Source organism: Larimichthys crocea, chromosome I (assembly GCF_000972845.2).
Source record: "Larimichthys crocea isolate SSNF chromosome I, L_crocea_2.0, whole genome shotgun sequence".
Taxonomy (NCBI): Eukaryota; Metazoa; Chordata; class Actinopteri; family Sciaenidae; genus Larimichthys; species Larimichthys crocea.
The window spans coordinates 43445878-43517637 of record NC_040011.1 but is presented as its reverse complement, the minus strand read 5'-3'; the positions used below and the strand labels follow the sequence as shown (position 1 = coordinate 43517637).

Sequence of the window (71760 nt, the reverse complement as noted above, 5' to 3'; positions counted from 1 at the left end):
AGGTAAGGGAGGTTTGTTGTAGGTAGGCGGTGTGCTGTGAGGATCATCTGTGAAAGCCTTCCTGAGCTGCGCCACGCGGCCTCCGTGTTGGATCTTTTTCTCTTCGCAACACACGATTTCTGAGGAAGGATGAAAGGAAGTGAGTCACCGTCCGAACATTCAAACCTTCTGATATAATGGCAGCAGCACAAGCGTCCGCTGGCTGTGGAAAAGTGTCAAGATTAGCCCACACCAGGGCAGATTTATTAAGAACAAGTGATCCTTCCTGAGATTAAATCCTGCCTAACTGACTCTTGACTAATCGTTAGACGTCAAAAATCGATGCAACAGGAGCAGAGATCGAGAGAGATGCCAAATCCTACGTTACCGAGAACGCTCGATCGACCTCAACTCGGACCAGACGTTATTTTAAGATTATAACAATGCATTTTTCAGATGATTGGAACTTTCTAAATGGTTTATTTAGTTAAAAAACCTCAAACCGTCCAAACCATTTAGTCTTTCAGATAAAAAATGGAGACGTGGTTTTCATTGGAGCCCAACGATGAGAAGGTTCATGATTTGTCCGATGAATTAAGTCCATTTGCTCAAGTATTGTACTTAAATAAAATCCTGAGGTCCTTGAACTTTATTGTTATTTTGCTCTCTGCTACATTTCAAAATTTTGTACTCTACATTTATCTGACAGCTCCATGACACATTGAACTGATTAATTTAATAAAACGAGCTCAACTCGGCCTGAAAGCTCTTTACATGTTGATGCATTAGTGCTAATATTGATCCATTAATAAAAATATGTTATAACACAATGACAGACATAAAGAATACAGTCGTTTCTGTTGGTGTATATAAATGACAGACATAAAGAATACAGTCGTTTCTGTTGGTGTATATAATATTTAGCACCTTTTTTTGTATTTTTCACTTCTTATTTTGTATGTAGTAAATCTTACATGTCTGCTATGACTCAATACACCTTATTTTACCTTTTATTTTAATTTCCTGTCACATGTAAGTATGTTTTAATTCATGAATTCACATATAACCCTGATTAGATTCACTCATCGTCGGCTTTCACACTGAAAAACAACGTACGTCAGGTCTCTCTCCCCTCCTCTCTTGTTTTGTTACCTCTGTCCTGTGGGCCGGCTCTCTCTGTGTCTGACAGCTGGGATTTCAGCGGCGCCTGGTTGCCATGGCTACTAAGATGGGGCCTGTAAAGAGGAGCCCAGTCGCCGTGGTTGTCCGAGCTGCTGCCTGATTCACTGTCGCTGTCCTCAGCGGGGTCCTTCTGGTCGTCATCAGCGCTGCAGGAATCCATGTCCTCCTCGGACGACTGTCCGCTCGGTGAAGCTGGGTCATCCTGCGTGTTAAAGTGGGACACGATCTGACAGTGAGACTCGCTGACAACCGGCCAACTTTAAAAACCAACACTTACGAACCAACATGAACTCACGTTAACATCTGTGAGGGACAGCTGGATGTCTTCTTTAAAGCCGAGCTGCTGGGCCTCTCTTCCTGGCAGCAAGTCCGCTGTCTGGATGCCATTCATATTATCACTGTGCACTCTGGAAGACAAAGACGTTCATTTTTAGTCTCACAGACAGGCGCCCCAACGTTTGAATCAATCCTCCAGTTAGTCATATGGCAAATAACCTCTATAATCCAATTGGGAGGAGGAGACGGCTCGCTCACTGAAGCTCTTTGGTTCACTGTTCATTTTTATTAAAGTCAATCAGAGTTATGTCATTTGTCGGAGGGACTGAAGGCTTTGTTAGGATGTTAGGGTGGTATGTTCATCACTGCGAGTAATTCAGCTACTTTTTACGTCACATTAAAACTAAAATAACAAAGTTAAGCTTCATTATTTGACGTGTTGTGAGGCTCGGCCTGTGTGACATGGAAAAATGTTGTAAATTTGCACATCCGTGATGTTGTTACTTCGATCAAATCCTTTTGGAAAAAATGATTCAATTAAAGCACATGAATGAGATTTTCTCAGACGCAACATGTGACGGGTGGACATGGTGGAGGTGAAGCATTTTATCAGCTGTCTAATGTTTGTGAGTTTTTGCAAAACAAGTCGTGATGACTCATAAATTCAAACATTAAATACACAAATACATTTGAGGCCGTGTTTCTAGTTTCTCAACACATTTAGGTCGAAATTTGGGTTTTTAAAGGGAGTTTAATTTACTTGTCTCTATTTCTATGCGTATCTTAACATATCTGTATGATTATAGAGGTATAATCCTGTTTATTAATAGTCTACTACTTTGGGGACGGGCTGACTTTGGGGTAAGATGGACAGAAACGTCACTTAACTCGAGTTGTGTTTGTATTTTATGACGTATTGGAAGACTTCTGTGTGTTTTCGTGTCTACCTGTTGTTCATGAGGCTCTGCAGGAGTTTGGAGGACCTGAACTCGTCCACCTCTCCGATCACACTGACGCTCACGTCTCCGTCTCTGCCGAGCAGCCAGCTCACGTGCTTATTGAAAACTAGAGGAGAAAAGAAAAGATAAGAAATGTTGGTATGTCATAAGAAAACTAAATGATAAACGCAGTCGTCTCATGACTTGTTATTCTGGCTTTTAACCAGAAGGTGGTGCTGTCTTATAAGTATAGAGCCCAGGAAACTTCACATGACTGCAGTTGAGTTTGTTTCCTCTGCTTTGCTTTGAGTTAGGGTGAATTCACTAAGCTTCACTGCAAAAAACATTATTCACAGCAGACGATGACAGACATGTTTAAATAATGTGAAATCGATGACTAACAGTGGCCTCATGATCAGGCACGGCTGCATGAAACTGACCAGAGGGCAGGTTGACAGAAACTGCCTCTAAAGTTTGAACTGGAAACAGCGAAACATGCCAATGTTTAGTTTGTACACACATTGCAACAGCTGAATCGTCTTTCAGTCTCTTCTTTTGTAACTAGTTATACAAATGACAACATCAAGGCGTGTTTTTAATACATACTCTTAATTATAAATGTAATAATGGAAGGGATTATAAACATTTTGTGAGTTAATCTTCGTGTCAGAACATACAGCTGGATGACAAACGCGCCTTCGACATTTACAAATCCTGGAAAAACAAAACTATTTTTAGCTCATGACACATAAACCACAGATACTCATTATTGTGTGATAACAAGTGTTTTCCATAACAGGACTGTCAGTACCTGTTGGTGAAACACCTGGCATGACATCACAGACTGCGGGGCGTGGCTTACAGATTCAAACAGGTACCGTAGGAGTCCATAGAAACAACCACCTCCTATCAGAGAGCGGCCAAACAAAAGGCGGCTCTGTTTGTGTGTTCATATTTTAAAGGGATGACTTGCGTCTCAGTCTGAGCAAAGAGCATCTCTGACACAAGACACACGCCTCTATGCTCACCTCACTCAGGTAATTTCCATTACAGAGGAGCTCTGAGGAGTCTTTCACATACATAATAGAAATCTTTACTCACAGGTAACTATTAATGTGATATTTATAGCCGTGCATGTACGTGTAATGATCGTCCTTCCCAGGCAGCGAACAAAGACTGAAAGATGTCTAACCGGATTGTATGTTGTGTAACACAAACACACACAGACAACACACACACCCGGCTGCCTCTCAGGTGGCATGGCAGAGATTGGGTAAACAAAGGAGGTAACTTAATATGTGGTTTAAAATGTGGCGACGCCCCAAACCACAGGGCTTACTCAATCTTATTCAGCTTTCAGCCCCGCAGAGCGATTGGACCGGCGCTGATAGAGTCTGTCTGTCAGACACACACACACACACACACACTAACTCATTGTGCGGTGAAGGCGATAGGGTCTCGGTGAGTCAGATAAACATTGTAAATGGAGGAACGGGTGGAAGAAATGAGTAAAGACAGACAGGTAGAGCAGAGCGAGACAATGAATGAAAGCACTGAAACGATGACTTTGAGTGTAATTTAAACACATTAATCAGATTGGTAACCGGAGAGGGTGTTACTACACAGCTTGTATATCAGGTGCACTCACTCTGGCACACTGCTGGTCAGCATTAATTAGTTGTAAAGGGCTTGAATGTACAAATGTGTGTGTTATAAACTATAAAAAATGTGTGTTCGCAGCTCAGCTACATGAAATTAAGTGAAAGTAAGTAGTTGTAATCATGATAACTAAATGTTTGTGGGCCAGAATTTGTATTTTTCGGTATATTTGATTGCAAATGAACACATTTTTTTATTTTATTGATTTATTTCACTGTTAAATGATATTTGCTGAAATTCTGATCCCCTTCACTCTGTTTCAAAGTCTCTACACGACCTGGAAAATCAGAGGTGTGATACTGGCCCTGACATTGGTGTCATCAATCGTAGCTGCAGGGCTCAGACTATACATATTTAGAAAGAAGAGAAGAGATAATTCAATATTATAAATTTTTTGTTGAGAGTTACATGAGGAGGTCAAGACCTCTCGAATGTCTGCACTTTAAATTTGGAACATAACTTTAAGGCTTAATATAATTTGAACAGGTGAACTCTATATAAATTCACCCTCAGTACAGTTGTCATGAACAGGGAAATTAGCTACAGAGACCAAAACAGTTTTTTGTACCAGGCTGTAAACATGTTTATTTCTGCTGTGAATTTGGACATTTGAACATGGGGACTTATGGAGACTGACTTGTCCTGGAGCCAGCTTGACTAAAAGATACAGTATCAATAAAGACAAGAAACTGCAATATAAGCCAAATATAAATAAGTGAATTGACTCTTACATGAAGTAAAAAATAAAACTATAATAGAGACAAAAACAGCCAAATAATAACATTTATTTCAGTTTAATACATTTTTGTTTTAGCATCGTCATCACTTCTGGAGCCAGCCTCAAGTGGACGTTTGAGGAACTGCAGTTTTTTTGGGCTTCACTTTATAGCTACAGAGGTTTGTTGGTTTGTTGACCCCACTCTAATATCTGCACTTTAAATACAAAGCTATAGCCAGCTTAGCATAAAGCCTGGAAACAGCTGGCCTGGCTTCAAGGTAGAAACACCTGTAGCTTTAATCGGTTAACTTTAGAGGTGTGGGTAAATGTATTTTGTCACCATCAGACAGAGTTGAGCAGGTTAACAAACATGAGAGTTGTATCAATGTTCGACTTCAAGAAAGCAAAGAAACACATTTCCATTATAGATTTTTAGGTATTATCTTAAATATTTGTGTGTTGAATAATAATGTTGCAGCCTTGTCATGATTTCTCATCGTCCAGCTAGTTGCAACACAAAGAAATAACAGAGGTATGTTGTTGCTGAAATGAAGGCCACATTTCCCAGAAACCTTCCTGCCAGAAATCTATGTTGAAACTTGATAATCACACTGTGTGCTAATGGAATGAGATGAATGTGTAACCAGCACAATGAAGCCGGTGTTGCATTCCTACCTTTCTTTGGCCTGTTGTCGTTTTTTGCCTCCCTCTCTTCCCTCTCCTCCCGCACTCTCCAGCGGCGTACCTGCTCCTCTCTCATCTTCAAGAAGAGGATCCTCTTCTGCTCCTCGCTGAGGGCCTCCAGCACCTCGGGCTCCACCCACATGTCCTCGAGGATTTTAGCCAGCATCCTGCCTCCTTTACCTCCCCAAGGTGCCACAGGCGACCGTCGGCCCCTCTGCCTCTCCGTCCAGTGGGTCGTGTTTCAGCGGTAGGGGTATGATCGCTCCTTTTTTCCTGCTTCAGAGTCAGGTTCCCTTTTCTTTGGAGGATGTGGGATCAGGTGCGGCCTGGCTGCTGGAGGTCACTGTAGCGTCCTTTGTCGAGTGCTGCTCCAAGGAGTGTGTCAGGCCCTCTGGGGGTGAAGGCACTGTGTGTCCAGGATCAACTGAGCTCTGAAGGTTGCTGTTGTGGTTTATACAGAAAGAGAGGGAGAGGGAGGGAGAGAGAGAGATTATATCTAGTGTATTGTTTTGTTTCCCTCCGTTCAACCCTGTTCTTGCTGGCAGCACACAATGGGCCCGCAGCAAATAAACCACAATGCCAAATCTAGTGTGTGTGTGTGTGTGTGTTTACTCTGCATACAGTAGGCAGCGAGAATGCCGCTGTGCTTTCAAACACTAACAGGCAAATAGGGACAGGTTCAGTAAGTCAACACACACACATACACATGCAGGGCGTTAATGACTGCATGCTATCTCAGCGTAACAGACACAGATAAAGGGCACGAAACAGCAATAGTTGACTTGAATTTCAGTACTCCGACTGTTTTTTAGCACCTTATCAACCCACGTGACACAGATAGACAGCCTTGTTCCAGTTAGTGCAAAGCCTGCATGTTAAACAGAGTGTAAACACGCTGTTTAAACGCAGTCGCCGCCCTGCACACACTTTTGAAATATGTGGAATATGTCTCGTTGCCAAGCGAGAGCCAATAGGGATCGTGTGTCTCCGATAAGAGTTCACCAATCTGAACTCGAGGGCTGTTTAAATATATTACGCTGAAGCCGTTGATGCTGACAGAAGTGAAATATCACCTTTTAAATTAGCGTTTCAGGCGTGGCGCACGTGGACACAAACCTCACAGTAGGATTGTATCTGAAAAACTTTATGGTTGCAGCTAAACTCAGCGGCATTTTCCTGAATTTAACAACTGATAAAAGGACGGACAGAAAGGAAACCAGATGAATTCAGCATTGCATGATCCTCTGATTTTCTTTATGAAGGAACAGTTTGACAGTCTCCTTTACTTTCTTTGCAGCTTTAAAATAAAAGAACAAATACCTCTCTAATTTTTAGATTTCCAAGGCTCTGTCCTTGGACCAAAAATGTGCATGTTAGCTCATTAAAATCTCTCTGTGTAGCACGTTATATCTCATCAGTTTCATGTGTTAAAGTGAAATGAAATCCTGTCGCCTTTATGCTAAGCTACGCTAAGCTAAGCTAAGCCTGTAACTTCATATTTATCGCACAAACATGGGGTGTATGGTATCAATCTTCTCCTCTAACTCTCGGCAATAATGTCCAACTATTCCTTCAAGAGGGGGGACAACACAGAGGGAGTATCTTGCTTTACTGCTATGAATTATGTCGTGGTAGCTCATAAATCTCTAACTGTGGCTAATCTTCTCATTTAAATGGTAAAGCTTTAGACAAACTCAAGAACCAGCATCCATTCATTCATTCATCTTTACAACAGGCTTTTGCGATCTATGTTCTTGCCTATTGTCTCAAGCCCGACTGGGGATGTCTTTCATTCATTGTTTCCTAATGTAGGAGTTGTAAGACTGTGTGATTAAGAGCAATACAAATAAACTGGACCTGACTTGAAGATTTACTGCCAAACGGCCCACTCAGTGACAAATTGCTCAATTCTTCTGTAAAAACAATCACACCTCCGAGGCAGTTCTTATACCTGAAAAACAGCTCCTACAATTAACTCAACACAAAAGAAACGAGAGGTAAACATGCCAAACCAATCACAGACAATTACAGCCCACACAGACACATCAGAAACCAACACAAGGACAAAGTGGGGAAAAGTGGAGGATCAACATCTATACGATCAACTCTGTTATTTATCCGAGTCTGGCCGTGAGCCAACATGCAAATAAGTCCGGGATTTCTGTCTCCGCTCACATGCGGAGAAAAGAAAGAACAAGGCAGGCAGAGAGAGGAGTAAGGCATGTGCACGGCATACTGAGAGAAAAGTTTGAAAAGTCTCTCAGTCTGAGAACACACTGGCCGTTTTCAGAGCGACAAGAGGAGAGTGTGAGAGATAAATGAACTTAGACGGGCTGCAGAAAAGGCAATCACGACAAAAGACAGACAGAGAAAGAAAAGACGAGTTCAGCCGAGGAGGGAGAGTGGACTTACTCAGCGGTTGCCAGCCGGTAGCATCTCCAAGCGCCCGGTCTGAGTTTCTGCAGCGCCTCTTGTGAGGGTGATGAGTGTGTAAGAGTGTCTTTGTGTGTTGGTGTTGGTGTGTGTGTGTGTGTGGGATCAGGTCAGTCGTCAGCAGCAGTGGTATGCAGGCTCAGCCCTGCCCGGCTGTATTTGTACTGAATAGGAGTGGGATGGGCTGACATCACTGTATTCGTCCTTTTCTCTCCTCCTTCCTCCTCTCTCCTTCTCTTTTACATTCCTGTAATTTCACAAAGAAATATAAAAAAGCATCAGTTAGTTAGATATAGTATAATATCATCATGAAAAAAATGTTTCCCCATCATGACACTGCTATAAATAACTTTAAATCTGCTCTCTTTTGACATTTAGAAACGTTCAAGGACGCCAGGAATTTAATTTCCCCTGACAGGCTCTGTAACCTTTCTGGAAATGGGAGTATTTCTCAGTCTTTTTCCGTATTCGCTGTTTTAACTTGATCTGACACTCTCTGCATCTGCACTGTTTACCCCACTTCTTTCTTTTCTCTTCCACCAGGAAGTCCTGCTGGCTTCGTATGAAACCATTAATCACAACACCACATGTGCAGGAAGGAATCTGGATATTTATTCCGAGGGTTATTTTCCGTCAACAGGTTGTTGACACTCTAATTGTGGCGCTCATTGTTTGCTGTTCGCTTCAACCCCCACGGTGACAAATCAGATCGGTCCACTTGGACGGATGTTAAATGTCACTCACGCGTCTCTGAGCAATCACAGCTAATATCATGATTGGATTCTTATGAAGATGACTAACCTCTCTACTGTTTTTTATCTGTCGGGGCTTTGAAGGTGTGACATACTGGGAGTGTTTCCAGTAAATTAAACCTTCTGTTCCTTTCCTCACATACACTGTGTTTATTTTCAGCTCGGTAGATGTTTGCAGTACTTAAAAGAAAGACTGGGGATCGTCTGCTGAACCTTGTGGCTAACAAGAGGCCGGATAAATGCCAAAAAAGTACCACAAACAAGAGTATAATTTTATGGGTCTGTCATTTAGTAATCATTTCATCATCTTGTCCTTGATAGCTTATTTTATTATTTTATTTAACCTTCATTTAAACAGATAAGTCAGCTCAGATCAACCTTGCCAAATAGTCGATACAAGACTTTAAACACAGAAAACAATGTTACAACATATACAGGATGCACAACAACAAAGAAAACTATGCACCTTCCTTCCAGCAGGTTATTAGTTATTATGTGTAATTACCAGAAATATAAAAACATTTCCCTTCAGGTAAATTATTTGTAAAGTATAAGCCATTAAAAATCAAGCGACAGTCAGTTTATGAGTCAGTGTAAAGTTAGGTAACATCAGACAGTGAACTTATCAGTTGAGCAGGTTACCATGCTCATGCTCATGTATTTGTTCCACTCTCTGTTATGAATAATGTAGTTTGGTCACTTGTGCTGTCATACCTGGAGAACTGCCCAGCCCAGTCGTCTGGTCGAGTGCTGCGGAAAAACACGCCAAAGTGTCCAAAACAGAGCAGCCGGGTTCATGTTTGATGTGTGAAAGATGCATAAATAATCATTTTGGGTAATTGTGAAGGCTAAACTAAAATCTTCTGTAGTCTTTGGTTATTCGAAATAATACATTACACTTCTTTTGTATGATGAGACGTGTTGTCTAAAGGTTCTGCTCCTCACCAACATCAGACGGATCAAAAACAACAAGACGCTAAAACAAAAATGTATTAAACTGAAATAAATGTTATTTGGTTGTTTTTGTCTCTATTATAGTTTTATTTTTACTTCACGTAAGAGTCAATTCACTTATTTATATTTGGCTTATATTGCAGTTTCTTTTGTTCCAGTTTCTTTTGTCTTTAGTCAAGTGACAACCTCCGTGTCTGTGAAATTAAACCGATGCGGAAATGCCAAAACCTGCAGTTCCTCAAACGTCCACTTGAGGCTGGCTCCAGAAGTGAGTCAGTCTCCATAAGTCCCCATGTTAAAATCTTCACTGCAGAAATAAACATGTTTACAGCCTGGTACAAAAACAGTTTTGGTCTCTATAGCTAATTTCCACGTTCATTAAAACTGTACTGAGGGTTAATTTATATAAAACTCACATGTTCAAATGATATTAAGGCTTAAAGTTATGCAGAATTAACAGCGTGGATGCTTTGATTGACAGGTAGGTGCCGTTACAGGTGACTTGTTTAATTTGGCACTGCTCCACTGATGATCCACGTCTTTGCTGATTTTTTTAGATTAATCATAGCAACCACTTTTGTCTAAGCTAATAGGGATGCAAATAAAGAATAACACACCACCATGCCAGGCTACAGGTCAAACAGGATTGTAAAAACCCCTGAGTGTATTTTTAACTGAGCAAGCCTGAAATTTGTTGCTTATGAATCCAACTGTTTGTTCTTAAAGTGAAACTGTTTTTTTTTCAAATTACACACTTAAAAACGTCAGGATTTTTATATAAACCTGTAAAAAGGTGTTATATTATATTAAGCTTTATATTATATCTTAGCTCTAAGAGAAAGTTTTGAAATGGTTTAAAGTGACTATAAAAAATAGAAAAATAGGTCAGACTTCTGGTTTGTTTCAGCTGAAGTGAAAACAACAAGATGTCGTCAGTCAAGTGAAATTTACCCAAAAACCTTTCACTGCTTACAGAAAACGAAACCAGGCCTGTCATCAGTCAATGTAGTCGGGCTTCCCACAAAACCAGTGTTTCAGTGATACCAGACACCAGTCTGTTTGTCACTGGTATCAGGGCCGACAGCTCAAGGTCGACACACACACACACACACACACACACACAAATATGCACAACTTTCTTCTGCTGTTTTTGAGGTTTGTGAGGTTTTGTGTATTTAAATGATCTTTATTCAGGCTTCAAGTCAACTTCAAACGGCAAATCTAAACCTAGATTTATGTCTACCGCACTCATTTCCAGCCATAGGTGTAACCATACCTGTCAGCCTTATCTCTTCCTCATGCAGTAATAACACATTTACAGTAAGTCGTGAGCTTTTCCTCATTGTTTTCCTTATCTTGATGTTAGTTTGAGGATTTGTGGTTCCTAAAAAGATAAAAGTAAGAGTATACATACATCTCTCTGGGGTCAAGGTCAGGTCTGTCTGGGGAAAACAAAACAGTGATCCACAAAGGGCAAGCGGGTGTAACATAAATATGTCCATCATGTGCTTTATTAGTCACTTTAGTGTGTGTTTCCGCATGTTGTTACCTGATTATGTACCTGGCAAAGTGGTAAAAGAGGTGTACAGTCATGTTTCTTCTAATCAGTGCCGCACCTTTTAAACTCCACCACTGCCAACAGGAATTGAGTGAGAACAAGGAAATTCCACAGGCAACAAGTTATTCATCCCTGCTCTTACCTTCATGTTTTCTATGGCACACCTTGGGAAAGTCCAGATAGTCATCAACACTCTGTGGCTTTATTTGAACCCACGTGGAGAGGATTAGACACGTGGTCACATGTGGTCATTATGCATGTAGAGCACCCTCTGCTGGAGGAAAGGGGGGATTAGCAATGAAGGGAGAAAGAGCAGCAATAAAAGCTGATTATGCAGCACCACCAAATGAGAAGATGTTTGTTCCATAAAATGTTTCCATTTTATGGAACTGTTTATCGTCATCAGGGTGGCAGGGGGCTGGAGCCAACAACCAGTCACACATAGGTTAAATATAAAGCCACAAACTGACCTGTTACAGTAAGTGCATGCCTTTGGACCGTGGGAAACTCCACACAGAAAGGCCCCAGCCGAGGTTTGAACCTGTGAGGTGACCAGCCGTGCCGCCCGTGTTTGTAATCATACTACAAAATAATAAAGCAGCATGTATTTTATAATTAGGCAAAATCATTTTTGAACAGTTTGAAATCAGGACAGCTCATGTGAGTGAATTAATGTCTAAATAAAAAAATAATTTAGTGCTCTGTAAATTAAAAACTCTCCCATTCACCTCAGTGTTTCATTTGTTCTTTGTTGTCCACCTCGATTGGTTGCACCCTGTCCCTCATTCAACTGTTTCACCTGTGTCTAATTGTCTGTGTTGTGCTTTCAGTCCCTGCGTTGCTTCGTTTAGGGTGCACGGTGGTGCAGTGGTGAGCAAGTAGGTTCCTGGTTTGAACCTCAGCTAGGGGCCTTTCTATGTGGAGTTTGCATGTTCTCCCTGTGTTTGCGTGGGTTCTCTTCTACAGTCCAAAGACACGCGCTTATCGGTTGATTGGTGACTCGGAATTGTCCGTCGGTGACACTGACGAGGATAAGTGATTAGAGATAATTGATTATTGAATTCAGATTGTACTGAGTCCTGTGTTTGTTCCTCAGTCTCTTGTTTCGTCCGTGCTCCTGTTCGTTGGACTTCTGATTTATTCTCTTGGATTTATGGACTCTCTCAGCCGTCTTCTGTTACCTACCGTAAGTTATTCAAGTTACCTTTTCGTTTACTTTACCCCCCAGATCCAACGCGTCCTCTTCCAGGTGAATCCTGGCCCGCTCTCGAGTCCATCTTGGGTCACCAAAACTGCACAGTCGTCAACATTTCCCACCTTTGACCTCGGATATCGAACAGGCATCAGACGACAGAAACCAAGCAGAGACCTCCAATAGATCTGTGTCCTCTGAATCTGCATAATCTATTCACTGTCTCTGTATGCTGATTTTAATTAACTGCAAATACAACACAAAGATAACAATTACAAAATGTCTCAGGAGACACAAGCAGCACTTTCTCTTTTTTAAACCACAACGTTGTACTTCTCATCATGCTTTTAGGGGTTTTATTCGACAACAGGAGTTTCCATTTTAAAATTATTGGTATTCAAACATGTTCTCCCCCTCGTGGTCCGCCCCATGTTTAATGCATGGACCCCGCTGACATGGAGCCTGCTCTGTGAAGAGGATGTGCATTAGCATGGATTCACATGAGAGATGTATGTGGTTAAACAGAACACACACAAAGTATTGCTTCAGTACCTAAAGTGATTTAACAGGCAGCACACGCTGTGCAGGAGCATGCACACACACCCATGGGAGGTCGATGTAATGTGTTACCAGGATACCGTCGTGTGTTGACTATTTTTACACAATTTGCATAACGAGTTTGAAAGAGTTTTCAGCTGACTTTAACATCATTACTCCACAGAGGCTGCTTTAATCAGGCACATAACAGCGATATAAGCAGCCAGTGTGGAGATGAACACAGCGTCTTACTGTAATCAGGTTTTGTATGGACCGCAGAAGAAGTCCAGTAATGTTGGGTTGCAGATCACATGGTTGAATAAAGTGAAATTACTGTAAACATAAAGGAGCAGTTATTTAATCACATATTTATACATCCACCAAGACATGCGTCTCTACTTTTGGTTCTTCAGAAGGGAAATATCTCTTTATCTTCTAAATGCTCCATTATGTTCACCAGCTAGTCACTAACTTTACAGTCAGTATGTTTTAGTTAAAAACAGCTACGGTTGAAGACAAGGTTGACAAATGAAGGGAAGAGTTACCCAAAACAGTAAATCTGCAGGCTGCAAAACCAAAATCATTTGCTGAAAGACGCTAAAAAATCTCCATAGAGCTGAGAGGAACTGCACAGGATCAGAAACAGATTTATTGCCAAGTTGCTTTCACATACAAGGAAGGTGTAACGTGCCAAGGCGCCACATGGTTTGGCAGCCAGTGCCAGTAGCTCTGACAACTTCTCTGTGTTTTTAGTGTCTTTAGTACTTTTCCCCCCGACACCAATCTTCATTCATTCTGTGTGCATACATGGAGTTAAACCATGCCTTTCTCTGTTATATGGACTACGTCATGTATGCATTGAGTGGGACAGGGCTGAATGAATTCACTTTGGACTCGCTGGTAACTCTGGAGGGCAAACACTAATATTTTTAATCAACTTTATGCATACAAGCCGCTGTAGCAAGTGAATTTTCCTGGTGTGGCATCAATAAAGAATTATCTTATGTGTATTTGTCTTGGTGTTTTGGTTCATAACAAGAATCACGTACGTAGATGATATAAATATATGTACAAAATGTTTTTAAAATGAAAAGAGCCGAAGAGTTTATGCAGGAGTGTGTCAGTATTCATCAAAACAAACAACTCCCTTTATGTCACACTCAAGTCATTTGAGCTATAGTTCATATAAAATATGTATTAGTGCAGCTGTAATTTACAGATGTCTGAACATCATGTGAAGCGAAAGTGTTGATACAAACTGGAAACACTCTGGACGGAGCACCTGCGGAAACAACACACACACACAGTAACACTTCCATATTTTTTTTTATCTGACTTTAATATGTACATCTTGGCCCAGAGATGTGGCACCGTTGCCATGGTGACCGGTCTGTCTGTTGACCTGGCTGCCCAGCAGACTCAAAGTTGGCGCACACACACACACATACACACACACACATACACAAACACACACACACATGGCACATTCTGTCACCATGTTGGCAAGGTCGCCGTGGCTCTGTCTCTCTCACACTCACCTATATACACACATGTTAACACTAAATAACCAGCCAGTGGGTTTCTCCATATATAAACAGCCCTTCATGATGTTTTTCTCACACACACACACACACACTGTCTCTTCTGTAACCTTTATACTCGTCTCAGTAAGGACAAGTGGTCACAGGTGGAAGTGACTGATTCTCAAATGAACGCCCTCCCCCTCTCTATTTGCCTCCGTTACGTGGAGGGATGTGTGTCATTGCGTTCATGCCTGTGGATATAATGACCCAGATGAGAGCCACACACACATACTGCACGTTTCTGTGTCCCCCTCCTCTTCACTGGTAATGAATGCTGATGGGGTAGTCAGGGGAATCACTCGAGTCCAACACCATGCAGCTAAATAATGATCTGCATACTGAAGGTAGGACTAATGCTTCTTCTGAATGTGAGACCAGAGAAAGATGAACGTTACGGGACGAGGCTATTATTTTACTGATGATGCTCAGGTGCTAAAACGTGTTTCCCTTTTTCCTAAATGTAACAAATTAACAGAACGAACACGATCATGAACAGCTGTCCATTTTAAGAAGGCGCTCGTGACCTCGTTAGATCCACAGGTTTGTATTTAACAACTTGGCAGCAGAAGTAGAGTGACAGTTAGGGAAATATCACAGGAGATAAGATTGACACTAAGAAATGATTAGAAACAATTTGCTTAACTTAATCTTTCTCAAAAATACAACTAATAACAGCTCTTAAGATCACACATTAACTCATATCTTGTTTTTTAAACATTAAAAAGTTGTAAAGTAGTAGTTACATTATGGCCTTTTATTAATACCGCAATATTTTTAGGCCATGTCACGATATATATCTCGATATTTTGCCTTAGCCTTGAATTAACACTTTGATGCATGCAATCACACCAGTACGATGATTCTATATGTCTGCATTAAAACATTCTTGTTCATACTGCATTAACAAATGCTAATTTTAAACTTTCATGCAAAAAAAGGGGAAATCACAACAAAGTCAGAGTTAACAAAACTGTATTTATTAAACAGTGAGTGGCACAAAAATAAAATTGTCATTTCAAAACAGAAAGTGCACGTTTTGTGCAAAACTGTCACAGAGACAACATCTCAAAGCACAAAATTAAAGTGCACTTTTTGTATATAATGCCGCTACAATATTTTAAAACAAAAAAAGTGCCTTTTTGTTAATTTTTTCTTCTGAATTAATTCGTCCTCCTCCATGTGTCACGTTAGCACCTGCTGCCGCTACCTTTCTGCTGGGCGAGGGCTTATGATGATGATATAGTCATTTTCTACATCGCACAGACTACAAGACTACAAGTATCGAGTATATTCGATATATCGCCCAGCCCTAAGTTACATCCATCCGTCCATTTTGGTTTGTGTTGTGGTGGCAGCAGATGTAGCAGGGCTTTGCAGGCCTCCCTATCCCAGCATTGGATCTTGCTCCTCCTTCTGGGAGCTAGAATACATTGCAATGGTCTGGTGCAATACTCCGCAATACTGCTGAAGCGACACTAACCCACCAGTCCATTTCATGCACCATTTTTCCATCACTCATCAACAAGAACTTGAGATTCTTAAACTCCTTTACTTGGGGCAGCGACTTGCTCCCGACACGAAGGGAGCATACCACACACAAGCACCGGCCGAGAACGATGGTCTCAAAATGAAGATGCTGAATCTCGTCTCGGCCGCCTTACGCTCATCTGCAAAAAGTAGATACGCAATTCTGAGGTACAGATGTCAGGCTAACTGTTTCACCATGCTCCGACTTTTAGTTTTTATACTTAACGATAGGCATGAGAAGATAATGAACTATACCTTTGCAGTGTTTTTTTATTGACTCTCCTTTTAGCTTTGTTTTGGTCTCCACCAGCTCATGAGAGAAATATCCAGCTATTTAGCTACAAAATGCACTAAATGTTCACCGCCTAGTTGCTAACCTTGGAAACTGGCAAAACCACATTAATTTATAAGCTCATTTGTCCGACAGCCTGTTATCCCAAAAACAAAAGTACATCCTCCAAAGGCCCGTCGTTCCAAAAATACACCCTGAGGTCACCTTAATCATTACGGCAACAATAGTCAGGACTCTATTGTTGTCTTAGTCAGGTGACCTTCATCGTCAGGGTAATGATAATAAACAGGTGGTTACACATCAAAAATATTTGATTAAGTTTAGGAAAAGGATCTTTTTGGATTACTGAGGTTTCAGAATAATGGGCCGTCTGAACAATGACTTGGCATTCGGTGCTGGGCAGGTAGCCATTGGAAACAATAAAAATGCGGGACAGAAAAGTCAACTGAAAGACACTCCTCACTGCAGGAGAGCACTTTTACATACAAAGTAGTCATCTGATTCATTTTTATATAAAATATTGATTATAGTTTAGTTTTTATTTTAGTCATAGTTTGATTTGCGATCAGTGTAAACAGCTTGTAACCATCCTGAAGTAACGCATGACATTTGTGATTGTGACAGCTATACATGCAGATTCACTGCTGAATCCCCCCTCCACACACACACACACACACACACACACACACACACACACACATTGATTTAATGAAATATCAGAGATGCACTCATGCTTTTACACTTTAAAGCACATTCAGCTGTGAAGTCCTCTGATCAAAATCAAAGACCCACTCCATGTCCACACACATTCTGCCTCCTGTGTGTGCGTGTGTGTGTGTGTGTGTGCGTGCATGTGTGTGTGCGCATCTTTATGTGTGTGCCCCAGCTGTCTCACAGTGCTCCCTGTTGTTTGGCCTGCCGTGGCAGACGGAGCCAACGCTGTAAACTCTGAGAATCGATGTTCGTTTGGAGGATTTCTCAATTTAATTCCACCTCAGTCAGCAGCACCACATCCTTCTTTGTGCGTGTGTGGGTGTGTGTGTGTGTGCGTGTGCACACTTGGGTGCATGAGTGTGTGTCCTTGTGTGTGTGTGCACATTTGTATCTCTGTCTTCATATTGAGTTGTCTATGTGAGCATGTGCAGAGGAATGCTGCAGGAGGTGGATGCTAACATCTCTGTGGGTAATTCTGTCGCCTACACAAAAAACACACACATGCACACACATGCACACACACACACACACACACACACACACACACACACACACACACACACACACACACACACACACACACAAAGAGCTAGGAGTCTTGCAGCAGTGGCTAAAGACACACATCATCGGTCTGTCTTGCACCTCCCCCTTGCTTTCATTATACTCACAATGTTATTATATGCACACAGCAACATCAGCATATTGATTATCTTCCACTACCTGCTTTCATTTAATATGCCAACACATGTGCATGCACACACTCTTCACGTACGCACACACACACACACGCATAGGTAAATGCACGCTTCACGGCACACAAACATATACATACTCTGACACCACAGCCGCGCACATTAACACACTTATGTGCATCATCACAGGAGACCACCCAGCCCAGCAAATCAAAACACAAGCTGTTAGCTTTTCTCCTCTCACCAGTTACCTCCCACTTCCCTCCCTCCCCCTCTCCCTTCCTCCCATTGTCACATCAGGGATTTCCAGTGTTCCCAACACGTTGCCGCCATCGCGGCCCTTGCAGATGTCACTTAGCTGCAGACACACCTCTTCATTTCTTCATCCATCCCTCCGCCTCTCGTGGGACAGAGCAGGGAGCATTGAGTGCATATGAGTGTGTGTGTCTGTCTGCCTGTGTGTGTGTGTGTGTGTGTGTGTGTGTGTGTGGCTACAGAGGGGGAAGGGAGCCGGGCAGGTTAATGAATTAGTAATTAGGATTGACATTGCGTCTGCAGTGGGTTTCCCCCAAACTATTTCCACCACTCTCTCTCTCTCTCTCTGGTCATCTGTTCATCCTCTGAACTCTTTGTCATCTTCAACCCTCTGCCCCCATCTTCCCCTCCCCTCCCCGTCTCTCTCCTCTCCTTGCATAACCCCCCTCTACCTGTCTCACTCTGAACCTCGCCTCTCTAACCTTCTCCTCCCCTTGCCTTCAAACACACACACACACACACACACTAGGCTCTTTTGTTCTGTCCACATCCTCGCTCTTGTTTCATGCATCTCTCTTCTACTTCTTCTTAATTCTCTCTTCTTCTTATCTCTTTTTACGCCACTCCCTTCTTCTTCTATCTCCTCACAATGTGCTATTGATCAATGGAGAGCATGGATTTGGAAGCTGAGGTTCTCGATCCATGCGGACGTTACATTAAATCTTGGCACCGCTGTTCATGACAAGACCTGTATTTGCGATCCCTGAAGAAAACATTGTAAAAATTTGGCAGCAGACAACGCAGAGCCATATGTGTGATTGTATACCGCTGCTGTGCTCCTGTTTATGACCTTGAGGTGCACCAGTTAGAAGGAGACTGTACTGTATGTTTTAAAAGACAATACAAATGATTCGAACCGGCTCTTGGCTTGAATTAACTGTGCTGCTTTTACACGTGGGAGATGAGTGAAAGTGAAAGAACAGCTTGAAAGGGAGTGAAAAATTGGTAGTGGGCATTTGCCGGTACAGTGGAAGAAATGTCCTCTGTGCTTTGTCAAGGACAGAGTGGACAGAGGCTAATTTATAGTATGTGCCGGCAGATAAAATGAGCTTCTTGTCCATCACTGACGCCAATTTTGTGCTGGATCCTCCGTTATCCAACGGACCGAACATCAGATATCATTTGCTTTCTGTCTATCTTAGACATGGGGGGTAAAAAAGAGACCCCTAACTATTCCCCAGCTTGACAAAGACATGTGGCCACCAGCACACACAGATATAATATATATAAATATAGACACACAAAACAATGTGCTCTCTATAAATAACAAATTAAAGTTTTTCAGAATATGTCAGCAGAAGCTGAAAGCTATTCATCTTTGTTCTTCAGCCTACATAACTTATTGTCTTCTTTACAGTGGTTTAATTAGTGGTATTTCTCTTTTGGATAGGCTGTAATTATAGTCCTGCCACAAAAGAAGGAGTACTGACAGTTCCCAGAATGACTAACACCTTTGGAAAACAGACAAGCCGACAAAGATCAGCACAAAAATGCTGTAAATATTAAAAATAATGTGCGTCTGCTGTGGTCAGGGTGACTATCAATCGCTTATAATTTGACTGAGATAAATGTATGTTCAGTGCACCCATAAAAACAATGGTTCTTCATGGTGATGCTATAGGAGAACCTTTTGCGTATTGGTTCTTCGAAGAACCGCTGCTGCAAAGGGTCAACTTTAAAGTATCCCAGAGAAGGGGAAAAAGATTATTAAGCATTAAAAAAGGTTCTTCAAGGCACAAAACGTTCTGCAAATGTGATTTAAAGAACACTTTTTTTTGCATTCAGTCACTCAAGAAACCTTAAATAGCAAAAATGGGTTCCTGAGGATAGAAAGTTCTCCAGAGGACTCAAGGTAAAGATGAAGTAAAAATAAAGGTTTGAGTTGCAATCTAAAGTGGTTCTTCATGGTGATGCCATAGCGGGAACCTTTTTTGGCTCTGCTAGAACCCGTTTACCTATTGGTTCTTCAAAGAACCAGTTGCTGCTAAGGTTTGATTTAAAGAACATTTTGCATTAAGTCCCCCCAAAGAACCTTGAACAGCAAAAAATGTTCTCCAGGATAAAAAGGTTCTCCAGAGAACCCGAAGTAAAGTAAAAGACAAAGATTGAGTTAGAACCTAAAGTAGTTCATTGTTATGCCATAGGGGAACCTATTTCAGTTCTGCAAGGAACCGTTTTACTTATTGGTTCTTCTAAGAACCAGTTGCTGCAAAGGGTCGACTTAAAGAACCAGTATTCCAACATTATAAAATTGTCTTCAAAATACTGCAGTTGTGACTTAAAGAACACTTTTTTTGCTTTCAGATCTCCCCAAAAAACAGCAAAAATGGGGTTCTCAATTTTTCTTTGGGTGAATTTGAAAATAGCAGCAGCTAGAGGCTAACAATACCTGAAGTATTTTATTGTTCTAATAAAACTCAGAATTACAACATACTAATCACAAACATATGAGACTGTATCATGCCAAGTATTGCACAATGCTTACACAACTTAATGGAAGTAAAAGTAAAACTCAGTCATTTTCAGGATAAAACCTTTATTTATATGGCATTTTTGATAGAAGAAACGTGTATTTAAACAGTAAAATGTGGAATAATCAACAGTACTAATATTATATTATACACAGTACTAATATTCTTTCACCGTAATTTAAGCTTTGTATTTATTACGGTAATATTCTGGCAACCACAACTCTACTTTACCGTAAAAACAACAGTTTCTCTATCATATGTCTTTGCAAAATCTTTATTTATTTAGGCATTTTAAGCAGATGTATTACAGAATAAAGTAATATTTTTCATCCATATGATATTTTCATGTCCTTGAACTTCAACTGTCATGATTAGATTTTAAATTACTGGTACAGTTACTAGTACAACATCTAACAAGCAGACTTCTGGTAGTTTCATGGGTCATGTTTTCCCTCGCAGACATTAAATCCCTAACTTCTACAGCATGACCAATGTGACAGCTGCTGGACTTTGGACCTTGGACGGCATTATTTAACTATCTGTAAATCATCTCCATATTCTTGTCAATTTCCAAACTTTTTCCCCCCTCTCTCAACATTTGTTCCCAATGCTAAAATTAATAAATAAATACCAAGTTGAATAACACATTCTTCATGCTGGAACCATCCCAAGGTCTTTTGGGCATCAATGGATCTGAGTGTGGGAACCAGTTTGCTGAACCTATTTTAATGATATTTTAATACACTCTGGGTCTGGGTTGTATCATCAGTGGACTTGTGTCAACACAACCAGCCAGTGCTAATCTTCACTGCAGGCTACAGTGTCTGATATATCAACAGGCCCTGGAGACACAGCGCAGGGTAACCACGGGAGAGTGATGGTGCTCCTGAGCCGTCCGAGGGTTTCTCAGCTGCCATTCAAACACTCTCCACGGAGAGGAGGAGACGAGGAGGACGGCTCCGATCATCCATCCATTCATCGGTGAATCTCTCTCTCTCCTCTCCGCCTGGACCTCCCGCGTGTCCCTACCAGCCTTGCGCGGAGGCGCGAGACTACACAACACCACCACCACCACCAGCACCACCGCGCGCACCGACGGTTGGTCGGCCGTTGTTACAACGGTTTGCACGCGCATAGAGAGAGAGAGAGAGAGGAGGAGAGAGGAGGAGAGAGGGGGAGCTGCTGCTGGGAGCGTGGAGAGAGAGAGAAAGGAGCCCGTCTGTCAGTGTTATTCCCCGGCGTGGATGTGGAGAGACAGACGGGGCGCAAGAAACTCTGATTTCCTGCCGCTGACTGAACGTTTTACCGGTGAGTGAAGAAACAATACGGTGTATAACGGACTTTATCTTTTTTATATTTTTATTTTTATTATTTTTATTAAATACAGTATGTCTGTGTTGGCTGTGTTAAAGATAAATGTCTTCATATCGTGTATTTGAGCGAACGGAGGGGCTGATCTCACGTCCTGTTTTTTTGTTTCTTTCTTGCTAAATCCAGAGCCGGCTGTGTTTGTGGAGCTAATATAGGCTGAAGGATAATATGCACCGTGCGGGGCCGTGGGATTTTTATTTATTTATATATATATATTATATGGAGGTGGTGTTTGTGGTGTGTGTGTGTGTGTGTGTGTTTTCTCCCCCTCTATGGGAGAGAAAAGCTTTTTCCTCCTTTCCGCTTTTTTCTATTTTTTCTTTCTTTTTCTTTTTTTTTGTGTGTTTTTTTTAGGGGGGGACAAGTCGGTCTTGAACCGCGACCAAGGTCTATTTTAGAGGAAAAGAAAGACACCGGCCTCAATTGAGCTTGAACCGTGTCTCCCAGCCATCCTGTTGTCATGGTTACTGGCTGGAGGAGGCTGGGGGAACATGGCTGTCTCTCTCTCTCTCTCTCTCTCTCTCTCCCCCTTTTCTCTCTCTCTCTCTCTCTCTCACACACACACAGACAATAGTTGTCGATCTGGTGTTTGTTTATGTCTTTCTGACATGTATTTGGAAGCACATGACACACCACACTGACACCAAAATGAGGTGAAAACACCCTAAATCTAACTCTAAACGCCTTTATATATATATAATAATATAACAGAAATATAGTGATTATTTAGAGGTGTGAAGCGAGCTCCTGGCCTTTCCTTTCCTTTTGCCGCTATACAGGATGTGGGTGGCTTTCTTTAAAACAGGTGTTTGATAGCAGCGTATTTTCTTCCCAAAAGCAAAGTCACCATTATGTTAATTATAGGCATTTACATGTCTAGTCTAGAGCAATTGTAATTCACCCCCACACCCCCTCTCGCTTTTCTTCCCAATACAACTGTAGCATCTCCTAGGCAAAAAGTGTAGCCGCTCTCTCCAATGTAATCATGTTGAACTCAAGGTGTCAGACACCGGGACACACACACACACACACCAGCACGATTTACAGTCTGCCTCCTCCTCCTCTTCTAACAACACCTCTCAGCACGCAACATCTTAAAATCCATCCTAAAATGACAACACCGGGCTCAGAAAGAACAATTATTTGCATTGCAAACATAAGAAACACACCGTAAAGGGCATGTGTGTGTGTTTAAATAGTCCAAAACATGACAAATCACCACTTTAATGTGAGCGTATATTTAGATGTGAGTGACAAAATGCGACTGGACGGCTGACCTTGACATATTAGGGTGATTTGGGTGAGCTGGCTGACTGTTACGCTCCACTAGGTCTGTTGTCATACTGGTGCGACTGTATACGCAGGCCGGCAAAAGCTAGCACAACACTCTGGACTACTTCCAACCCCATGCTTTCCTGCTTTCCTGTAGCAGACTAACAACCAGGAAATGATTTTTCCTCCTCCTCTGTGTGTGTGTGTGTGTTGCATCTGTGCTTATAACACAACAGCATTTTTGAAAGGTGACTCCATATCTGCAGCAAAGTGTGTGTGTGTGTGTGTGTGTGTAGGCTGCAGTGCCAGTGCTGCACCCAGCCTGCATATAATGAACAGGGTCAGTAGGTCATTTATAGTATGAGACTGCAGTGTGTTTTCTGAGCATGTCTCTGTGATAGACAGCGGAGAGAGGAGGAGGGGAGAGGATGTTTTCCTTGTGCGTCTTTAATATTCAGATCTGGTTATCATCCCTCAGTGTTCAGCTGATCGCTTCATAAATTAATTTTGATTACTAATTAGCTCCTTATAAAGAATACTTAGAGGGTTGTCCTGGCGGTTTGTCGTGGTTGAGGTGATATCCTTGACAGATTTTCTCTTTTTCTTTGCTAAAATGGTGCAAAAACATCTAAAACATGTAACACTGAACTGTTTTTTGTTGTTGTTGTTGTTGTTGTGGACCCCCTAATGAGTGATCATTTACATATTAGAAGATGAGTTAATCAGCTCGATGTCAACGACCGCAGTGAACTGCCAACATTTTGTCCTTCGTCAATACGGTGGCGGCGGCGCCTTTTCAGTAAGAACCCCTCGCGGCCGGTGGCACGCAGCAACAGACAAAAGAACAGCACAATTGTTTAGGATGAATGCGGGTAGCACTTCAAAATGTAATGAGGTCGGGACAAGTTAAAAGTGGTCAATTGGCGGCTTGCTCCACCACTTAAACTCAATAAAAGATGGTGCATCTGCAGGCAGAGAAGTGCTTATAGATAGATAGATAGATAGATAGATAGATAGATAGATAGATAGATAGATGGTAGATAGATAGATAGATAGATAGATAGATAGATTGATAGATATTAAGGATTAAGGAGAGTGTTTCTATATATAATTCCTTCCCCATAGCGTAGCTCTGTCATTCGTTAAACGCTCAGGGAATCCTGGGTAATCCTCTCCACCGTGCTGTTACATTCACTGACTGCCAATAACATCTGGCCTTGGTGCAACCCCACTTGACTAGAAAAGGCATTAAGTGCTCTGCTTAAAGGCACAAAAGTATCTTTATTCAGAGAGTACTACTTGGCCTGGTACTGTATCATGTTTTCTGAGACACTTTAGGACCTTCGTCAGAAATTACCCAGATGATGTCATCGGGGTTTGGTGATTTTGAACGGAGAGAGTCTGCGGTACGAACAGACCAAGAGGATGCAATGGGAATAACAGGAATACCTCTGAGTATTACAGGATGGTTACTCATTGTTGTCTAAGCTTTCTAAGTAGCTACTTCTGCTGCATTTGGAGCAGCTGGAGCAAACTCTAAACCAAGCGGTGACCTCCAAAGCCAACGTCCACTTGAGGCTGGCTACAGAACGAGTCAGTCTCCGTAAGTCCCCATGTTAAAATGTCCAACTTCACAGCAGAAATAAACATGTTTACAGCTTGGTACAAAAAGGCTTAAAGTTATGCATAATTAACAGCAAGGCCGCTTTGATTGACAGGTGGGTGTCCACCAATGATCCATTTCATCCATTTTTTTGGATCAGCCGTGAGGTGGAAGAGGCAGGCAGCCGACATGGCGACCAAAGCCACCACAACTGGCTCTTTAGAAACCTGTGGGTGACTTACAATGTCCATTCTTTATACTGTCATTGCTGAAACCTCATACAAACAATCACTGTATATCCCTTTAAATTATTAGTGTTAATAATATTCATTTAATTATCCGGTGTGTACGATTTAAGGAGCTCTGTTGACGGTCTGTTGACTTCTGTGTTTCACCGAGTGATGGAGATATTGGCTGACGTCTTCTCTGACTCGGCCGCTCGTAATTATCATCTGATGTATACATTATTGATTGCCTTGTGGGAAAGGAAGGGGCGAGCGTTTTTGAAGCTTACCAGGGTCATGAAAGGTCTCTGCTACTTTGATCTTGTTCATCCAATCCTTAAATTAACCCTTTAAATAAACTTATTCGGCTGCAGATAGTATTTCCCATGAACAGACAAATGTGCTTTGCAGAGCACGTCACAAGAAGTTGAATCATTTTGAACTTTAGGACGCAATGCAGCAGCTCGATGGACTTCAGTCAGGCCTGCTCGCTCTGGACAAGTGTTTCCCCTCATACTGAAGGCCCCAGTCTGATTACCTCAGTAGTGTTTCTCTGGCATCTTTCTGCAACCAGTCAGGCTCATCTCTGGAGACTCCCAGTGGACTGCAGCTCTGTGTCTCAGAGATCAATAAATTACGCCATGGCTCGTGTCTATGTGTGTACATCGTGGTGTGTATCAAAGTGTGTGTGCTCAGACAGAAAGACAGACTTACAGATAGAGAGATATATAATAGAGACACAAGAGACAGAGAGGAGCTATTTAATGGCGACTTGGCCTTTTATCCAACGTCATCCTCGCTGGAGTGGTGGTTTATGTGCCTGGACGGTGTGTGTGTGTGTGTGTGTGTTTGTCTGTTGTTCACATGATTGGCAGATGGTCCGATCGCAATTAAAGGAAATTGATAAGGCTTAAGAGCCCCAGTGTTCTGCTGACAGAAGTGGAATGCAATAAGTCTCTCCTGATAGCCATTGTATACATAGAGACACAAAGAGACACACACACACACACCCTTTCCGTATCATTGGCTGTGTTTTCTCCATCCATCTATGTGGGGTGTCTGAGCACATCTGCTCCCTTTCCTCAGCAGCGGGATTCATCGTGCTGCTCACATCCACGGGCGTCTTCTTCGTCTTTTTCTGCTGGCTAAGACCCATTTACCTCAATTACTGAAAAAAAAAATGAGAGACGGAGAAAAGAGAGAGACAGTGAGATAGCAGAAAACATAATGTGGAACAGATGAAGAGAAGAGAGTGGGAGAAAAACAGGACACTGGAGAGAGAGAGAGAGAGAGAGCGAGAGTGAGAATTCCCACTTTCCATGTCTGGTTTCATAACTGTTTCCATTTATGGAGATGTGTCACTGTTTGTGTGTGTTTGACTGTGTTTTAATATGTGCAAAATCGTGCTCTTTTGCATATGGCGAGGACACGTGAGCGAACACGAGCTTCCAAACAGATTCACATGGAAACGTGTTTCAGATCTGCAGAGTTTAGTTCAGCGTTATTTGAGAATGTAAACACACGCGCGTCCATGAATTATTTAGTCCGATTCGTGAACAGTTTATTGAGCTTACCTTTCTACGTGTGTCATAATGCAGTTAAATGTGAAGTGATTAATGTTTCTGCAGATGGAATACACTGCAACAAAACCGCCTGGTGACTAATAGGTAATGCAAACCATTCCCATGCTCCTTCCTGCAAACAAAAAAACAAGAAGAACAAGAGTCGGCCAATGGCTGATCGTGTATCCAGAAAGAATTTGTTTGGGGATCAGTCAGAGTGTCCTCTGGGATCATCACACATCCAACAGCAGTCTGAGTGTGAAGGATTCGTTCACAGAGAGCCTGTGAGAAAACAAATAATGTCATAGTGTATTTTTAAAACTTAATACTGCTTGTATTTCTCAGAGTGACAGACTTATTCAAACTGCAATGTGGTGAGGGGGATGACGGCGTAAAGCCAAGATGTTTGCTGGCTTTGAGTGCTCCAGTAATAACATTTGCCTCAGAGGTTGAGATTGAGCACTCGATGCCACCTCTGCATTTGACAGCATGAAAAAAGGAAAAAAAGGTCTGCTGTAATTACTCGTAATAATTTGTCTGACTTTCTCAGTTCTGCATAATTTGCTTCGTCTTTTTTGCAGCTCTGATGAAACATTTAGTCGGCCTGTGGTGTGCCAAGGCAGTTTCAACATCATAGGAACAAATTTGGCTGACGTCTTAGCCTGCCACAAATCTTTCCCCTCTAACACGATCCTGGTTTTGATATCAAAATAAAGCGGAAATGCTTGAAATTTCCCCTGTGGAAACTGCAGAGTTCTGTTGGCAGGATTCAGTACACATTTCAGCCTAATGAGGCACTTACCTGCATCTGCATGCCATCAGAAAAGATTTGAATCCCAGTAAATATTTTACTGCAGTTGTGCTGTGAGTCTCCTGCTGAGGATGATTCAGCAGAGCAGAGATCGAATGTGACTCTGTCTGTATGAAGCAGACAGCGCTGCTGCTTCCTGGCTGCAACAATATCACAATCCAGACATCTCCTTCACAGACAGAGGTTTGTGCTTAATAAAAGGTGCAATATAAGATATAACACTATAAGAATCGTTCTATTCTTTACATCAATACATCACATGAAAGCCAGTTAAGAGGAAATATGTAACATGTGACAAATAGATTTTCAGTAGTTAGATTGGGCCAGAGCACGAGGCTGCTATGCTTTTATTTTGATAAGAATATCTTTATGATGATGTCGATTTTTCAGTATACTTATATTCTTTTTTTATCCATTTTGGATTGAAAGTTCATTCTTGACCTTGAAGATTGGCCGATTTGATTAAAATCACCAGAGCAGCTACAAATGAAATTAACTTTCAATCTCAATCATTTGGAATTTATTTTGTGTCGCTATCATGAAGATATTGTTCATCTAAAAGCATTGATTTCAATTAAACCCCAACTCATTTAGCATGCAATTAAAAGTATTGTATCAGTAATCAGTATTGTCTAATTAAGCAACTATTATTTGATTAATCAGTCTGCGAAAAGTCAATAAAACAATGAAGAATGCTCGTCAGAAATTCCCAGCCGATGTCTTCAAATTGCTTATTTTGTCTGACCAAGAACCTCGAACCCAAAAATATTCTATTTACATTTATCTAAAACAGATTAAGATAACAAATCTTAATACAAATCTTTGCTTTTTTGGTGTTTTTTGGTTTTGCTTCCCGGATTAATGGATTATCGGAATCGATCAAAGTTTTCTTTCAGCTGATGACTCGGCTAATCGTTTCACTCATCAAATTCATCAGATTGCATCTGAAAAAGGATCAATTTCATTTTTATACCCACAAAAAGATCTTATTTTCATAAAAAAGGATCATATATCAGCTAGTAATAATTGAAACGTAACCAGCTCTGCAGAGCCGTAATTAAGAGCTCCACCTTAGCGTTTGCCCTTGAGCCTCGGTGAGGATAGAGGAAGGCCTTCTGTACAGAGGTCTTGGCTGTGCAAGTGAGAGAAACCGCAGACCATCATGATACATGTTCACGTCTCGGGTTACTATCACGCCTTTACACCCAGCACACACACACACACAGCAGGTATGGAAACAGATAGTTAGTTATTCGGCTGTGAAATCTCGACATAGACAGAGAGCGGATGAGCAAGCGGGATCATTTTGACAGAGATCTGTTGAGCTCTTAAACAAATCTCCCTCTGTGCCTGCCAGCCTGCCTGCATCCCTCTACTTTCTGTGGACTTTATCTACCTTCTCCTGCCCTCCTTTCAGAGCTGTTTTGGGATCATCTGGTGCAGAGGACAAAGTGTTCCATATGCATTTTTCTTTCTCTAAGATACACACCTAGTAACACACCGCAACACACAGCTCTTGTTCTGTTGAAGGTGACCTCCGCGACTTACAATTAAGACTAGAGATAATCAAATGGCTGCGTCAGTATCAGCTTATTTTCACCTGGTACTTTGTCCTCATTTCATGCTGATTTATCCTTCTTTTTCTCTGCAGAGGGTCTCTCCCTGGTTCTGGTTCTCGTCTCTGGCCTGAGTGGACAGCCGTCTCCCCTCAGTTAAGAGCACCATGACCCAGGAGGGGCAGGCTCTGCCCTCTCCCACCCCACCAGAGAACCCAGTGGAGCCCGATACAGCTACCACCACCAACAACAACACCGAAACCCACAACCAGGCTGATTGGGACAAGCTGGCGGCCGGGGCGAAGGAGGAGACAGAGGAGGGGAAACAACAAGAAGAGATCAGAGAGAGAGAGGAGGAGGTGCACGGGGAAGGAGAGGGGAGGGAAGGAGTAAAGGATGAGGAGAGGGTAGATGGAGCCGGTGATGAGGATGAGCAGACAGACGGAGGGGCGGAGGGAGAGAGGGAAGGGACGAGGGGGGAAGGATGTATGAATGTGGAGGTGAGCTCAACGGGGGAGGAGGCAACGTGTGAGGCGGCGGGGATGAAGGAAGAAGAGGAGGGGAAGGAAAATGAAGAGATGCAACCATCTACGGAGGAGGAGGCAACTCAACCTCAACAAGCCGGGCGGTTAGTTCACTAAATCATCTTTACTGTTGCACGCTGCCAAGATATATTTTGCTTTCAGGGTGTGAAATTCTTTTAACTTCTTGCACACACACACACACAAAAGGATGGGCAGACTAATATCACGTCACTCTTCCATGGTGAATATTTTTAATGGCAAATTGTTTTCTCAGTGTGGTTCTTTGCCACATAATTAACCTAATTAGCATTTCACAAAATGGAAAGGCAAAGAGCCTAATCTGAACGGGCTGAAAGGAAAACAAACAGAGAGAGAAAATGGTCCAATTTTTCAAGGAGCTGGAGGACGCAGTAAATCCTTTTTAAACCCAGCGAGGGGCAATAGGTAAATAGTTCAAATGTGACAGAACAGCATGTTAATTAGTGCTTTGCTATGACCCATAGGTACAAAATGCACAGACATTAACACGCGGTACACGTACACTAATTAAGATGTTCTACATCACTCTTTGAGGAAATCTTAAGGGTTATTTCTGTCTGTCGGCAGCAGACCGAGCATTATGATATATTCATATTCTCACAAGTAAAAGGGATGAAGTAGGGGAGTTACGACAGCTGATGGGAGATGAGCTTCCAGCAATTCACAAAGTAGCAAATTGGACAGAGCTTTTTCACCTTTCATCTTGCTTCAATTGTCACTGGGGATATTCTAGCTGAAATATTTGCTCAAATGTGTGCACCCCTCCTGAACGATTTCACTGATTAATATGAATATATGTGCCAAACTCAACAAAGAAGCTGCCCAATGTTTGAGTCGTGCTCTCAAGATAATTTTCTCTTGTTTTCTCTCTCTGTGTTGAAACAGACTGGCAAACGGCATAGGCGGTAATGAAGGCGATGAAGCGGGTGAGGAGGACGATGGAGGAGATGAAGGGGGGACTCATGCACACTTGGACACTTTCAGCTCTAACTTTGAGACTACTGTAGAACAGGCAGATACAGAAGTGGAGGAAGAGGAGGAAGAGGTCCAGAAAGAGGGAGAAGGGACAGAAAACCAGGACAGTTTCAGCTCGGTGTTTGAGCAGATTGTTGAGCAGGTTGATGTTCAGGAGGAGGAAGAGGAGGAGGAGGAGGAGCAGGAGAAAGGTAGGGTGGACAACAAAGACGGCTTCAGCTCCACCTTTGAGCGCATCGTAGAGTCTGCCCTGCTCAGGGGCGGGACCTGCTACAGCAGCCTGGACTCTCTGGACGTGCTGTCGCTCACAGATGAGACGGACAGCTGCGTCAGCTTCGAGGCACCACTGACGCCGCTCATCCAACAGAGGGCGCTGTTACAGGGTCCTGAACCCTTGGAGCTGGAGCTGGCAACTGTTCTGGAGCAGGATGGGGCTGAGGCTGGACTAGATGCCTCAGGTGGTGATCTCACGGTTGGTGAGAGCACTGTCTGTGGAGCTGGAGCTATGGCTGGAGTAGGAGGAAGCCCGCTGAGAACCACCATACCAGGGAGCAGGTCAGAGTTTGTGCTGAGCCAGCCTGGGCGCTGGGCCATCCCTAATGGATACCATACAGAGTCCCAGGGAGCCACAGAAGGTTGTGGAGCCATGAGCAACTCCGTCAGGTAAAGAGTCTATTTATGATCACGCTCACATCCATATTTGTGTCTTTACACTTATTCTAAAGGAGTTTGTTTCGTTTCAGCTCTTTGTTTATGTGTTTCCAGGTTAGATCTATTTGATATTACCAGTATAGCAGCCACCAAAGTCAGAAATTTTAAACCCCTACACACAGTGCAGGTGATTTAAAGGTCTGGTGTGTCAGATTTAGGTTGCTCTGTTTGCAGAATATGGAATATAAAATGCATATATATAGTTTTATTAGAGTATAATCACCTGAAACCTTTTTTTCTTTGTTACCTTTAAAGGAAGCTTTTACATCTACAGACACCACAGTGTTGAACCACTGTGTTTCTGTGGTAGGAGGTACTGCCTTTTGTGGCCACAGTAATTTCTCCCTGACATTAGGAATAAGGGATGAGGAAGAGGCTGCACTTAGCAAGTACACCGCAAAATGTCACCAAATACATCCACACTAGTCCTTTAAAACATCAACAGTATACTTTTTTAAACATTTTTTTAGGCTTTTGAACCTTTACTGTATAGAGACAGCTGAAGAGTGACGGGAAATTCATTGAGCCTTTGTACGTGGGGCGCTACGGCCAGGTGAGCGACCTGGGCGCCCTGACATTATACAAATGTAACCATTTTTCAACCAGAGTGTGTCTGGATTGGGAGCTTCATTACGCCTCCTGTCAACATGCAAATATTGCGATATACACAGACTTTAGAAGGATGGTAAACCTGCTGTTCATTTTTTCTGTGTTGGTCAGATAATACCATTCATGCTGTGCTCCAAGCTCCATTCTGCATCCTTTGAATCTGACTGAACGTTTATGTGAACACCTTATACACACTGGACATCGCTGTGTTAATCATAATAGGACATTTAACAGCATATTTCACAATGTCACAACAACTGTGACATGATTAAACTGAACATGAATTACACTCAGGTCAAGATAAATAGATATAAAGTGGGAGTGAGTTTTTGAACCACTGCAGCGTGTTTGTTATCTTACATTTGTGTGCTCAACACAGTCGAATTAATGTCGAGATCCTGAAGTTTAATTACTGTAATACGCTGTGGCCTCGGCTTAACCAGCAGGTGGCGTGAGCAGGGTGAGACCCAGCTGTGGGTATTTACAGTGGGGGCAGGGTGGTTGGTTGGGGGTAAATGCAGGGGCTGGCTGTTCAAAATAAAGTCATTTGTTCATACATGCAGACTCAGTGGACCAGTCTACCCAACATACAATACATGGGAATACATGGGAAACTGTTACTGTACATGGTTGGACAGTTTTGTGCACTTCACGGCGTGAACGTTACATCCACACAGCAACAAGCAAACAACAAGGCAGCACTGAGAACAATTCAAAGTTGCAGCAGGGAGAGCTTTCACGTTTTTATGGAGTCAGTGGGGCTGTTTAAGCAGGAGCGCTGCATTTGGAATGAATCAGCTCCTTTGCTCTGTTTGGAGTGACTGTGATCTCTGGTAAATCCAGCAGCAGACCTACAAATTGTGTCTGTGGTTTTTGCAGAAAGCATACTTACACAGTGGAGAGCGATAACATCAGCCCTGCCAAATTACAAAAGATTTGTGCACAACAAAAGAGCTTCTTTTGTAGGACTGATGTGCTGGTTTCATGTGAGAGATTAATGCTTGAAATCTATACAGCAGTATGGAGTTAAGATACAGCATGGCCTTCAGTATCCTTCAGTCTGTCTCCTATAGCCAGTTTATGTTTTATGCTATGATCTCTAATTCATCCACTTTGTCCATAATGTGTGAACCCCAAAGAACTGTGGGAATACAGCAGCAGCTGACACTACTTGCTTACATTTAATTATCTTAATAGCACTAAAGAGGGTTGAGGAAGACAGTGCAGAGCCACTGAAGGGGGGGTGGTGGTAACAGGAACCATATGGGAAAAGCCATGTAACCTGACCTGCGGCTATAGGTCTGTCTGTCTGGCCTGAATACAATCCCTCCGTCTTGTTCTGCAGCCCGGTTACTAACCTACTGGAATGCCAAATAGATGCACAAATCTCAGGCACGGACGGCTCAGCTAACTGCTGGGATTTGTTCACAGACTCTGCTGGTGCTTCCACAGCTCAATATGAGTTATAGGATGAACTGAGGATTTAAGATGTCGGCTCTCCTTCTCTTTCCCTTCCCTCTCTCTCTCTCTCCCCCCCCCGTCTACAGATGTTGTCCTTTAAGCATGGTCCTGCTTCCTGACCACCAGCGCCAAGCTGAATGAGCTATTGTTTATGTCATGACATCATCGTCTTCAGCTTTCCTCTGCCCAGCAGGGTCTTAGAGCGAATGTGTATGTGTGTGTGCGTAAGTGAGCGATTATTGCTCTATGGTAGCCAGCTTGCCAGACATTTGAGCACTTAAATCTAGAGTGGATACATCTGCTAGTCAGTCTTAAAGGGATAGTTAAAGTTTTAAAGACACTCAGAGTATCCAACTTATCATGAATAAGAAGTCCTTGATGTCCATTCAGCTTTAGTTTTTGAGGATATTAAAGGGAGAAGTTACAAGCACTGGCAATTCTAGTTGCACTCTAGTAACGGTAAAAGCCATTACTCTGAAAAAAATCTGAGTTGAAGCACAGTCAGAGTTTATTTTGTTGTAATCTCCTCCAGAGGGAGCGTGCATAATTTTTACTGAATTACTTTTCAGCTCAATTGAATTGAAGTAGCGCGGCTAAAAAAACACCGATAATGAAAACACCACAGTGCCAGTGAAGCTTTTTGGACTCGGATATATTTATCATTTTTAAAATTCACATCTTAAGCGCTTTTTGTAAAACACAACAGGAGTGTGTCTAAGCAAAACAATTTGCATTTGCATTACATTTAGTCATTTAGCTGAAGCTTTTTGTCCGAAGCGACTTACAAAAAAGGGAAACAATCAAGGTACAGTGCAACTAGGACATTAGTGCAGCAATAAGTACAGAGAGAGTTCTACAGAGGGGGATACTCGACAGTGCACCTGTTTTTCAATCAACCCAAACCTGCACATGACCCCGCTGCTCATCCAGCTCCACTCACTACCTGTAGCAGCACACATTAAATTCAAATATGTCCCATAATGCTCGCCTACAAACTAGTCTCTGGTACTGCACCCACCTACTTGCCCTCATACAGACATATGTTACGACGGCTTGCTCTGCCACCCATACGCTCAGGACAATCCAAACTTTTCTCGTCTGTTGTTCTAAATCTGTCCCCCTCTACAACTGTCACTTGATTCTATGCGAGTAGATCGTTACCCTTTGGATACATCGTCAGCTAAATGACAATATGTAGATGTAAATGTCATCTATGTTATCATGTATTTCGTGTTTCATCACTTCTTCTCTCGCCTTCGCTCTGTCACTCCGTCCCTTTGTTTGCTCCATCTCATCTCTTGCCTCTGTATCCATTTCTCCACTTATCTCACTTTATCTCATCCCGCAAACCCCCCCTCTCTGCCGTCCTCCTCCTTTCTTCTTTGCATCACCTCCTCTTCTATTTCCCCTACACCGCTCCTCTCCTGCTGCTGCTTCTTATCTTTCATTATGCTCCTCTCCCTATCTCCATTCTTCCCGGTGGGTTGCCAGAGAATTGGCACAGTTACACATTTTGGCACTTCGGGCGTCATGGACAACTAGTCTTTTTCACTGCAGGACAGAGCAGCTGCAAAGCAATGGATAAAAAATGGGAAGTTAATCAGCCAGTCAACTTGGCAGACATTTGGTTGTTCTATGGGTCAGTCAGTGCATGTGTTTGCCTGTGTTTGCCTGTGGTGCTCTGGTTAGCTGTGACCTTTGTGTGATTAATCTCTTTACATAGTTTGCCATTAAAGAGAACTACTCAAATTATATTCCCACATGCATAATGCTATGCTTGACTTAACATTGGGAAAGTTTAGACCAAGCGGCTACAGTCAGGCTAGTTCCTCAATCATCCACTTGAGGCTGGCTACAGAGCACAGAGTTTGAGCAACCAGGCATCAGTTGGCCCGCCTCAGGTGCATCAAAGGACCACATATTTGCCGATTTTTAGATTACCCGGGAGGCCGAAAAGGCAGGACCGCAGGAGGTGATTGGGATATCACTAAAGTCATTAGAATTTATCCTTTAGACGTCATGAATGTCTGTACCAAACTCAATAGCAATCAATTCAATGGTTGTCTGCACCATCGTGGAGGACCAAAAGACCAACACTGAAGCTCTAAACTGTTACAAGGCTGTGGACATGGTCGGATGGTTTGCTTACATGATGCTTTGTTGTTTGCTTGCAAGACACGGCTCTGAACGTGGCCACACAGCAAGAAGTGTTTGTTATTATAGGTGGTGGAGAGTACGTAAATGACAAGATCGTGGAAGTGTGTCTTTTCAGGAAAACATTGGCATGCAGCGTGAAGCAGTTGGATCACCATATGTGTCTGAGAATGCTGCAGAAAGTCTGTTAGAGACTCATAAATCAGTTGAACACACGCCGAACATGCCCCACGTCACTTTACAGTCGTCATTATGTAGCTGATCAATGAAAAGAAACACCAATGACTCATCTTTTTTCCAGCTAATCAAAATATTCAACTTGATTCAGATGTGTTTCAACCCTTACATCGATGTTTTTGACAACCCTAGTGTGTGCTGACTCTAAAATTCAGGCTTCAACTTCCATAACAGACGGAGCCTTGATGAAGCCCCCGGCGGAGAGAAGAAATCTAATCTTACCCCAGCCAAACTCTCCCTGTAGATCCTCATCCTGCTACCGCTGATTATTCTGACATCAGTGGGTGAAGCTGGCCACGGAGATACAGAAAAAAAAACAAGCATTGCAGATGTTGTAGACAAACCTTCCAATGCAGGGCAATAAGAAGTGATGAGATAAACCTGCTTGTTAGCTCTCAGGCATTTCAGTCTGTACATCACGAAGCGTGTCAACCTGTCAGCCAGAGCTGTATTTTAAATCACGCCGTCAGTCACATTTGGTAATTTGGTTAGGTACCTCAATCAATCTGTTTACTTTAACAGTCGTGTCCCTCTGTGCCCTGTGGCAACAGTCACTGAGGTTAAAGCTTAACCTTAATCCATAGAGGCTGCTAAAACCACCATGAAAACACACTCAGTGTCCGTCTGTCTAGCAGCTTACGACATAGGCTGCTAGATCTAGCCAACTAGTTGAATGCAACCGGTGGTGAAGCATCAGCGTGCACAAACAGGAAAAGGACAGAGAAACTTTTGATCTTTAAGCACATCAAAGCACAAAGTAATATTCACAGGAAGTGTACGGTGTGAAAGCCTGTTCACTTATGCATGCTCTTTTTACTCATATGTACACGTGTGCTGCACATTTGCATGCATGCAATATGTTTCAGCGTGTATCCACGTGGGAAACTCAAGAGCCTACCAGATCTAAAGCACAAGCAGGGCAGATAAAAGCCAGTGCGCAGTTGTTTCCATATCAGAGAAGCAGCTCTGCCGCGTGGACTAATCTCTTTCATATATACTGTCGAGTGCAGGAACACACACACACATAAAAGACACGCGGGCCGGCGGCATGCATGCGTGAACAAAAATGAGCATAAAGCTCGTACATCCTGACGCTCGCTCACTGACACAGATATGAAAGCTTTCGTATCTATCTTCTCGCGTGCACACACACACATCTTTCAGGATGTCACTTTGGGAATAAAACCCTTTGCGTGGTTCTATAGCACAGCTGAGACATCCTACAGATTATCCTTTCCTGGCTCTCAGTCAGGCAGTGATATGGACACACACACACAAGTACACACTTTTGCAACACAAGCAGTAATACATACAAATTCCCTCTCTCACCCTCTCACCACAGACACACACACACACACACACTGACTGTAACATTTCAGCACCGACAGATTTATCCCCATCTATTTATAGCTCCACTCTACGTTCTATGACACATCCCACAGTTTTACTGTACCAGCGACCGGCTTCTTACCACAAGCTTCTCTCCTCTGAGGCGTCTGTCAACATTTCCTGTATGTGGAAGTTGAGCCAGACTCGTTTTTTTTTTTTGTTTTTTTTTGTTCTCCTCTATGGCTCTAAAGCTGATTTTAAGGCAGAAGTTGTTTTTTTTTTAGCTGTTGTCAGATGAAGCTGTTCAGTGTTTCGGCCAAACACAAACCCACACCTGAACACAATTAGTCTCACCCAGCCGAAAGAGGTCACCATTGTCCATTGTCTGACGCTGAGTAGGTGTTTGTGCAAGAAAGAGACAGAGGGAGACAAAAACAAACCATACCACAATGTTGTGCAAGGTCTGTAAAGTAACTGATTACATTTTAGGAGATGACTTAATATTATATTTGACGTGAGTATTTATTTCATGTCAGTCTGTACCGATGTGATGAGTCCCAAAGATATTTGGTGTCTTTTTTTGTGTTTGTGTCTTGGTTTTTAACTTCTTGACACCAAGCTGTGAAGACATCTGTAGACATGTGAACTCCATGTGGCTCGGTCCTTGTTGCCATGGCCCAGGGTTCGAATCCAACTTATGGTCCATTGCTGCATGTCACCCCCTCCCCTCTCTCTCGACACTCACCTGTAACTATCAAATAAAGCTTAAAAAGCCCAAAGAACATTTTTGGAAATATGTTTTCTTGGGTACAGCCTGTACCTCAAACAGGCAGTTGTACAAAATAAAAGAAAGGCGTATTCCATTGTGATGTGCTATACAAATAAAGATAGATTCAGAATCATAAATAAACTTGACTTACTTCATATTGGGTGGTTAAAGCTTAGCTCTAATGTACTTGATAAATGGTTTCCAAATTCGATCAGAGTTAGCAGAGGAGACATGTATTGTGAGTCCCAGTTTCTCAAGCTTAAGATGCTGCGACGCTTCAGATTTCCAATAGAGAAGAATCAGTCTCCGTGCTGTAATTGTAACTTTTAACATCAACCCTGGCTCTAGATGTTACAAAAATATCCATCCATCCATTTCCTGCTGCTTATCCTGGGATGGTTGATGGTGGCAGCAGGCTAAGGAAGGTAGTCGCTCCCCAGCAGCATTTTCCAGCTCCTCCTGGAGAAGTCAGATGATCGATAATCTTCAGCCTGTTTTGGGTAAACCCTGTGGACTCCTACCAGTTGTATGTGTCTCCACAGGAAGGCGCCCAGAAGGCATCTTGATCAGATCTCCAAACCACCTCAAACCTGGCTCCTTTAGAGGAGCCAGCTCCCTCTGGATGTCTGCGCTCCTCACCCTATCTCTGTAAGGCTGAGGCCAGCCACCCTGCAGAGGAAACTCATTACAGCCGCCTGTATCTGCGATCTCATTCTTTCAGTCATTACCTCAGCCCTACTGAGGGTTTGAGCGTAGATCGACTGTTAAATCAAAAGCTTCGCCTTCCAGCGCTCCATTTCACACTCGCTCGTGAAAAAGACCCCAAGATACTCGAACTCCATCTCTTGGCACAGTAGCTCACCAATTTGTCTTGGGGGACCAGGAGCGATTGAGTCTGACAACACAGCTCCCAGATTCACAGGGACAAACAACCCACACCTGATAATGTGGTGATTCATGGAGGGGATTAACAAAACGGCGATAGCAAAGTAACAAGAAAGCCCAAAATGAGTTGGTCTAGTAGTACTACTGATCAAGTTTTAAGTTGAAATCTCGAGAATTTATAAGAGGAGACATCTTGAGAGGTTTTTACAAAGGCTGAATACATAACTCATAATTTGCAGGGCTTAAGTTTCGATGACGTTGTACCTTTCCATTATGGACGGATGGATGGAAACAGGATTGTTGCTGTGATGAATTATCCTGTGTGGCTTTCTTTCTTTGTTGGCTTGACTGGTTTCTAGGATACAGCACAACTAGATGACCTCCTCGACTTCTCTTCTTTGACCTCTCTCTAACCTTAGCATGAGACAATATGGCCAACGAAACAGAGCTACTCAAAACTCTAAATCAGTTTTGTTTTTTTTATTCTTGCTGGCTGCCATGAGAACATCACATCTGTGCTGTGATAGATTTGTAAACCCTGCTGTCTCCCATGATGTGTCTATGACAGGGTTTATCCATGAGTCATGGCCCGTGAGCCGCTCAAAAAACTGATCCTGAAAAAGTATTCTGGCCTCAGTGTGCTGATTGAATTTCTGTGTTGTTGTTGTTGTCAAGGAAATTTAGTCAGCGTCTTCGTCTTCGCCTCATAGTGTTCAGAACAAAGTGTAGTAAATTTCGTCGGGGTGCTCGCCTGTCCAAGTCAAACTTCCTCCAGGGTTTTGTCTCCGGGCCCATCTTCCATCTCACCCCCCAAATTTTGTACTTTTGACCCGACAGCTGCCTCTCTCCGTCCTCTACTTCTTCTATTGTTCTTCTTTCCACCAGACTAGAAAGAGGAAGGAGGAATTTAGCTGGTGGGGTTAAGCATGCAGGGATGTGTCAGTGCGTCTGCAGCGTTGTGGGGACATAATCCATCACATAGTGTCTGTCTTACCCTTATATTACCGTGAGACAGAGGTAGGTACTGATGTGCAGTCAGCGACCTCAATGAATGAAATATAATTACACTTCTTTGACTATTTATACCCTCTCCTATAACATGTTAGCTCAACCTTTTGACTCCCTCTTTTTATAATAAAATAGCTTCAGTGGAAAGTCCCTACAAAATAGAGCTCATCACAGGTTATATTAAGGCCAAACCTTAACACCAGCATGACTTCATGACTTTCTTCTATATATTTCTTATTATGAATAATTTCTTAATCATCGGGCGTGTACGAGCTGTTGTGATAAGTGAATTTCCACAGTGTGAGTCATTAAAGTCTATCATATCTCAAAGATTTGGCTCATATTGGCAAAAATCGGCGGTTTACACACAGTTTAAAACACAAATAGTTATAAAATAACACTGCAGAGCAATTATATAATAATAATATTATAATAATATGATAAATTGTTATTTAGTACATTAATTAGAGATTAAGCAATCATCCATTAATCGATTAATGGCTGCACAAACACTAATCAGCTGTAATTTTGTGATTTATGTCCAAAAACGATGCTTAAATTCACTGTATGGATTTGCAAACACACCACGTGAGATTTAAAGTCAATTTTATTAGAATTTTAGTATCACATAAAATGTGGGAGCATTATGAGCCACACAGTGATCTTGTATCTGGGGTTGCTGAGCCACACACTGGGAGGCGCGTCCAGAAATAACCACATAAAATGAGTCCGGCTTAGTGAATGAACTTCGAGGGTCCACATACAGGACGTCCAGCTGTTGTTGAAGCTGGATCTGCTGGCTCAGAGCCTTTCACTTAAATGCAGAGGAAGTGTGTGCTGGCTGGGACACACAGAGCCATTGTAAAAGTCACCACTAGGAACGATTCAATTCATCAGGAAAAAGTCGTGTCGTGTCGTTCGCTCCGCCTCCAACATCCTCTCTCTCGCTCTCCGTGCGCTCCGGCAGCCAACAAAGTTCAGGGGGGAAAAACTCCAAACACTCCTACCTGTTGACACTATGGTGAAATAACGCTGCAGTCTGATATCTCCGAATAGACTGTCATTATGTGCGAGCTGACTTCCGCCTTGAGGACAATCTGATTGAGTTTGAAGTGAAACAACCCAAACGGAGCCGATGGAGCTTTTACCGACCGCTGGGTGATGAGGCGGTCGGACCGTCGCGCGTCGCGCTTTAACCGCTGATTTCCAGGATCCGAGAGACGATGTGGAAAGAGGAATATGATGTTCACTTCGACTTTTTGCTGCAGCTCCTGTAAGTTTTCAATATTTCTCAACACATCAGGGATTGTTTGGAGCGTTTTTTTACGTCCAAACGGGGTGGGAACATGAACATTATGCTGCGTGGCAAAATGGAAATAGTGAGCTGTGCTCTGAGTTTACTCACTACAGGACTCCTTTAATATTCCTACACTTTATGTGACATTAAAATTCAGATTAAAATTGAATTAAAATCTCATGTGGCGAGTTTCTTCTTCTTCAGGCTCCTATAGTGTTTGCAAATCCATGTAATGAATTTAAACATAATCTTTAAGCATTTTTACAGGATAAATCACAAAATTACAGCTGATTAGTGTTTGTCCAGCCACTAATCTATTCATGGATTGTTGTTTCAGCTCTAATTATTGTATTATATAACAATTTGTAGTTGCATAATTGCTGTGCAGTGTTATTTTATACTAATTTGTACCCTAAACTGTGTGTAAACCGCGGATTTTTGCCAATATGAGCCAAATCTTTGAGATATGATAGACTTTAATGATCTCACACTGGGAAAATTCACTTGTCACAGCAGCTCATATATACCCAGATGGATATTAAATGACTCATAATAAGAAGTATATATATAAAGTGTTGCAGAGTCTGACAGTTGTTGAGTCATTGTCACCTTGGCTGATGTCAATAATAGTGAAAAACAAAAAGTGTGGATGCACTTTATGGCGAGAGGTTTCTTGGTTGCTTATTTACGTCCAAGAGCCCAATGTAGCAACAGTGTGTTTTTGCAGAGATTGTATCTACAAGTCCGGGCAGATGACAAAAGCACACACACACACACACACACAGATATCTTTTCTATGTGTGCGTTTTCATTTCACGTCCACCTCGATCAAACTCGATAAAGAAAACTGAAAATGAAAGAAAAGTCCGTGAAATCAAACTCGATAAAGAAAACTGAAAATGAAAGAAAAGTCCGTGAAATAACAGAATTTCGTCATTTCCAGCTAATCTTGTAATAGTTGCTTACCCTGATGGAAGATGCCACTAAGCCCACATCTCCATACACACACACACACACACACACACACACACACCTTGCTTGCAGACACACCTACATCTAGGTGTGGGTACGGGAGGTGCACGACCAAAGAGATTAGGATGTGAGTCAGTGGCATGCACCATCATGCTCTCTATCTCTGAAACACACACACACAGACTGAGTGGCGGTTACACTGAGTGAATATGTGGCCTGGGGATACAGAATTGTGCCTTTTAGATAGACAAATAGGTTTACTGTGTGCCACTTGGCCCTCAGTGACGCCAAGTATCTTGGCACAAAAGGCCTGCACTAGATATCTGACACTTCATATTGTGTCTTTCTCGTTATTATTTGTGTGTGTGTGTGTGTGTGTTTGTTGCTTTTGTTATTGCCAGACAGCAGTGGATTGCGGGGAGCCCGCCATCATTTTAGTCCCATGACTGATATGAGCTTTGAATGATTTATGAGGTCTCTCTGAGTCTTGTGAATTAATATGGCCGGACAAGCGAAAAGCAATTTCGCTGCAAACACGAGGCTAGATATTGTCTTGACGGTTTACCACAGACTCATTTTATTTTGTGTGAGTCCATATGTGTGTGTGTTTATGTCTTAATGTATGTTCAGGCATCTGTGCCATATGTATATCCATCCATTTTCTCATTTTATTGGGTCCCAAACGTCTCTCCCAGAGGTTAGATGGGATACATAGTCCATTTAGCATGTTTAGGGTCTGCCCAGAGGTCTAGAAATCCCCGAGAGGGAGTCATACAGGAAGCATTTTTATCAGATCTCCAGACCACCTCAACTGACTCCTTCTCCACATAAAAGAGCGGCGGTTTTATTCTTTCCGGGTACAAACTCTCCACCCTGTCCCCAAGGATGAGGCGCTCAGGCACCCTGCAAACAAAACTGCTCTCATCCGTCTGCAGTCTTGTTCATTTCGGAGCTGCGATAAAGGTGGAGGAGTTTGTGTGACCCACCTCCTCACGGTGGAGGGTTTATGCGCCCCTGTGACCCTGGGAACTGTGTCAATGGTGGCAGTAGCTCCTTGTAGGGTCTCCCAAGGCAAATTGGTTCAAGGTCAGAGGCCAGATGAAGAGTAGATCTAAGAGCTTAATGAATCAACCAGACGGGACAGCGTGACCTTGTCTAGAGCCTGGAAGTCACAGTGCTTTTGTAGATTTCAGCTGTAGGGGGTGTTGTGCATGGTCACCCATTCATCATGTGGTTGTCTTTTTAGTTTATTTGTCTTTTGCATCAGTTCTTTCCAACGGCGGTTAACCCAAAGCAAGTCAACAATCGCTTTACTTCATCTGCTAGCAGAGGACACTTGGCTTCCGCTGTATCTATGGTAACCGGCAAATCCCTTTCGACAACAGTGCGTAATGTATTCAATTTGTGAGGCTAATGCAATTGCGCTGATCAGATTATGCAAACAACATCTGAATCATCTGGTGAGAATGCTGACGGCGCCGTGCAGATGCACACGGACAGGAAATGAGGAAATGCCATGTGGACTGATGGAGGTGAACGGGCGTAATCTCATTTAATAAAAAAACAGTTTGTTGTTTTGTGCTGATAAATCCAACAATAGAGGACAGTTTATGTGTTTTCCTTTAAAGCTGTTTTGATTGAATGTCCGCAGAGGTTTGATGGGATGAACGGACACCATAGATGAGACATGGAGAAGACATGGCGGAGTAACAGAAGTAATTAAAACCCAGCCATCAGCACTGGACGTTTAAAGTACAATAAAAAGGCTAATTAACTTCCCACTGATGGACTGTGTTGGTAACAAACTATACAGAGCAAAGCAGTACAGTGAAACAGCTCAATATCTTTAATCAAACCACCTCAGTAAGTCATAAATAAATAAGTAGGGCACTAATTAATACTCTGCATTGATTCCCTCTGTTCTCGTGATGACACTTGAACAGTTAAACGGGGTGCGAGGCCTTGGCCTGATTAGGAAGTTCATCAAATCTCTACAACACCGTGTATGCAGTGATGGCCTCATTTAGTGTTAAGTCGTCTTTCTAGTTTGAGTTTGCTGTTAGCAGCTCTATAAGCATCGATTTCCAAATAACGAACTTGTTGCGTGAGTTTTGAATTTTCTTTTCTGCTCGTGTCTATAACGTGTCTCCGAATAAAATATAAATGGCAGCTAGTAGAAGCTTAGGAGAGCCTGAAAGTTTCAAAATCGTCACCAGCACTTCAGTGTATTTAAACATATTTTCAGTTCGAAACAATGCTGTGTAGAAGAGCAAGTAGTCCTCAAGAACTTCTGTCAGTCATGCAGACATTGCAAGTTATTACTCGAAAAAGGAAGCTGCGCTCTCGCTCGGTTCGTCTCTTCTTAATTTTAACTCCTCCTGCGGGGGTGATTGAGTACAGTCCGTTTGCAGAAACGCCCTGCTTCCTAGTCACACAGATACTCCCATTTACAGCTGGGATAGACAGCCCAGTGATGAGCCTGAAATGGACAATTTACTTGTTCAGTTTCTGAGGTTGGGTGTTTGGCTCGAGGGCATCTTCACGGGGGGAGTCCAGAGAGAGCATTACTTTGTTCGCTGTATGGATCTTTTTTAAAAAATGAAGAGCTCACTTTCGCCACATTTTCCTGAAATGGAAGAATCTTAAAGTGAAACTGAGGTTTTAGTTTTTATATTACAGCACTTAAATGCAAATTGTGTTAGAGGTTAACAGTCTGAGATTAGTGGAGCTTTCTTGGAAGAGATTGGGGAAGGTAAAAGCTGCTTCACTATCATAATGAGCCTTTAGATTCACTGCATTAAAGTAGGACATTAAGTGACAGTGAAACTGGGTCAGTGTCATAACAAGTCATTTAAACCTCGTTTGACTTTTGTTTGTGTGTATGCGAACATATGTTTATGTAATTGAGTTTTATGCTCGGCAGTTCACTTTCCTGCGTCTCATTTTAAGTGAGTGGGCATGTAACAATGGACATGTGTTCCCCTCATTAACCTATGCACCTGCTTGTGTGTGTGTGTGTGTGTGTGTTTTTGTGTGCGTATGTTCTCCTCTCCTCCAGCGATGCCAACCTCACAGACGTGCTGTCTGACTCAGACGAGTGTGATTTGGGCAGTCTGGAGCGTTTGGAGCGCGGCAGCACCGACACTCTGGCCAATGGCTGCCGAGCCGACTGTGAGGCCGCCAAGAGGCTGGCCAAGCGCCTCTATCACCTCGAGGGTTTCAAACGCTGCGACGTGGCCAGACACCTGGGCAAGAAGTGAGCATGCAGTGCACACATGTACACACACACACACGATGACTGATGGACTCACGAATCGGGACAACATGTTGGCATGGTTACATATGTTCAGGATTTAATGTACACATGGATGTTAAATATTCTCTTCATGCAGTGATAAAATATTTATACAACACATTCATACCTCCTCTTCACTGCCACGTTGATGTGCTGATGCTCTCTCTGTCTCCCTGCAGTAACGAGTTCAGCCAGCTGGTGGCATCAGAGTACCTGAGTTTCTTTGATTTCTCCGGCCTGACGCTGGATCGAGCCCTGAGGTAATGCACAGTCAGCACTTGGAAGTGATGTGTGTGTGTGTGTGTGATGTAGACATCGATACACGGGCGTGCCTGTGTGTATTCTTCACTTTTCCTCCTCACAGGGCATTAGCTTCGAGCTAATCAAGCTGTCGTGTTGAGTATAGTTAGCCGGTGGAGCTGACAGCTGCGGAGTACATCAGCGGCTTGTAACTGACATGTCGCTGTCTCAAACTGCTGCCTTCAGCTCGGGGTGGTTCGGTTAAGAGGCCGCACGTGTGCACTTAAGACCGAGTCAGATTAACTGATTTACTGACTGAAAGTCTTTTCTGCAGCTCAGTTTTATTACTGGGAGATGGAGTTTGATTAACAGACTAATCTTCACCATGATATTCACTTTAATATGTAACAAAACCAGAAGATTGTCATATTTAATAAGCTGAAACCAGCTAAATATTTAACATTTTAGCTTGAAAAGTGAATGAAACTATGAATTTATTCTCAATTCTATATTCAGTCAACAGACTAATTGATTAAAAGATTATTTGCTTCAACTTTTCACCTCCAAGATGTACAATACGAAAGCAGGACTGGTGACCTCTGTGAAACCTGCTGATTCTGGCAAACAGTTACAAAATCAGATCCATTTATTTGCCAAAGTACGACCGGATGATGCAATCCTCCCTCATGACAATACACCACCACAGTGCGGAGTGACACGTCACCGCTGGGCTCCGTTTTTTAAAAGGCAGGCTCGGCTGTTTTAAAGAGCGAAATGTTTCACGAGGTTTCCAACAAAGCTGTCGACTCTGTTCTCCCTCTGCACATGCTGTTTGCTGCCAGTGCGTTAAATCATTTATTTTCCATACTGGGGAAACGTTTGACCTCCTGTTGACCTCGTGGGTGTCATTTATGTGTGACAGGAACTTCTTAAAGGCCTTTCCACTGATGGGAGAGACCCAGGAGAGAGAGAGGGTCCTCGTGCATTTCTCCAGACGCTTCTGCCACTGCAACCCGCAGACGCCCTCCTCTGAAGGTCAGAGTCGTGAGGGAGGTGATGATGATGACATTGATGGTAATGACAAATTATACTGTGTAGAGAAAAAAAAAAAAAGGCACAGCAGCTGTACAAAATATCACACCGTAAATATGAATGGATGTTACACACATCGCTACTGCGTATTTACACAGTGCTAATGTAAATGCTGAATCAGCTCAGATCAGACACCAGCTGAGATTACGCCCACATGTGCTATAAAGATTTAAATGTATGGTATTTCATCCACGTGTGTGTGTGTGTGTGTGTGAGTGTGTGACATTTAGCTGACCTCAGCCTTGTGTATTGTCTTGTTGCAGATGGAGCCCACACGTTAACCTGCGCCCTCATGCTGCTCAACACCGATTTACACGGACATGTATGTACCGGGAGTCTCTATCTTACTGGTTTCTGCAGGATTTCCCATTCCCCTAATCCTCCTGCACAACAAAGTATAAAGACTGTCCTTTGTCAGCGCTGGCATGCCTCAGCTCACATATTCTTTCCTAGTTCTCGCCTTTTTCCCATCGTTTTCTCCACCCTTCCCTCTCTCTCTCTCTTTCTTTCTCTCTCCTCCGCGGCCTACTTTCTGACCTGCTTCTGTCTCTCCTCTCCTCGAATAGTCTCATCTGTTCAGTTTTAAACTGGAGCACGGAGGTCTAGCCAACATAACACACAGATCGGTATCGCAGGTCCCGTGCTGTGCTTTTCCGTGACCCCCCCTGCAAACTTGACTCGGCCCCCGCTCGTAGTACTTTTAATGATTATCCCTCCTCTAACTAAAATCCTTTCTCTCTTTTCAATTTCCTTTTTCCTCTCTTTCAAATCCTTCCCCTGCTAACCAACTCTGGCCCCCCTGGTCTCTCTCTGTGCCCCTGCAGGTGGTAAGTATAATTATACTAACAGTCATTGAGTGCACTGTGCCCCCTCTTGTCAGCTAACAACACACTTTAACTCATCGTTTTAAAGCCGGTGTCATATTGGGCTCATTAAAAAATCATGCACACACAGAGATAATTGTTTAATCACTGTCAATAGCTGATTTTGGCTGATTAAAAATACAGCACGTATGTGCACAATGCGTAGAAATGCAGTTGATCTGTCATGTCTTCCTGTGCATTTTTAATAAAAGTAAAAACTCAGATGCAGTTTTGAAGAGGCTTTTAAGATTTGAACTCACTGCCTGCTACTTTTGCATGAAAATATTTAAACGGTAAACTGAGTAGTTAGTTCAGCTGGATTATGGCTGTGAACAACAGCACGTTCACGATGAATAAATGGAGCATAAAACATTTTGTGACGCATGTTTTTTTTTTGTACTTTTCCCAGAAAAAGGAGAACTGAGTAGTCTTTTCTGATACGTGGCCTCCTCAGAGGAAAATATGAATAAAAAGCCACAAAGCAAATTTTTCTCTTTTTTTTTTTTGACAGCAGTGAATTTATTCAGATATCTGTCTTCAGTTATCGGCCTGAATCTGCCTGAGACGAGCTTTATTAGGCAAACACAGTGTTTACATCCTGTGACGATGCATCGTAATTAGAGGTTTAAAACACAAGGAAACGTATGGTAAGCTGATACTCTATAAGCTCTAATAAGAGGTGGAGCAACGACTCGCCACCGCCATCAGTACAACCAGCAGAATCACACTGCCCTCCAGTGGACTGATTGTAAAACTGCTCTCAGGTTGGAGCAGATAGAAGTGGGTTGAAAATCATCAGCTACTTTGGATATTTGAATATTTTCCAACTTCTGTGGAGCTCCACACACACGCACGCACACACACGCACAAAATAAACCATGTGTTTTGTTTGTTTCTGTTGTTGCTCCCCTCAGAACATTGGGAAGAAGATGTCCTGCCAACAGTTTATCAGTAATCTAGATGGTCTCAACAATGGCAAAGACTTCCCTAAGGACTTACTAAAGGTACGTCCTCTTCCTTCTTCAGGACTGAAGTATGTCTTCATATTCCCTCGCTGGAGTGAAGTCAAATAAATCCAGGAGGAAATAAAATGTTTAGGATTTCTCTCTCTTGCTGCGCCCACACAGGTCTTGTATAACTCAATCAAGAACGAGAAGCTCGAGTGGGCAGTGTGAGTATGGAAAAGTATTTGGAGTATGCAAGTTTTTTTTTTTGGAAGTACACTTGAATATGTGCTGCTCAGGTTTATCTGAATGGGTATTTGTGTGTGCAGTGAGGAGGAGGAGCTGAGGAAGAGTCTGTCGGAGCTGGTGGAGGAGCAGTGTGAGGGCGGGAGTAAGCGCGTTGCCAGGGTAACGGACGGCAGTAACCCTTTCATCGCCATCCCCATCCTCTTAAACGCCGTCACCTACAAACACGGAGTGTTGACCCGCAAGAGCCACGCTGACATGGACGGCAAGCGCAGTGAGTTGATTGGATTAACGCACACACACACACGCTCACACACACACACAGGTTTGATCAAAGTTATCAAATAGTTACTGTAAATATGCAAATATGATTTTTAAAAAAAAAGTTTGTTTCCTTTTTCCTCTGTGCTCTTTCAGCCCCGAGGGGTCGCCGTGGTTGGAAGAAGTTTTATGCGGTTCTGAAGGGGATGATCTTGTATCTCCAGAAGGTACCGCATCCTCGTCCTCTGCTCCGTTACCATGGAAACACACATCCACCGCCGCTGTCATTGCGGTGGTGGATGCTGCTAGCTGCTCTGCTCTGTGTGTGTGTGTGTGTGTGTGTGTGTGTGTGTGTGTTTGTGTGTGTGTGAGGGAGTGAGAGAGAGCATTAAGAGAGGAAATGAGGCACCGCTGCTCGACTGCATGTTTGTCTCCCCCTGCTGGCAGCAGAGCTGTACTGTTCACCTGTATTTGAACTGCAATAGCTTCTTTTTATCTTCACTGGTTTATCTTCATCATGTCGTATAGATATGTAAAAAGAGTTGCTGGTATATAGGCGGCTTACAGTTTCATAAGCTGCTCTCTGCTACATGAGACTAAATGACTAAATGAACGAAACACTTACCAGAACATCAAACTTACTATTCCTGTTTGCCTTTTGTTGTCTCTGTTAACTTACCCAGGATGAGTACAAGCCCGATGCCGACATTTCAGAGGTGGACCTGAAGAACGCAGTGCGGATCCACCACGCTTTAGCCACTCGTGCCACCGACTACAGCAAGAGAGCCAACGTCCTGAAGCTCAAAACCTCCGACTGGAGAGTCTTCCTGCTGCAGGCCCCGTAAGTATTAGGTTAATAAAAATGTTTCCTCAGGACACCGACAAATAAATAATTAGATCTTCATAAGAGACACAGAAATGTATCTTGTGCTGACAGGACGGATCTCTTTTTGTATTTCTGTGATTTCTAGGTTTGTCATTTTTATAAAAAATCAAACATGAAAATCCCAGAGTCTGAATCAAACTCCCCTCGAAGATCATGCAACCTCCTCTTGTGTGTTTGCAGAGTTTGGCAATCACTGGTGATATGCAAGCTGAGATATAAACTCAATCTGGAGTTCTGCTGCTATGAACAGCCGGCAATCAAAATGACAAAATCAAAGTTTCTTTTCTAGAAATGTAGATAAATATGTGTTTTTTATATATATATAAAACTGAGAATAAATTAGAACAATTGCCTTTGCTGTTTCTTGTCGGACTCACCAGCACGTCACTCTACTGTCTCTCTTTCTCTATTTCCAGTAGCGAGGAGGAGATGATGTCTTGGATCTTCCGGATAAATCTGGTGGCAGCGCTGTTCTCCGCTCCGGCCTTCCCTGCTGCCATCGGCTCCATGAAGAAATTCTGTCGTCCCATCCTGCCGTCCTCGTCCACCAGACTCAACCAGGTACACACACACACACAGATGATGACATACATTAGAAACAAGAGCATCAATCACACTCTACTGTCTTATATTTTACTCCAGAAGCAGCATGCATGATGCTTCTACATTAAAAAATCTCTGCACAGGGTTGGGCATTTTTACAAATTCTATTTGTGTCTTCTTGCATCTGATTGGCTGTGTTGGGCGTCTTCTGTTTTTTATTTTTTTTGCCTGGCCTGTGATTGGTGCAGGGGGAGCAGCTGCTGAGTCATGAGAGCAAGCTGAAGCAGATGAGCCAGGAGCTGGAGGAGCACCGGAAAAACTCGCCCTCGGCCGACCCCAAGAGCCGCGAGTGGGAGGAGTTCCGGCTCAAGGAGCACTACCTCACGTACGAGGTAAGAGCTTCACATCCTCACTTCAAGGCTACAGATGGAGAGAGTTCTGCTGGTTTTTCTTTATTTAAGTACATCATTTTTTAATATATAATCAATTCCTTCAGTTTCTTTTCGAATTAAAATCCTGTAAATGAGGAAAAAAGATGGGGCTCTGATTTTTAATTGGCTTAAACTCTCAGTCCTCACATTATTAATGCCAGAACCTGTTAGAATTAAAGATATTATGCCAAACTAGCATAAATAAAGCCAATTCTATTAAAGATATTATGCCAAACTAGCATAAATAAAGCCAATTCTCAGCTGACGGAGCTTCTTTTGGTCTCCCTCTCCTTCTCCCCTCTCTCTGAGCAGAAGACTCGGTATGAGACGTACATCAGCCTCCTGCAGGCCAAGATCCGCGCAGAGACGGACGACCTCGAGAAGATCGAGGCCAGCGTGATGGGTGGCCTGATCATGGAGGGCGGCCTGGCCGGCCGCGAGTGCCACCTCCGCAAGACGCAGTCCTCCCCGTCCATCAGTCAGGCTCACGGCGGCGGGCTGAACGGGAGGGCCGCTGGGTGCACTGCCTCTGGACAGAGGAGCTGAGGGGGACGAAGGAGGACCAGAGACTACAGCCCACAAAACCACATCCCTCCAAGCCAAAATAGTTTAATCCACCGACAGTGTTTTTTTTGTTCATATTTGGTGTTTTGGGCTCCTCCATTCCTCCTGACCGTCACTATCCTTCCCAGAATTTATCAACCCTGGTGATAAGTTTCTGTCCTTGAGCAATAGATGAAGAAGATGAAGAGCCCACGCTTGATACCCCACAAGTGACCCTGCCAAACCTCAGTTCTCTGAACTTTAATTATTGCACATTAAAACGATCATGACTGTGATCAGTATTTATAACAACATCTTCAGTGTTATGTTGAAAGGAAACTCAGAGCAATGTAGTTGTTTAGTTGAAATGTGTTTTTTTTTTAGTTACGAGCAGAACATTGAGTAATTTATCTTGTATTATTTGAAGGCCTGATAGAGAACAAAGGGAGACAGACTGCTTTGTCTTTGTCCTCTCTGTCCTGTCCTGCTCCTGCAGCGATCCACATGGAGATGGTACTACTGTAGCATTCTGGCCTTTTTTTCGTTTACACACCCAGACACTTGTTTTATGGACCTACGGGACAGTATTGGGTGGAGTGTGGTGTGTGATGAAGATACAACATATCCATCCCAGAGTTCCAAAAACTCTTCTCAGAACTTCTCAGAAGGATCGAGTCCCTGCCATGTATAGCATATTTATTTATTTATTTAATTCTACAAACCTTTATCGGCCCCAGGAAGGGTTTTCACCGAGGGTGCTCGCTCTCTTTCAGCAATTTCCTTCTTGACATTCACACAGTTATATTCAATTGTAAGCGTAAAAAGGAGCTGCCAAGTAGAACAGCCATGGTTTTAAACTGTTCGCTAAGCTGTTCCACCAGAGGAACCGGAGGTGGAGTGCCTTACTCAAGGGCACCTTGACACAAGTTGTTGAGGGATTTGGAAAGTGGCTTGTCAGAGAGATCACAAGTCTGTTTATGTGATTTTTTTAAAGCTGCCGCCACCCCAAAATACTGATATGTATTCAATTAATTTGCTTTTCTTATGGATAACGGTATGTGACTGAATGAAAGTGTTCTGTTTTATCCCACAAACTGCTCCTCTCCTATCACGAAAGAGCGCACTGAGCCGATACGTAACAATATATGGTCGGGTGTGAGGTTTTTCCGAAGATCGAAATGAAGGGCAGAGCAGCAAAGTGTGGGTGGGAGGCGTACCGAATGACTGTTTGTGTGTGTGTGTGTGTGTGTGTGCATGCTGTTTTTAAACTGGTTCCAGTTGAGATGTTGGAAGCTGTAGGCAACAGGAAGAAGTAAATATAGCAGGGTCATGTTTTTGTATGAAGAATTTATCGCGCATGTTTGGTGAGAAACAATCCAACGGCCTTCTGCTGAACATCACAAATCAGGCCCGGATCTCTCAAAAGCATCTTCAGCACAAAGGCGACCGTCATCCCGACGAGCATAAAAACTGAACATTTACCTCTCCAGACAGAAGATCTACATGTCACATGGACCTATCATAGCTTGTCTGGCCTTGTCCTGGTGTGTTCTTCCACTGCCATCTTTTCACATCAACAGACGGAAGATGTTTTTGGGAAATCAGGCCTCGGCGTAGCTTAAGAACCGGCGGCAGCAGGACTGCTTAACGTGCTAAAGTCAAAAGACCTGCAGCAAAAACAAACTCCACCAGCAGAGTAGCCATCAAAACATCCTCCAAGTGAGTGAGGAGGAGGAGGAGAAAAGACTGGTTTTCTAAGAGAAAGGTTTGGTTTTCTAAGTAAGACTGCCAGCCAAGAACATGCAAAACAGTCGTCCAGCACACATTTTTCCGAACACAGGAACCCAACGTATTAACGTCTGTTTCTCGTTGAAGGAGGATGTGAGGAGGTGGGCATGTGGTGAGAGGTGAGGCTGTTTGTGAGCACCTTAATTAATTCCCAACCAACCAACCACACGCACACACACACACAAACACACACCTTTCCTGTTTCTACGTAATTTGCTTATGACACAACTGTAGATCAGTGAGCTTTAGTGCCCCCTCTCCCTCCCTCCCTCACTCAGCCTTGATGTGGCACAGAAGCATGTTGACATAACCAGAGCTGTGGATATCGACCGTATGAACAATCATATCTTTGGCTCCGGACACGCGACGCTTCTGCTGCTCCATATATCATATTAATAGTGACTGACGTGGGGTCTGAGATCCTTTTTTTTTGGGGACTTGGCTGGACACCTGGAATCACAGCTGGAATCCTGGAACTGGATCCTTGTACAGACCAAAATGCTGAAGCGAAGCTGAGTTTTCAGAGAGGAAGTACCATTTTATAAAAGCTGTATTGTTAGGATAAATAACTGCTTTCTTACAGGGAGACGTCCCCTTATAGTCACTTTGGCTGTTGTGCTAACCATTGTTTCCCGATGTTCTAGGGTAGGCCTGTGCTGTAATATAGGATTGTGACGAAAAAAAATATTTGTTTGATTGTTTTATTTAAAAAAAAATGACAACTTCGGCACTTTGATGTCAGCATTGGATCTGTCTTTTTGTTTGTATATCGGAACTGTTTTTTGACAGGATGCTCATACTATGTAAAGGACATATTTACTGAATATTTAGTCTGTGCTTCATAAAGTAAGCTTTTATACAGATGACTGTGGTTGTGGTTTGTCAGGATTCTGTGCTTAAAACGGATTCACCTATTATGTAGAACAACATTTTGTTGATAACTTCAACACTTTATTAATATATTTTACCCACAAAATAACCTTTATAGTATTTACAGTCAGAAGCGGGCTGCAATATTTGATGTGTTATCGCTCTTCGCTATTTAAAACCACCTCTCTGGGTTTGATTATTTGCTCTGGCCTCTTATATCACTGCTATATGCAGATGACACACATCTCTATCAGTCAATGTAAGATGATGCCACCTAAACCTGCTTTAAACCATGACATCAACATCAAAACTGATAGAAGAGCAAGAAACCTTGGAGTCTGCTGGCCTGCACAGTGAAACCTAGAGCACTGCCAACAACTGGACATACTAAATCTAACCCCCCATCTACAACTGTCACTTGATTCTATGTGAGTAGTACTTATTGCAGCACTTACATGTCTTTGTCGCACTCTAACTTGATTGTTTCCCTTTTTTGCAAGTCACTTTGGACTAAATGTAAATGCATGTCACACATTATGTATCTTGCCATAACGCCTCAACAAACATTAACTTCACAAAAACACATTAATTGTGACATTAAGTCACGTTTATCAATGTAGAGTTTAACAATGTGTAGAGCGACGTCCGATAAATTGCAGTATCACAGGTGAATCTGTAATTCTCCAAGCATCATCAGATACATTGAAGCTCAGCTACAGAAGCTGAATATATTATAGTTAACTACTAAAACCTCCCAACAGTGTTGAATATATATAGTTATTAATAATATTGACTACGGGTTAGCTACAGGACCAAAGTACTGTGAGGTTAAAGCTGATTGAGCTGACTGTTCTCAGCAAGATCAACATTTATTTTTATCTATACACAGTGGATGTGGTCAAAATATGCACAGTTTAATGTTTTACAAATTAATGTCTTGTCAGGATAATTGTAGATCTCTGACCATAATAGCTTTCTGCTTTCGAGGAAGAATGCACTAATATAATTTGTCGACATTTAAAAATATATATATATATTTTTCTAACCCTGCGAGTAACCAAATACATATTTAATATTTGGTGATTTGACTAAAAGCTTTTTTAGCGTGCTGTCCACCCTGATATTATTCATCCTGGACTACATTTTTATTGTGATTTATTGTTGGAGAACATTCAATAATGAGGATTCTTGGAATTAGCACTGGTCCACATTTTTACATAAGACACGAAAAACTCTGCACCGTACAAGGGAAGTAACATAAATTGATACCTCAAATAAGATTATATAATATATCCGGCTGTGTCTGAAAGGAGAGAGATTAAAAACAAGCCAAACTTATTTTAAAGAGGTCCAGATTTGACGATACTCACATTTAAAAAAAAAATTAAAACAAAAAGGCATTTTATGAAATAAAAGTTACATACAAATGTTCCGTAACAATTTTGTTTTCATTGTCACAATTATATATATTTTTTGAAATGGCAATGTAACCGAATCTAAGCCAATCAAGCATGAACAAATCTAAAAACCAGTTCTTCCTTTCTTTCACATCTGGAGTCAAATAACAAAGAATAAATTATTATGGAATATGTTAAACAAATCTGAACCTCATGTTCATTCTAAACATGACTTATTATGAGTATTGTCTGTTAACATTTAAGTTTAAATCGTGTCACTCTTGCTCTTCTCTTTAACAAAATCATTCAGAAAGTAATATTTTGTGTCACATCTACAGATATATATAACACCAGAAGTTATGTCCTTAGAGGTTCAAATGCTTCGTTGTGTCTGACAATAAAATAATATAATATGTAATAATATAAAAACGAATCTGACCGCGGGCCGTGATTGGCCCCCGGGCCATACTTTGGACACGCCTGCTTTACATCCACAACAAGCCAGAGTTCAGAGGTGAGCCTGTCGCTTTAAGAGAAAGCTAAAGTTTGTTTGTTTTTTAGCCCCAAACGTGTCAGGTGAAGTAACTCACCTGCAGAAGTCTGTTCGCGGTGTTCATGCTCTCATGGCGACATTTTAATGACAGAAAATAATCTGCAAAGATCATCGGCGGATTCGAGGTGGGCTGAGTGACGCCTGGGCGCTCAAACAAAGCCACCTGTAATGGCACCTACCTGTCAGTGAAGCGTCCCAGGAAGCTACTGTGACACGCTACTGTGTAAGCTCATGATTAAAGGTAGTTAATTAATTTAATTCAGAACACCTGTGTTTCTCCTGCTGTGTCATGGCAAAATGCAAATTGTCAGGGACGTCTTATTCTTTTCACTTTATTAACATGCTATGAGTTACCAGAATAAAAAGTGTAAGATAATTTACAGGCTGGCTAATTTAATTTAACAAAATTATTACTATGGTTATGTAGCGACCAGACAAAGCGGGAACCTCCATGACTGTGAAGTAAAGCCAAAAAAAAAAAAACCCTGCAGTTCCTCAAACGTCCACTTGAGGCTGGCTGCAGAACGAGTCAAACTTAATAAGCCATCATGTTAAAATGTCCAACTTCAAAGCAGAAATAAAATATTTTGCTCTCTATAGCTAATTTCCCCCGTTCATGACAACTGTACTGAGGGTGAAATTTAAATAACACATTTGTTCAAGGGTTAAAATTACATATTAACAGACTGACAGGTGGGTGCTGTTACAGGTGGCTTGTTTGCGCACCCAGGCGTTATTCAGGTTCACCTGATGATCCACGTCTTTGCCTCCACAATCTGAGCTTCACATCAACTCTTGACGAATACAGCGTCCATTCTTTATACTGTCAGTGGACCAGACACGCGTTAAGAAGTGCTTTTTGTCTTGATATTGCTCCTTGGAAGGTGAGTACAACATGTTTCTACTCCTGAAGCTTTTTAAAATAACCCCAGTACACTGAGCTCTCCTTCGAGTTTAATCGCATTAGTATGATACCGAACAGATGACTGCAAAACTCAAAAAGGAGGAACTGTATTTTTTAAAGTCATCTCTTCATATGACAAGTTAAATTTAAATCAGCCTGTTACATGTCAGGCAAGGCATTCTTTGAGTCAGTCATGTCTGTTCATATCAGCAATGTCTAATTTATAATGTCAACTAAATTATTTTCATCTTAAAAATCTTATAAAAGTTCAATGTGTTCCCACAACTCCCTGCTGGTTGTAAAGTTTGGTTCACAATAGCTGAGAATTCAACACGAGGTACCGTTTAGTTTTATTGCTTTTGGTGCGCCGACCTGTTGTTGTTCTGTCTAGAGTGTCATCTTTACTCCTGTGGCAACAATCTTACCTTTTGATTTCCACATAGAAGTCAAAAGCACATATCTGAAATCTTTGAAGTCATCCACTGTTTCCGTACTGTTGTGTTTGTGAGTTTTTTAAATCATTAATACATCAAGAAGGACAACAGACAGGGATAATCCCTCTAAAGTTTTCCACGAGTATAGGCAGGTCATCCCATTCATTGTCTTTTCTTGTCTTTACTATATATATATAGAATATATATAGATAATAATATATATATATATATATAGTGGACGTCTGAGGAACAGACGATGGATATTTTTTATAGATTGGTTCTCAAACTACCCCTGTTGGTACGTGAGTTCCCTTGAGTGATACACGGAGGAATCTCTGAAATATATTTTTCGATTAAATTAATTATTCAACAGAATACTACAACAATACTGTAATACTTTAATTGTCTCGTTAATTCAGGTAGCACACGTCTAAAATGCGACGTGCAGGTAAAACAGAAGTGTCAGGATCAGGAGTACGCCTTTTCCACACGGGTTAGTTCTGGTTTTGTTCCAGTTCAGTCTTCTTAACCAAATGAACTGCCTCCTGTGTAAACTGTAACTGAACAGGGTCGATTGCATTTTCACCTCTGTCATAACGGTAACACTTGGAGAGCCAAATTCTTTCTTTCTAAAAAGTTTTAGAAACACAGTTTTAATACGTTTCTCTTTAATTTTCTGATTCATTTATGGAGCTCGTCCCTGCTGAACGTGGTTGACTGTAGTGTTGAGACAGTTGTGCAGAGACAGGGACGCCGTGTGGAATGACTTTTTATTGCGCGATTAGTCATTTTTCAGACAACAAGGCTCCCCCAACATTTAAAACAAACAGCAATGTACAAAACAGCACACCCTTTTTTCTTTTTTTTTTGCCATCAACGGAAATTTAATAAGGTAGTGAGAGTACATAACAGAAAGTAATGAAGTGTAAAGACGCGAGTTATGATGATGTTTGAGATGTATAGGATGAGCTTGATGTCAAAGCCAAAGTAAGCACCATCGTCATGTAGTCAGGAAAGGCCATATTTCAGTAAGAAATATTCTAGAAGGGGTTGAGGAGAGGTTAAACATGATACAAGAGGGTTGTTATCACAGTTTTCAGACATTTTTACCAACTAAAAAAAGAACAATATCGGTGTAGCACTACTTTATCATGCAATTTACTTTAGTAAACCTTCTGACACACAGACAAAATATACTTCAATAAGTAGAACTCAATACATCTCTGTCCAGCAATAGTCACAAAGCCTGTAATTTATACTCTTTGAATGTGAGATCCCTATCAAAAATAATATGCAGATTTTTATTTTTCTTAATATATCTAAAGTGCAAGTATTTATCCATTTTTACTCAATGCTTTCTGTAAGTATAAAATACAAAGGAAAAAAACAGCAATATGTTTTTCCTGTTTACATGTTATATTTTTCTGAAAGGAGGAGCATCATATATAACAAACCATATATATATATATATATATACACACACACACGCCACAGATAAAATATTTTTGAAAGATACAACATATTATCTCATATGGGGATGGTAAAGGGATTTAGACCAAACGGTGACATGGGATATGTCCATTGTGCATTGACCCCACCCCTTAAAATCCAGGATCCGTTTCCCAACATCTTCAAAACATTTCAAAGAACGTCTTTATAACTATACACAACAGTAGCCTATACAGTCTGCGAACATGATGGACCCTACTACTCGGTGCGTGTGCAAACAGAAGACGTGCTGAATGAGCTCCTCTGTCAGTGGTTTTGTGATGAGTCATATAGTGCTTGGCTTTGACCAGAGGCTGCGATTGGCTGTGTGATTAACCAGGAATGGCCAATGAACGACTACAACACTGAAACCAGAAACAGAGCAGATTTGGTTGTCTGGAACACCTTGTAGAAGTTCAGTCTGTTTTAATTTGGTAGAGGCGGCAAGCCACAGTCCACATTTATGTGTGTTTGTGTGTGTGTGACAAGTCATGTCAATGTGGCAATGCAGTCAGAAACTTGAATAATGTCCCTGTTTCGAGACAGGAGGAACAAGCAGATGTAGTACCTACAGCTGGAGCCATCATAGCAGTCTGTCCTGTGAGTACCTGCAACAAGTAGCGACTGCTGCACTTTTTGATTTTTAAATGTTTAAGGAATGATCCGGTCACCTAACCGTCACCGAAGAGAAGAAGCTTAACGGACAAAAAGGCAGGATAAACGTCGTCATGCTACGATGGCTGCCGCTGTATCACAAATCAAACCCTGATTCTCATCGATGCCAACAGCTCCAGTGCACCATCAACCCCCGTACACGCTTCATACAGAAAACAAGACATGAAACATCTGCCTAGCGTTTTGCATTTGAGTCCCAGTAAATGGATGACCGTGTAATGTTGGGCACAACATGGCTGCAAGGTCACTCGGGTTTTTTCTTCTTTTTTTTTTTGCCGTGTGACACTGGGTGATCTCTCACAAACGAGATTCGATCACACTGTTTTCCAGCAAAAAAAAAAAAAAAATCACAAGCATCACCCCCCTCCTCCTCCTCCTCCTCCTCCACTCCCCTTCTCCTTCTTCTTCCACTGTAACTCCGACCCAAAATGGACGAGTCATGTTTCACAACTGAATTGTTCTGCGCTTAAAAAAAAAACAAAAAAAACTGATCCAGTATCACCTGGTCGGTAACAAAAACGACTCCTCTCTTTTGAATCGTTAAGAAAATGTGTGCGTTTTCACAGAGTGAGGCATTCACAAGGTGAACTCTACGAGGGCTCTCCTTATATTTGGCCATTAGAGAAAGAGGAAAACAAAAAGAAAAAAACAAAAAGGAAGTGTTGTATTTCCAGTCTTCATGTAGCATGTAGCCTCCTGGAGGCCTAAATTCAATCAAGCTAAAGCTAGAACACTTTGGGGAATAAGTGCTGTATCACAACAGGCAGGTGAACTCAGATTGACCTCAGATGTGCTTTTTTTTTTTTTCTTTTCCCGAGCACATAGTCATAGGTGGCTTGTACGTGTGTTTAATGGAAATAGGCTTTTTATAATTCACAGGGCAGTGTGTGGAAATATAATCATCTCTGCAAGAGAGAGAGAGAGAAGGGGGGAAAAAGATTTCCTGTTCTTCTCCCAAACAGAGAGGAAAGTCCTAACTGGATCTGTCTGACAGCTGGGTCAGTAGGTCGTGGTAGGCTGATGCCGGTAAGCCCCTGCGGTGCGGTGCCAGGCTTCATCAGGCCTTTCACCAGCACTCAAACAAACCTGGGCCAAAGAACATCCAGCGTGGAACAGATGGGAATTTTTTTGTTTTGTTTTTGGCTCTGTCGATGCAGGCATGCCCAATCGAACACAGATCAATTCCTCTCGAGGACGTCTGATAGGCCCAGGTGTGCTTCGGGGGGAGTTCTCGCTTCAGTCTAGCCTCGACTTATCCCACATGTCTGGCAGGCCCCAGTCTGTAACTACATTAACAGCTTTTATTCAGCCGAGGCCTCTAAAGCTGCAATCCATGCAGTCTGTATTTCCCCTTTGTGCCACCTAGATGGCATGCCAGTCTGACGCGGGGGCCTGTGACCAGGCTCAGTCCGCATTAAGCTGTTGTAGGCCAACCTGATTTAAATAAAGCTGATAGCTAACTACTTGGAGCATATTGATTGTTAAGTAGCACGTCTGTGTTTAAGCCTAGAGGTCGATCGGGTCAAAAAAAAAAAGAAGAAGGAATAGACTGTGTGTGTCTCTGGCAGGGCGAATTTGGGAATTTGGATGCTGAGTAAGGGGGAAGAGGATCGGAGCCTGCACACATCCTCGTTGTAAAAACAACAAACCCCCCCTGTCCTTTGGGGTCGTGCTGCGGCCCGATCGCTATCGCCTAACTCGAGTGAAACCGCAGACAAAGTCAAATGGCAGTTCACCTGTCCTGCAATCGGCAGTCCCAGGCGAGAGAGAGAGGTCAAGCTTAGACTCCATACACACAGTTTCCTGGCTTCCAATGACAGGAGGCCTTGTGCAGTTCTAGACACCATTCAAAATACTTTAGAGGCCTCCCAAACACTCAGATAGCAACATGGGGCCTCAACAGGGAGAGACTGTGTATATGTGTGTGTGTGTGTTTCAGCCAAGATACTATTCAACTTCTGCGTAGGCCGCTCTCACTGCAGAGAGGCTGACACGGAGACTCTTCGAGGTCGCTGACTGTGTGTGCGTGTACGAGGAGGGGAAAGGGGTCGATCTCCGGTAAAGGGACGTAAAACACCCGAACTAGTCTACGCGCACTGATAGACGGGACAAGGCAGCCTACTGGTTTACAGAACGTGACAGTACTACCTAGTCGTGACCCTTCACAACTCGCAGCGAGTGCTTGAGAAGAAAAAGACTTCACATTTCGGAAAAAAAAACAAAAATAATAACATAACGCAGATGCATCAACCTCATCGTCATGCTTTCAAAATATCTACCGATCACATAGCCTATACATTTTCTTTTTATAGTCTATACACGTGATACAATGCCGCTATTGGCACGTCCACAATATTGCACACTAATATGAAGAGTCCTACACTTGCCTGGTCCTCTCTGCCTGGGAGGGAGAAACCTGACACGTTTTTTTTTTTTTTTTTTCTTGGACAAACATAAACGTGGAGAAAAGAGAACTTAAAAATAATGCAAAAAAGTGACATATTCTGAGCGGCGAGGCCCCCCATGGAGCGATCAAGGGGCTATAGCACCATAAAGAGATAGATACTGCCTCGGCCCTGCACTGATAGGCCTCTACATCCACTGAACTGCACTCACACTGACGACACGGGACCGGCCGGCTGGCCTGGCTGGCTCTTTAACAGCATCCATCTCAGCTCTGACGAATAGACGAATAGCCTCATCCAGTCGCTTTTTTTTTTGTTTCTGTTGCTGTTCGTTTGTTGTTGTTGTTTCTTTTTTACATCATGGTGCATATGGTGTGCAAAACCACCTGTAACATCTCCGGATGAATCTCTGTCTCTGACCCAGTGCTGCCACGCGGCGTGGCTGTCGTCCTGGGTCTTTCTCCCGCTCCAGGAAGACACATCTCTCTACTCTGCGAGAGACCACCATTGCCAGGAGTGCTGCTAGGGATTCTAGGGCTCTGGGGTGCTGTAACAAACCGGGGCCCCCCCGACCACCACCTCACCCCACAGAGCGTACATCTTTATCTTTCCTTCCAGCTTTGTTTCTGCCCACTACCATCGCGGTCCCCTGAGCTTCCCGGCAGCCTGTTTTTCTTTTTCAGCGTTTACTTTTTTTGCTGTTGCCACCACCCATGCTCCACGCACTTGCGGCAACGGTGTGTGTGTGTGTGTGTGTGTTTATATGTGTGTGTTTCTGTGTCTGTGTGTGTGTTTAGAGTGAATCCCGCTTGCCGTGGTGAGTACATATTTCGGGCCTACATTAACAGCACTCGTAAAAATGAAAACGTACAGCGGTCGAGGTCACAGACCATCCACGTGAGAACACGTAAACGAGTGGAGTGTATAAGGCACGGGTCGTATTGACGTCAGAGAGGATGCGTTGCCTCGCCGCGCGCTGCGCAGACGCGTCTTTGTATTTTTTTTGTTTGTTTGTTTGTTTGTTTCCCCCCCAACGAGCGGACCTTGATTTTTTTTTTTTCTGCATCCCCCACCCCACACCCACCCCCAAATCCCAGAGGAAAAAAACAAAAACAAAACAAAAATAAAAACTAAACAAAAAGTAACAGAAAAAACTGAACCCACAGAAAACGTGGGTATCTTAATAAGGATTTTTTTCTTCTTTTTTTTTTTTTTTACAGCTGATTCACAAAATCATAATTAGTACATCTAAGTTAGCACTTTTTTTTTCTCATTTAAGTTTATATGGACATGGTGCAAGAGGGTTGATATCAATATAGTAGCTCCGAGATAAAGAGTTTTATCCCATCTGTCTGTTTGTTTGTCTGTTTGTTTGTTTGTTTGTTTGTTTGAGGCGCACAAAATAGGCTATTCCAACTCGTTAAAGAAGTCTCCACATTTCCAAACAATGGCGTGATTTAGAAATGCTTCTCGTTTTATAGCCTCACTACTGTTCAGGTCATATTTATAAAGACTAATAGCCTAACTTTGCCAAACTTCTTTTTTCAAAACATGAGCCTTTTACACACGCATGCTGACAGGTGTTTACAGGCCTGTGAGTGCTGCGTTCATACACTTTTTTATTTAAAGAGCGCTTTCATATTTATTATTTCTGCGTACCTTTTTTTTTTCGTTTGTTTTATAATAAACTATACATCTGGTATCAGATTTTGGTTTCTCATAAAGTCCATAATATATTCTCTTTGTGCTGATGTCAAATATTCGTTCTACATGAAGACTGTCATTTCATATAATAGACCTCTGGTTTCTTATGTTGGATTTAAATCTTTTAGCATATGACCACTTTTTTGAAAATCTCATCTCGAAATAGCTTCTTTCTTTCTTTCTTTCTTTCTTTCTTTCTTTCTTTCTTTTTTGATGTGTGCAAAATCTGTCGTTTTATAGAGATATAAACACTCTGTTCATTGTCGTTTGTTTTGTTTTGTTTTTCTTCTTTTAAATCAAGTAGGAAACAAGTTCATATCTTACAGTTCAATCCTTGAATAGCAGCGGCTTACTGTTACATGGGTGGTAAGTGGGGTGACATCCAGTAAAATGAGCGAGGAGACAGCAGAGGTGCTGCCATGTCTGTGGAGGTTGTGTGTGTCGGGTGATTCCCTTGGAAATTTCTCTTTCTATTTTACAGTTAAAAGTCTCGGTTTTCTCTCTCATAGTTCAGTTTTGTCTCGGTGTCTCACGTCTCTTCTCTCTCTCTCTCTCTCTCTGTCTCTGTCTCCGCGTCAGTCATCGTCGCCGTCATCCCCGCCGTGCGGGCCCTCAGGTAGCAGTTCCGAGGCCCGCTTCTCTCTACTCCTCTCCTGGATCTTCCTCATCTCCTCCGCGTATTTACAGAAGGTGTTGCCGAATTTGGACCACACTTTGCACGGAACCGTGATGGAGTTCCGATACGTGGGCTTCACTTCGCTGACCCGCATGAAGACCCCGTACTTATTGGAGCCCACGTCGAAGAAGAAGCGCTTGTTGTCGACCGTGAGCGAGGTGCCCTCCGGGAGCTCCGCCGGCTCCTCGTCCACGCCGTAGTCGTCGATGAGTTTGGCCAAAGCGTCGCGGAACTCGATGAGACCCTGCGCCGGCAGAGCGATGGTCTGGCCTTGCGCGCTTCCCAATCCGGGCCCCCGATTAACGGTCTGCCGGATCCTCAGGAACCGCCCCCTCTGGTTCTCTTTCAGATCCATGTAATATTTCCGATTCTCCCGCACCAGGAATTCGCTCTTGAGCGCCCGCCGGGGCTCATCCTGCACCATGTCCGGGTTGGTCGGGCCCAGCTGGGCGTAATGTTCGATAAAGTCCCCGAGATAATCGCGGAACTCCACGGCGACCGACATGGAGAGAGTGAGGCGGCTCTTGTTTCCCCCAGCCCCGACCTCGGCTATCTTTAGGAAGCGGCCTTTAACATTCTGCTTCACGTCAAGGTAGAAGCGCTTGTTCTGGATGTCGACGCGCTTGGAGGCGAGCTCCTCGGTGTCGTGCTGCAGCCGGGACATGGCACCCATCGCACCCGGGGGCAGCGAGCCGGGGCCTGCGGTGGGCCCTCCGTGGTCACTGCCACTGTCTCTGTCCGCCATGATGCTGCCTCCCTGCTTTACCTTCCACCGTCTCCCTCTGCCTGCTGCAACCTCGACTGCCCGTCAAACCACTCCGCCGCTCTATCGCGAGAGGAGAGGAGAGGAGAAGAGGAGGAAGGAGGAGAGAGAAAAAAAAAAAATGAAAGCAACTGTAGTCAGTGTTACTGTAGTACTCCGAGCAGGGCTGCGTTCAAGACACCTCACGCTGCCTTTGCAACGTTTTGCAAGGATTTTCCACTCCAGCCTTTAGTGGAGCCGGTGTAATGCAAGTGAAAGTTAACCCCCACCCATGTGAGCCTGAAACACTGCAGTACAACATCAACACAGATAGATAGATAGATGGATAGATAGATGGATAGATGGATGGATGGATGGATGGATGAGAGGTTGCACTTCAATAAAGATCACACCTGTCTGCAAACACTTTGAAAACTATTAAAAGGCAGAACAAGGAGCCAGACTCATGGACACGTGGATATTTGGTTTGGGGGCTTTCAGCACCACGGACAGCTGTTTGGGGCTTTCAGCACCATGGACAGGGACCCCCAGACAGTCCCTATAGAGGAGGGAGGGAGCAGGGTGAAGGAGAAACTTATGAATGAACTGGCAGATGACAGGAGCTGTGTGAGGGAGGGGGCTGATACACTGTGAAGCATCATGAGTCATTATCCTGTGATTGGACTTGTGAAAGGGTGGTGGTGGTGGTGGTGCAGTAGTCGCCTCACAGGGTTTGTGGAGTTTGCATGTTCTCCCCCCCGTGTCTGTTCTCTCCGGGTTCTCCAGCTTCCTCCCACAGTCCAAAGGCATGCACTTAATAGGTTAATTGGTGACTCTAAATAGACAAATAAATAAATAGATAAACATATATTTATTGTTTTTTTTGTGTTAATACAACAACATCCAACAGTTAAAACATCCTAAACATACGGCAGTAATGAAAATAATAATTTAAAATATAATAATACGAAAAAGACAAAAATAAATGAATAATTAAATAAGTAGATAGCAAAATAACAAAATAAAAATAATAATTTGTCAAAAGATTCTGTGCAACTGAATATTAGGTCACAACTAATTAGATATTTTCATTATCTTATTTCCCACGCCTCCTCCATGTCTCTTTTCCTCAACAGTTCCAGAAATAACTTTCAAATGTTGTAAAATTCAGAAGCCCTCTTTAGCCTCTAAGTTATTTAACCGGTGGTTAAAAGAGGGGCAGCCGACATTGTTCCAACACAATGTAATACAACGTTTGGCCTGTAGTAAACAGAAGTCAACCTTTTTTCTTTCCTTACAGGATAAAGTACAGTCATCTGGATAAATGCCCAAAATACATAACTTAGCAAAAAGGTGCGTTACAACGAAATAGATCAAGTATATCAGGATCAAATTTATTAATTGTACAGGAGAGATGTATGTTGATTACCAGTTAAATTGTATCATTCTCAGTCAGTGTTTTAAGCAGATTTTACTCCTTCACTGAAATATCTTCGTGAAGTCTTAAATAGCTTATTTCTATCTTCGACATCACCAGTGCCAGAGAATAAAAAACATACACTGTCCACCACATAAAGTTGGAATAATTACATTATTTATACTCTCGGGTTTAATTTTCACTGTGAGGTGTTTGCAAGAGATCGATCAGTAAAGTTTATCGATCGAGAATAAATCACAATCATTTCAGAGAAGAGGAAAAAAATATGTTATTCCAACTTTATGGGCAACAGTTGATCTGCGCCATCAAATTGTCAGAAAAAAAAGTAAATTTACATACATGAAATGACGGAGTCCTCCCGTTGAAGGTCGTATAAGATGGAGCAGTAACAACAACACGTCCCAGGTGAGGTTAAGAGATCTGCGGCCTCATGAACCCCTGGAGTTTCTCTCGGGTACTTCGGCTTCCTCCCCTTCCCCTCCTACTCCTGGTCATCAGTGAAAAGACTTTTTAACTTAGATCTCGGACCATCAATTTGAAACAAAGAAAACACTGTGTGAATTCACACACACATTAAATGTACACAGAAAGTAGAAACCAGTCTAAACAGTTCATATTTTGCTGCAACATTTATAAAGCTCTACATGTACTTTTTCCAGATGACTTTTGTTTTAGCACTTGCGTACTATTGAAAACCTTTGACAAATCCTGCCGTTAAGGTCAGATAAGTGCGCGACTTACACAACAACGTCCCAGGTGAGGGAAGAGATCTGGGCCTTCTGGACTCTAACGTCTGGATTTGCATGTGCTCAATGTGTCTGCGTGGGTTCTCTCCGGGTACTGTTAAAGGTCATATAGGTACAACAACAGCAACAACATGTGTAGGTGAGGTTAGAGATCTGGGCCCTCATGAACCCTAACCCTCAGTAGAAGAACGATGTGCGCCAATGATTGGATGATAATTAACATTTTTAGGGTTTTAAACATGTTTATATTAAAGGGAATAACACCATACACTTTAATCGTAAACTTGTTGTAGAATTGTGTCGGGATCAGCCTTAATATGACACGATTCACCCCGTAGGGCCGAATAATGACACAAATCATATAAATTCTATCAGCACATCAGATACGCCTATATTAAAGCCTAAACATTAATTTAACCCCGTATATAAGTTTGAATTGACGGATGACTGTAAAGAAGGGAGTTAACCTGAAATGGAAAGGTTAAATATGTCAGACATTTCCACCGTGCTCCTCGGATGGTGGGTTGAGTTTGCTCAGGTAGTACCGCTGATGTTGGGAAATGAGGGAAAGAGGACGGGCAAAGAGGAAATCTGGGACAACTGTACGAAGACATATAACTGTAATAAAAAGGGCCGCTGTGTCACTAAGACAAGTATGTTTTAGCCTCACAGACGAGACGCAGCATCACAGTTTGGAGGGAAGTCTGTCGTGAGAGGGCTAATCTGAGTGACCTCATCAACACCACCGCTGAGACGCTGTTGCTCAGCCCCTGATAATTCCCACAGGTTCAGCACGGTATCAGGGGAATCATAGAGGCAGTCCTCCTCGGGGGTCAGTCAGGGAATCGTTTCTTTCTCCTCCCCTTCGCTTTGTCAACAAATGATTTGCTTTCAAGGGTTAATTTGGAATACTTAAATTGTGCGCGAGGTCCTCCGAGTGGGAAAGCCCAAGCGACTGAATGAATGAATGAAAGGAGAGAACAGATCGGTGAATGAGTGGCAGAAGGGAAAGAAGAAGGTGGGGAGTGGGTTCAGGACAGATAACACCCAACACACACTTTGAAGGGCGTTTCCATGTTGCAAAGCGGGGTGGTCACAATATAAAAGAGTTTGAACCCGGTGAAAGAGGGTCGCCTCTTCGGCTCTTTGGTTATAAATAGAGTAAAGAAGGACACATGCTTCGAGGAGACGTCCCCTTCATTGCACCGTGGCCTTCAGTCATGTGATTGGCCTGTTGGAACTGAGCACTAAACCTGTCAGGGGCTCTCAGCACCTGGTCCCATGTGACCCTTTGCTGATGGTGAAACGGGGGATGAGGTCCATACGTGATGAAATGGCTTCCTTTAATCATCTCTAGTCATCTATAGTAAGAAAGAACCTGTCCGAGTGCCCCTAATAACATTCTTTAATACCTTTCAGCGTGGACAATGAAACGCTTCTGCCTCTAACGAAGGGCAGCACAGCTCCGTACAGGGAAGAGGGGTGGAGTGGGGGGGAGAAAAAAATCTTATGAATGGTCTGTTGATGGATACAGAGGATGGAGGCAGGTGCTGTTTTTTTTTTTTTTTTTTGCTATGGATGGAGGAGGAGGGGTACTTGTGGTCACCATTAAAAAAAAAAAAGCATATCGTCGTGCAAAGCTCTCGTTTCATTGGTGGAGGTGTACCAATGAAGAAGTGGTTTTATCAGCTGTAGCTGTGCAGGATTGGATAAAAAGATTGAAGTCTTTGCAGGTTTTTTGGTGCCCCCACGTTGCCATAGAGTCGTTAAAGCCGTACAGTATCCCAGGGCAATATCAGTGAACTGCAATGACTCGAATAACAGTGCTGGAAATGTTTCTGGGTGTGCTCTCCTGCAGCGTGTGCATGTCGGAGGGCATTTAAAGCCGAAGTGCCTCTCCTTTCGCGCATGCTGAGGAATCCATTGAGAGAATTCGCAGCGTTAGTCATCGCAACAACTATCCGCAGTGTGGTAGTAGTCGCCTATAGCCTCTCTTTGCACTCTTTGCACTGGGATCCACAGTGGGCGCGTGCAGGGCTTGGCTTACAGACGCACACTCTGTGTCGTGCACTCTGCGTGCGTGATTTTCACCTACCACCACCACCAGCACGAGGGTTTTTTCTTTCCCCCCAACACAAGTCGACCGGCATGGTCACATGCGGTTTGGTCGGTGGGTGCCCGGGTCATTAGGGTGTTTGCGCAGGACGTGGCGGAGCCGACGCCAGTGACCGGCAGGTGATGTTTGCTCACGTAAGCCGCCGCTCGCGTTTGATGAGGGGCGCAGGGGACGCGGTGGAGGGTGCGCGCTACTGTTGCACATCGCCTCACCGGATAACCGCTGCTGCTATCATCATCCTGTCCGTCTGCTCCGCGTTTCTTTTTTCTTTTCAAATTTTTTTTTTTTTTTTTTTTTACTTTCAGACTTAACGGATTCACAAATTCACAGGAGAGGTGGAGGAGAGGAGGAGGTGAAGGAAAGGAAGAAGAGGAGGAGGGAGGGGACCGAAATAGGGGATAAAAAAAAAGGACCCGACCTTGCCTTTGTGCGTGGTGTGCGTGGTGCGTGGAGTGCGTATCGTTTCTTGTGTGATTCCCCCTGTGCGCGCAAGAAGCGAGCTGCTTTTTTTTCCTTTCCAGAGAGAGAGAGAGAGAGAGAGAGGGGCAATGCGCCCACCCATGCGATGCTAGCCTATTAGCTGGAGAGAGAGAGAGAGAGAGAGAGAGAGAGAGAGAGAGAGAGAGAGGTTTCAGCCCTGGACTCGAAAGGAGGCTAATTTACGAGTCTTGTTTTGCCTTTCAGGAAAAGGGGAGATAAGAGGGGGGAGGGTGGTTTGGTGAAGGAGAATGCAGCAATCACATTTTTAAGCATGCAGAAACGGGCCGTTTCCGGTTCCTAGGCTGGTGTGTCCCCCCATCCGAGGCCAGCAGCCGTATGGGGAAAGCAGCGGCAGACACAGATGGCATGGACACTTCCACAAGGTCTGCCGCTCTGCCCTGCCTGCTCTGCCGGAGCCCGTTCGCCGCCGTCTCTCTCTTCCAGCTCGCTCCGCCGCCCAGCAGCACTGCAGCACAGCACAGGCTGACGGCATGAGGCTTGATCCAGTGCATTTCTCCATGCTGGTCATCGGGGTCTCCTTCGCCTGTTACGCCCCGAGTCTCAACTCCCTCCAGGACCAGGCGTACCGATCAACCGTGGTCATCGAGGGCGAGGTGCGCTCCTCCCCGGAGAACGTCTCCTCCCGGGAGCCCTACAGTGTGAATGTCAAAGTGCTGGACGTGTGGCCCGTCAACAGCGGCGGCCTCGAGAGGGAGCAGCTCGTGACCGTCGGGGACTTCGGTTCCGAGGCCCCGTGCACCACGGTGGAGAAGGACCACAGATATATCTTTTTCATGGACCCGACCGCCGAACCTTTGGTATTCAAGGCATCGTACGCCCCTGTGGACGCCAGCGAGCCGGAGCTGAAGAAGGATGTGGAGAGAGTGTTGTGCGAGGACTGCGGTAAGTTTAAGGCTTTCCGCCTGTTCTACCTGCCGTGCATTCACACACCGCACTATAAGGGCCACTGAAGCTGCCATAGTGATGTAAGGAGACAGTCACTGCTCTCTGGCTGCGCGTGCGCGTGTGCAGTCTATATAATAATGTCATACACACACGCGCGCGCACGCACACACACACGCATATGCATGCGTGCATGCATGAATGCGCGCCGGTACCAATTGACACTTCAATCCCTGCATAACCCGGTCACCCATAATGAAATGAGAAGCATGGCAGGAAACGTGTGTGTGTGTGTGTGTGTGTGTGTGTGAGGTTTAACCCCCCCAAACAGCAGCTTTATCCTGATGGATACTGAAACTTCCAGCAAGATCTGCATCATCACATCATTACAGTGAAGTGGTCTGCATGCATGTTGGAAGCCAGTGTGTGTGTGTGTGTGTGTGTGTGTGTGTGTGAGTTAAGCAGAGCATGTGATGGGAATCAGGGACAGCAACCTTGTCTTGAGGTAACCTCCTTTCCAAACTTTGTACAGTCGCCTTCAGCCAACATTAAACGTCGAACCTGGTGGTGGAAAAAATTGTGGCACAATCCTGCCGGTGCCGGCGTTGACTGACTGCAGTGACAGTCTGTGGGTGGTGGTAACAGTTCAAATCTCTCAACTTGTTGCAACGGCAGAAACTCCCCTTTGACGATAAACGTCTTTTTTTGTGTGCAGCAGGAAGGCCTGCAACAAACTCTGTTAGCTTAAGAGTCTCTGGGATGAACAATCCGAACACGACACCAGAAGACCTGCGTCCGGAGACGAGGGTTTTCTTTCTCACATTTCAAAGAGTTGAATCGAGCCCTTTTGTTACCAAAGAATTACCTCATTAGCTGTCTCGGACACTGTGATTCATGTATTTTGTGTATTATTTAATTCGCTAGCTGCAAAAGCCTCTCAGATCTTTTAATAACAGCCCCTAAAAAGACACACAGACTGTTGTGTTTTCACTATTTAAAGTGCTACACCGATTTCTGAGATGATGTAACTACAATTGGTGCCATCTACTACTGTGTGCTGTGTGGAGGCAACAATTCACCCAACTGCACAAAAGAGCGGATCTTAACCGTGCATGTGTGCCACTGTAAACCTTCATCTCTGTGACGTGACTCGTTTTTTTTCCACCTTTGAATCCTTCAAATGCAAAAATCTTCATTATTTCCTGTGCAAACCCGGCAGCGTGTGCAAAGTGTTAAATAGGAAGAAACTCCTTAACAAAGGGTTCATCCGGC

The 71760-nt window shown here is 43.1% G+C and overlaps 4 protein-coding genes across 8 annotated transcripts in view; 2 read left to right on the top strand and 2 right to left on the bottom strand.

Annotated features, from left to right (window-relative positions):
• The window catches only part of zgc:92242 (SH2 domain-containing protein 4A), a 13080-nt gene extending 1697 nt beyond the window's left edge, over nucleotides 1-11383 (bottom strand). The window contains exons 1-7 of one of the 2 annotated variants that reach the window (XM_027286348.1): nucleotides 11276-11383; nucleotides 7849-8116; nucleotides 5428-5877; nucleotides 2385-2502; nucleotides 1457-1568; nucleotides 1132-1363; nucleotides 1-119 (exon numbers count right to left, since the gene is read on the bottom strand). The exon at nucleotides 1-119 is cut by the window's left edge and continues 1697 nt beyond it. In XM_027286348.1, coding sequence (XP_027142149.1) covers nucleotides 1-119; nucleotides 1132-1363; nucleotides 1457-1568; nucleotides 2385-2502; nucleotides 5428-5602 — 756 coding nt within the window. In that variant the 5' untranslated portion in view covers nucleotides 5603-5877; nucleotides 7849-8116; nucleotides 11276-11383. Of the gene's footprint in view, nucleotides 120-1131; nucleotides 1364-1456; nucleotides 1569-2384; nucleotides 2503-5427; nucleotides 5878-7848; nucleotides 8117-8297; nucleotides 8425-11275 lie in introns of those variants that run through there. The other variant, XM_010732868.3, reaches the window with a different exon arrangement.
• Nucleotides 11384-21171: 9788 nt separating this feature from the next.
• psd2 (pleckstrin and Sec7 domain containing 2) lies at nucleotides 21172-53818 on the top strand. 2 transcript variants are annotated; one of them, XM_027281601.1, is made up of 15 exons: nucleotides 21172-21764; nucleotides 28951-29483; nucleotides 30304-31056; nucleotides 44884-45081; nucleotides 45300-45380; nucleotides 46283-46395; nucleotides 46716-46774; nucleotides 48230-48319; nucleotides 48443-48486; nucleotides 48589-48779; nucleotides 48923-48993; nucleotides 49450-49607; nucleotides 50069-50213; nucleotides 50444-50587; nucleotides 50939-53818. In XM_027281601.1, the coding sequence occupies exons 2-15, from the start codon at nucleotides 29023-29025 to the stop codon at nucleotides 51170-51172; spliced, it is 2742 nt and encodes a 913-aa protein (XP_027137402.1). In that variant the 5' UTR covers nucleotides 21172-21764; nucleotides 28951-29022; the 3' UTR covers nucleotides 51173-53818. The 2 variants fall into 2 exon arrangements, with proteins under 2 accessions (XP_027137402.1, XP_027137397.1); XM_027281596.1 differs by having other exon boundaries at nucleotides 21174-21764; nucleotides 46283-46434.
• Nucleotides 53819-55681: 1863 nt separating this feature from the next.
• nrg2b (neuregulin 2b) overlaps nucleotides 55682-71760 on the top strand; it is a 64484-nt gene continuing 48405 nt past the window's right edge. For 2 of the 3 annotated variants that reach the window (XM_027277687.1, XM_027277682.1), the window contains exon 1: nucleotides 69498-70488. In XM_027277687.1, the coding sequence (XP_027133488.1) occupies nucleotides 70077-70488 (412 nt within the window). In that variant the 5' untranslated portion in view covers nucleotides 69498-70076. Of the gene's footprint in view, nucleotides 55739-69497; nucleotides 70489-71760 lie in introns of those variants that run through there. The other variant, XM_027277695.1, reaches the window with a different exon arrangement.
• Nucleotides 62885-65133, bottom strand: purab (purine-rich element binding protein Ab). Its single transcript, XM_010732867.3, has one exon. It carries the CDS (start codon nucleotides 64806-64808, stop codon nucleotides 63963-63965), a length of 846 nt encoding a protein of 281 aa, XP_010731169.1. The 5' UTR covers nucleotides 64809-65133; the 3' UTR covers nucleotides 62885-63962.

Bases quoted from the DNA above. Each gene is read 5' to 3' on its own strand.
- psd2 (XM_027281596.1), top strand. From the start codon at position 29,023: ATGACCCAGGAGGGGCAGGCTCTGCCCTCTCCCACCCCACCAGAGAAC. The intron at 29,484-30,303 runs GTTAGTTCACTA...GTGTTGAAACAG, and splicing joins CAACCTCAACAAGCCGGGCG to ACTGGCAAACGGCATAGGCG. The intron at 45,381-46,282 runs GTAATGCACAGT...TATGTGTGACAG, and splicing joins ACGCTGGATCGAGCCCTGAG to GAACTTCTTAAAGGCCTTTC.
- purab (XM_010732867.3), bottom strand. From the start codon at position 64,808: ATGGCGGACAGAGACAGTGGCAGTGACCACGGAGGGCCCACCGCAGGC.